General features: G+C 44.2%; 2 protein-coding genes and 2 non-coding genes across 5 annotated transcripts; all 4 read right to left on the bottom strand.

Moving 5' to 3' along the window:
• Positions 1-2,544: 2,544 nt before the first annotated feature.
• ETF1 (eukaryotic translation termination factor 1) lies at positions 2,545-28,870 on the bottom strand. Of its 2 annotated transcripts, none has more exons than XM_040978380.1 (11): positions 28,701-28,870; positions 28,431-28,534; positions 13,127-13,302; positions 12,691-12,830; positions 8,406-8,544; positions 7,933-8,123; positions 7,215-7,344; positions 6,688-6,843; positions 6,134-6,198; positions 5,074-5,221; positions 2,545-4,816 (listed from the first exon to the last, which is right to left on the bottom strand). In XM_040978380.1, exons 2-11 carry the CDS (start codon positions 28,514-28,516, stop codon positions 4,734-4,736), a joined length of 1,314 nt encoding a protein of 437 aa, XP_040834314.1. In that variant the 5' UTR covers positions 28,517-28,534; positions 28,701-28,870; the 3' UTR covers positions 2,545-4,733. The 2 variants fall into 2 exon arrangements, with proteins under 2 accessions (XP_040834314.1, XP_040834403.1); XM_040978469.1 differs by having other exon boundaries at positions 28,300-28,534; positions 28,701-28,840.
• A 6,759-nt stretch (positions 28,871-35,629) lies between these two features.
• HSPA9 (heat shock protein family A (Hsp70) member 9) lies at positions 35,630-50,440 on the bottom strand. The gene is made up of 17 exons (XM_040978285.1): positions 50,260-50,440; positions 49,223-49,281; positions 48,933-49,020; positions 47,846-48,027; positions 46,336-46,460; positions 45,436-45,509; positions 44,976-45,082; positions 43,789-43,951; positions 43,065-43,157; positions 42,066-42,275; positions 40,791-41,018; positions 39,167-39,271; positions 38,263-38,380; positions 37,325-37,419; positions 36,928-37,020; positions 36,619-36,759; positions 35,630-36,363 (listed from the first exon to the last, which is right to left on the bottom strand). The coding sequence occupies exons 1-17, from the start codon at positions 50,338-50,340 to the stop codon at positions 36,286-36,288; spliced, it is 2,040 nt and encodes a 679-aa protein (XP_040834219.1). The 5' UTR covers positions 50,341-50,440; the 3' UTR covers positions 35,630-36,285.
• LOC121154399 lies at positions 39,552-39,618 on the bottom strand. Its single transcript, XR_005883507.1, has one exon. It is a non-coding gene; the product is annotated as a small nucleolar RNA SNORD63 (small nucleolar RNA).
• LOC121154392 lies at positions 41,724-41,799 on the bottom strand. The gene has a single exon (XR_005883506.1). It is a non-coding gene; the product is annotated as a small nucleolar RNA SNORD63 (small nucleolar RNA).
• Positions 50,441-52,859: the final 2,419 nt, after the last annotated feature.

Here is a 52,859-nt window from a genome sequence, read left to right as displayed (position 1 = left end):
ACCAACTTAAAGACATATTTTAAAGGCAGAGGCAGATAACACTTTGTGTCCATTCTTCACTGAAGATACTGGGTGAATGATAGGGGTTCTCTCCAGAGAACCCAGGGGCCCTCCTTTTGTCCATCTTCATCCATGGCTGTGCTGGGCTGAGCAGTCCAAGTAGATGGGGCAAGGACATTTTGGATGCCTTCTAGGTGCAGTCCAAACTGCTGGTGGTCTCTGAGAGCACAGCAGGAGTGCTGGGTGTGGTAAATTGTATCTTCTTAGCTGTCCTAGGATTGTTTTTGAGAGGGAATGAGTCCCAAATTTTGCCACTCAGTAGCTTGAGAACTTAGGCAGAAGTCAAAAAGTATCAAGATCACTATCACAGTATTGTGGCAGTGTTGGTTGTATTGCTTGCAGCTCTACTTCTGATCCAGCTCCCGGCTAATGCACCTGGGACAATAAAGAACGGTGACCCATGTTGTCTGATACCCATATGGGAAAATCAGGACAGAGTTCCTGCTCTTGTTGGCATGGCCTAGACCAGGCTGTTTTCACTTGTGGAAGTGAGCCGGTGGATGGAAGTTCTCTCTGCGTTTCAAATAAGTAAAAAATGTAGTATTTAAAAAATAGCATTACATAACTTATTCATAAATGTGACTGTAGGTATTTTCCAGGTTGGTAACTCAAAGCTGAAACTGTAGTGTGCTGTGCTGGAGTGACTCTTCTGGGCTCTCCATTCATTCTCACTTCTTTTGGTAGATTACCCACTCCATTTTTTCCAAAATTTAAGAGTAAAGTAAGTTGCTTCACACACCTGTTCATTTTAGAAATCAGCTCCGCCTTACAAAGTATTTTTAACTCTAGCACCACCTTGTGGTCACCAGCACAAACACCCTGGCCATCTCCAGAGGGTGGTAGTGGAAAGGTTGGCAACCAGAGTTCCTCCCAATCCCCCCACAGTAGCCAAGCAGCGGAACTATGTAGTAGGTATCTAAAATGCCATTTGGTTCCTGTTACCCCAATCCTCATGAAGTAAGCCAGAGGGAGGAAGACTGGTAAGAACAAGAGTCCCAGACGGTTGGCATTTCTCATCCCAGGTCTACTCCACAGGTTGACTTTCCTCTCCTGATGTAAAACCCTTTGATTCAGGGTCATCCTTACACTGACAGGGAAAGTGAAGGATAGGAAGGGACTTACCTGATGCCACAGCACAGCTAGTGACAGCAAGAAACAAGACTCCTTGTCCTGGGCTCTTAGCTAAGCCTGCCATGCCTCTCAGACTCCTGGCATGGTCTCTACCTGAAGCAGAGATCATGGGGTCATGACTGATATTTGTTTTAGAAAAACTCAAAGGAGGCACTTCATTTGTGCATGTGTCTCTACTTTTGTTGTTAGAAGCTGTTGCATTCAAACTGTTACAAAAAGGGCAACCTTGTCCCACCTCACTGGTATTATCTTGATGTTCACACCCTCTGCCTTGTCAGTTCCTGTGTCCCCTAAAGTGCAGCCCCATTAAGGTGGGACTTGGCAGGAGTCCCAGCTGCCACACAAATTGGCAACAAAGAAGCTGGCACTCAGCTCATAATCTGCCTTGGCACTCAGCCCTGAATCCACTGTGCCTGTCTGAGAACACCACAGCATGAGAACTAGAGCCAGAGAACAGAAGATGGCCAGCACGGCAGGCCCAGACAGGCAAACACTGGAGCTCACACACCTGGCACCACTGTGCCCCTTTCCAGCAACTGACTTCATGAACAGCACTAGGGATGCAGAAGGAACAATGCCAGCTCCATCTGGCCAGGCACGCTTCTCCTTTCTAGAGAACTGGATTTCAGCAGGGCTGTCATCTAGATTATGGGAGATGAGGGTGCAAGCAACTATGTTCAGAGAGCCAAGTGACAGAAACTGCCAGCAGTCTCTACTGGAAACATCTTGGGTCTAGAGAACGCAAGCCATGTACCACCTTGTCTCTTTAGGCTTCACCAACTGCCAAGAGGCTCTAAATTCACCACATTTAACCTGGACCAATGCAACTTCTGCTCTCAGATGGGGCAAGTACTCGGCTACCCAGTACGAGGTATGCACTGTAAGTCAGGACAGGAAGCAAAGAGCCTGCTGGACCATTCTATTACAGGGCTCAAGGACAAGCAGATGCAGTAATAGCATCAATTTTGTAACTAGGTCTGGGATGAAATTTTGCTTTCACCATTAAATCGATCACCTATAAAAACAGGACACACCATTTCCCTTTAGGGGATGCTGAGTTATGTAACAACACACTTAAACACCTTAAAAGTTGGGGCAGGAAGGGTAGCAATGTATATAGTGTATGGAAAGGAGGGAAGGGGGACTACAAGTTAGCTGAGGTCCCATCTCTCCAGTGACTTTTGGCATCATTTGCATATGTCCATCCACGGGCTAATGTTTGGAAAACAACTCAGATCTAAGGCTGGGAAGTTACTGTTGGTGATCTGACATATGCCTCAGAGAACTCACACACTGTCTCCACAGTTAAGATCTTTCTGGGAACAGTCCTAAAAAATCTCAAGCACACAGGAGTATTCTTAAATATGGTTTAATACTCTTCTCCATTTCTGTACATCACAACACCAAGATTTTGCTGCTTAGGATCTCTCTGCAGAGGCTATAGAGAATGCAAAGGCTACGGTTTTCACCCCCTTATTTCTGTGTTTGTAAGTGTAAGTGTAATACATATCAGTATATATTGATACACACATCAATATATAATGCAATATATATCACTGAAGAGAACACATTGATTAAAGAAATACAAAATTTGGCATCATTTCCAAACTTAAATAGTAAAAATAAAAACTACAAAAGGAGCTGCATACCCTAAATGTATCATGTGAAACAACAAGCATATTTAAAAATGTAAATTTACATCCAATTTCTCTGGTCTTGTCATATCACATTAGACCCATTTACAATGGCAAAACCCTAAAGGTACTGTTGTGAACAGAGCACATTAGCTCGCTCTTGGGTGTTCTGCAAATAAACAGCAGAGCCCAAAGCAAAAGCCGGTGAAGCCTCCCATGCTGGTGAACACCAAAGAGTCGACTCTTCTTGCTGGGGGTTGAAACAACAGGTTACGCATCAACATGTCATTTGGACCTCTGAATACAGTGAGAACCACAAGCTTTACATTTAAGACATACTCCCTTCATTCAAGTGAAACAGGATTATTGGAACGGTAGGCAGGTCTGTAACCTGGGAACAAAGAGATGGTTCAGACCAATAAAGCTACAAGTGACTGAATCAAGTCAGTGAAGAACAGCAGTCAGGCACTATAGTGTTAAGAGTACCCAATTTGAAAAACCAAATGCACCCCATGACCCTAATCAGTGTGGGAGTAATACCAACTGACTTCTAAAACCTTTGGTCCTTTGGTACACTTTTATTCCCCATTGCTATTTCTGGGCACATCCCGTATGTTCTGTTTGCTGTGACCACCTCGAGCATGCCATGACCTTGCTTGGTAGCTGGGGTTAAGTCCTACTGACAGTCCAGCTGTGAAACATAAGCTTCAGGGTTTCAGGTCAATTTCTGGATCTAACATAGTTAAGTCCATGGCCAGAAGCTGTGTCCCATCCCTTCCCGCCCCTCCCGACCCACCCCACTCTCATAATTTCTCCTGTGAGGTGCTTGTAAAGTCCCACATTTGAAACAGCTGCTCCAACCCCACCAGGAGGTCAGGGGCTTATAATTACATGCACAGTCATACATGTCTGTCGTTCCTGTGAAAAAATCTTGCAGATCATTTAAAATCAAAACATTCACATAATCTCATGCCATCCAACACAAGGAGAACACAACCACCTCCCTTTTACCGAGGATAGACCCAAGCAAAATAAACTTTAAATTTCTTTGCTTCCACTGAAACTGCATTTATTTCTCCCAATCCCAGCAACAGCACAGAAGCCCCATCATATCCACCTCCGACTGGTTTCTAGTAGGCTAGGATTAGGGGACCTTTGTTAAAGCAACTGATACAAGAGGCTCCGAAATGCTGTGCCCAAACAAGTCTGCCAAATACATGGAAGTAAAGAGTGCACTGGTCCAAGTGCTTTAGTCAGTTTGACCTGGCAATGCAATTTGCATCCTTGATACGGGTCTGGAAGGGAAAGGAAGAGTGTCAGGGAGTGAGATTGACATTGCCTCCTATTAGCTCACCCTTTCAACATTAAACAGAGACCAAGAGAGAAATGGTTCCAACATTTCACCACATGTATTTCTTCTGATGCAGTCTAAGCTGAGAATGCCATGTAAATGGGTCACTGCGAAATGCAGCAGTTTAATTTTTCTCCAATCAAAATAAGAAACAAACCAGTATGATCTCACTTCTATTAACTTTTGAAGGTTTACAGCAGTTAAAGTATTTTTGCTTCTATGTATGAAGGTTAAAAAAATCATTTTTTTTTTTCATAAAATACAAGAGCAACCAATTTCACCATCGAGTAAAAGTAAAAACTGGAATTCTTTTAAATAGTCCAAGTGGCATTTAGGAACTTAGTTGTAGGCTGCTGCGCTGACACCATGACAAACCAAAGTGTAGGGTTGGGCCTGGTTTTGTTTCGGTTTTCTTTTCAATATCCAAATGCTCATGGATTCAGTTCTGGAAATGTTCCAATTGTAAGGCAGGGATCTGTTTGGATTCCACCACGGGTATGCTCCTTGGGTTGGATGCTGGAGGGTGAGGCACGTTTTGCCGGACCCATGTCGACTACCTAGTAGTCATCAAGGTCAAAGAATTCATCGTCTCCTCCTTGGTATTCCATTCCCTGGAAATCTACTCGGTACCGTAGGATACCTAGAAAATAAAATCAAACAGAAAATTACCTATGTTTAAGGGGTTATCTCCATAAGGGAATCCCAACTGTCTTGAGCAATTACAGAAAGCAAAAATGGAATAAAAATTGGCACGAATCAAGGATTGCATAACCACCTGCTGCCCCTAGAACCTGCCTCAGGAGCCAATGAACACAGCTAACCTGAAACACTGTATTTCAGTATTGTCAGCAAAGGCCTGTCTTGAAATCCTGGTTTTTAAGTTTATTTATTACTCACCCCCAATTCCACCAAATCCTTTCACAAATTGAGATCCTTCTTGTGACTTATCTGTGACAATTTCCAACGTAGCTCCAAATTTCTTATAGTTGTTAGCAAACCATTCCAACAGTGGCATGCTCTCAATCAGCTCATGTTCCTGTCCTGTCTGTAGGGAATGACCAGGAGATATAAAAACCAAGGGATTAGGACACAGCAAGGCTTGGCTCCCTCATTTCTTCTGTTTACCATCACTTGGCACTCTTCAATCATTGTGTGTGTGTGCGCGCGCGTGTGTGCATGCACGCACGAAAGTGCAAGAATCCTGCTTTCTGTTGATATAATCCAAAGAGAGAAATTATGGGCCTATTCTAAATAGGGCTTGAGACTCAGTCATGAAATGTGAACACACAGTGGTTTATGACTCTTGCTGACTCTCCACTCGGGCTGCTGCACTGCATCTATGTGGCAGCCACTCAGCAGAAGACATGTGCCAGAACTGCTTCTGGGAGCGGCTCTTAAAGAACAAAGTCCAGTGGTCAGTGTCTTGGCATAGCAGGCTGAGCTTCTGCATGTGGTGTCAATTCCAATCTCACTGCTCTGTTTCTCATCCAGCTCCCTGCTAATAGTGGTCTACGAATAGAAGGTGGCCCAATGACTCCTGCGATGATCTTAGCTTCAGACCAGCCCAGCTCCAGCTGTTGCTGCCATTTATGCAGTGACCCAGATAATGGAAGATTTCTCTAGCTCTGCCTTTCAAATAAATTTGTACACACATACATAGAGAACACAGAACAGGTTTCAGAGCAGAAGAGGTGTCGAAGGTAGAATTTTGCTTTTGTATTATTTCAACGACAGGGATGCTTAAGTTAAAGAAGGAAAAAGTTGCACTAAGCAAGACTTATTCTCTTTGTCCTCACAATTAGTTAAATGTTCTGTAGATAGGAGCTGATTGATTCAGCTATTGATTCAAATAGCCATTGATTCAATTAGTACATGTTTGATTTCATGAAGCTGACACTGTAACTGCCAGATTTATGCTTTCTTGTATGTATACTAAGCCAGAAAAACAATCACATACCTCTTTGTCTGTGAAATGTGATTTATCCTTTTCTTGTTCTGGGGTTAGATAAAGAATTTTCTCCTCTGTAGTATTGGGAGGAAAACAATAAATTAAACTGGCTGTCATAGACTAACAAGTGTATACCCTACAAAGTGAGACTGATTGGATAAGGAAGGGGATCCAAGATTTATTACATCAACTTCCGTTCCATTAGCATGCACTGTCAACCAGGTAAGACAGTAAAGATTGGTCCTCAGGTGAGCAGTCTGGCCTCGTGGTCGCATAAATTCCAATCTTGGTTCTGCTCCCAATTTCAGCTTTGTGCCAATGCACATCCAGATAGAGAGCAGATGATTGCTCTAATACTTGAGACCCTGCCACCAACCCACTTGGGCAAATGGGGAATGAACCAATAGACGGGAGTTCTGTCTCTTTGAATGGTGAAAGAGCAGCAGATCTGACTTCTGACTGCTTATGAATCAGCCATCCCGTCCAATCTAGTCTCCACCTAGGCTTCCTGAATCAAAGTCCAGGTCCTTACCAAACTGAAGCCCATTTTCTAGTTCTCATACCTTCTGTGCCTTGACAATGAAGAACGTATCTCATTATATCCAAATTTTCATAGACTATTAGAATTTCTACAGCTCCCATCTCCAAAGCTTTTAGTGTATCTTCAACTCCAAAACAGTACTTGCCCGTGTCTTGGCTGATTTCATCAAAGTATCGTCCTGTGATTAGCAATACATCAATAAAGCATAAATTAATCTCTAAATCAGCAGGTCCAACCAACCCCAGATCAAAGATATGTATATGGGGGAGACAAATTATGTTGTTGCTGACATGTACTTTGGCCTGAATATGTAACAAATACATAAGATTGTTAAGCAACCCCCATATTTATCAAGAGATGAGTGTATATTTCCCCTTGTGGATACAAATGAATTAGCCACACCTATCAGACTCAATGACTAAAGATTAAAATTAGAGGCACATTAATATTAAACCTCACTAAAAAAACCCTTTTAGTATCTTGTTTCATATAATCATAGACACAAGTGTAACACATGTTACAGAGTAAGTAGTTGTATTTCACTGATACCTATTAATTTCTTCTCTTGAATGAATTTCACGTTGGAGAGGACTTCAGTAGATAACTCAATAGCTTGGTTGAATCCATTTTCACCACCATAGGATATATCAACTAATTTTAAAACTTTTGATTGCAACCTCTGATACAATAAAGAAAAATCATTATTACTTCAGAATGCCTTTATTACCAAGACCCCATTACCTCTTAATGGCATATAAAGATTAGCTTTGTGATACTGAAGTCTAAATGTGGAGGAGTCTTACTGCACTCCAAAATGCTGCCAGTGCAAATTCTTGCAGCCAATCATGACACATTCTTAGACCTATTATAAGATAATTCATCTGATGTAAACCAAAAATAAATACCTTGGGAACAAAAGGGGGAGCTATTGGTCCTAAGAACACTGATAATGTCTTTGGTGACACCAGGTAACATACTGCTATCTCCCCCATAAGAATTCCTTGGGAATATTATGGCTGAGCCTTTGTCATGAACCAGAAGATTCTTCTAGATTAAACAATTACGCCTTAATCAGCTCTGTCATATTGCTGAGTTTTGCTGCTTTTCTTTCCTAATCCACCCCTGTAGCTAACCATTATATAACTCAGAGCTAGGTTTTTGACCCACAGAATGCATCACCATCAATTCCAGCAGTGTGTACTGGTGCTCATATAGAGCTCACTCATTCCACAAGATGTACAAACTGGAATTTCTACTTCTCACTTACCTGATCAAACATATCAGATTGACTTAGTTCAGTTTTAAAGTCAGCTGATCCAGCTAAAACGAGACCAGCCACGTTCACTTTGTCCCCAGAAATAAACAGCTGCACAGCAGTCTCTGCTACTTTCCGAACATAGTTATGTCGTTTTTCCATTCTTAAACGGGCAAAACGCAAGGCTGACTGACCTCCTCTGCCTTGACACAGAAGTGATAAGAGAGAAAAAGACAATTAAGCACACAAGGCTTGCAAATTAAAGCAATGAGATAAAACAAAGCCATTCATGCTGTTATCCAAAGGGGGGAAAAAAAAACACCATTCCTTTTACAAAAGGTTGAACACAAATAGCTACTCATTTTCAGAGAGTTGTCTACTACTAAAACTTAGTACCAGTAAGTGCAGCATGACTCTATATCTGAAGTTACCACCCTCATCCCAATTAGGCAAAAGGGAAACAGGGTCATGTCCTCCTATATTACCGTGTTTCTTTGGGAGATCCACAGTGAATTTGTGCAGTACTTCTCTTGTATTTCCCTGGAGTGTGCCAAAAAGGGCACCACTACCATCTATTACAATGAAGCCAAATTTGCTATCATCTGAAAGTAGTGCTGTAAGAGCCTGAAAAGCAAACACAAGTACCACGTGATAAACTCCAAAAGCTCTGTTACGATCTAAACCTGGAAAGCCCTTTATTCTACTCATCATGGTCTGAGTGCTATGATAACATGATCTAAAAAATTCAGCTATACATATGTATTTTCACAGACCAACTTGAACTGATGTTATAATAGCCTATGGTAACTATGCAGAGCCCTTCAATATACCTGACCTAAGTATGTAAATACAAAAGCAATGTAAATAATAATTAAAAAAAGTGTACTTGAAAGGCTGAGGCTCAGATCTCCTCTCCAATCTGCTGGTTCACTGTCTAAACACTAGTAACAGGCTGACCACTCCAAAGCTGAGAGGTGGGGGAATTTATTTGAGTGTCCCACCTGCTACCTCCCAGTGTGCATATTAGCAAGAAACTAGAATTAGGAAAAGAGCTGGGACTGCTCTGATACAGGATGTGGATGTCACATTATGTCCTAACCAATACACCCAACACTTGCCTTCATACAGATTTTTTTTTTTCTTTTAAAATTTATTTTCATTGGAAAGGCAGATTTTATAGAAGAGAAAGAAGTGTCCTATCCACTGGTTCACTCCACAAAAGGCTGCAATGGCCAGAGTTGAGCTGATCTGAAGCTGGGAGTCGGGAGCTTCCTCCAGGTCTCCCACATTTTACTCATATCAGGTATTGAGAGTAGTTAATAGTGGTTACCAGGTGCTAGAGGGAGAGGAAAATGATGTTATTTATTTGAAGCACAGAGTTACAGACATAGAGAACAAGATCTTTCATTTACTGGTACACTACCAAAATGTCATGATGCCGTCACCAGGATTTACTTAAAATAAATAAATAAAATAAAATAAGTCATTTTTAAAAAACTTACTCTTATTGGAAAGCCAGATTTACAGAAAGAGACAGAAAGATTTTCCATCTGTTAATTCAATCCCCAGATGGCTTCAACAGCCAAGCTGATCTGAAGCCAGGAGCTTTTCTGAGTCTCTCGCGTGGGTGCAGGGTCCCAAGTCTTTGGGCCTTTTCCTGTTGCTTTCCCAGGCCATAAGCAGGGAGGTGGATGGGAGGTAGTGCACACAGGACATGACTGGTGCCCATATGGGATGATGGGACTACAGAGTGGATGGAGGAGTAGCCTATTGAGTCATGGTGCTGGCCCTGCAGGAGTTACTTTCTAAGTAGGGCCTAAAAATTTGTTTTACATGATGAGAAGAAAAAAAAATTTTTTTTTGGGGGGGGGGGAGGGGGAGGGTGGTATGTGTATGGCACAGTGGTTAGCACATTTCTCAGGACATTCATATCAGTTGTTACCGATCCAGCTTCCTGCTAATTCAGACCCTGGGATGCCACAGCTCAAGTATTTGGGGTTCTCCACAAGCAATAATGCAGAAGGAGCTCCAACAGTAAATGCTTCTTAAACTAAAAGTTCAGTTAGTATCAAGTATTACAGCTAATGCTTTCAATTTTATGAGAAAACTGTGCTAGCATATATAGCTCTCTATTTTTGCTGTCCTTGAGAATTCCCCAAAATATTTTAAAAGATTGGGATTTACAAATGTTTCCATGATGGAATCTGAATACTACTGGCTTGGCAGAACTCTAGTTCCACAACAACTAATGGCCAATTCCATTTTTCCTGTCAATTTGTTCTCACCTTGCAAGCGCTGGGATCCCATGTGGGTGCCAGTTTGTGTCCTGGCTGCCTCACTTCCCATCCAGCTCCCTGTTTGTGGCCTGGGAAAGCAGTAAAGGACGGGCCAAATCCTTGGGACCCTGCACCCACATGAGAGACCCAGAAGAACTGTCTGTCTTGTCCTCTCTCTCTAGATCTTACTTTCCAAGGCCCCCCCCCCAAAAAAAAAGGTAATTAAAGGATGTATATGTGTATAGGGCCTGGCATGGTAGCCTAATGGCAAAACTCCTCGCCTTGCATTCACAGGGATCCAGTATGAGCACTGATTTGTACCAGTTGCTCCCCTTCCCTTCCAGCTCCATTATTGTGGCCTGGCAAAGCAGTCGAGGATAGCCTTAAAGCTTTGGGACCCTACACCCATGTAGGAGACCTGGAGAAGCTCCTGACTTTGAGCTCCAGCCGTTGTGGCCACTTCAGGAGTGAACCAGGGAAGGAAAATCTTGATTCTCTGTAAATCTGACTTTCCAAGAAAAATAAGTAAATCTTTAAAAAATATTTTTTTAATGTTGAAGAGCATACTGTATTCACTTGTAGTTATTCCCAGATCAGTTAATGCCATAATATACAAAGCTAGTAAGATAAGACAGTACCTTGGAGGAAGAGTTGAGTCTTAGGTGAATTAATAAGGCTAACTTAGTTTAGCTGGAAAACAACATAGGTTAAGATAACGCTCAAACCAACAAGACTTAACACTTGTTTTCCTAAAAAGCAATATAGGTAGTAGAACAAAGTGGTAAAGAGCCTCTTCTGTGAAATCCCTGTGGTAGTTAAAGAAAAAGAAAAACAGCCTGGGGCCTGGAGCCTGGCGCAGTGGCGCAGTGGTTAAGGTCCTCGCCTTGCACGACCAGGATCCCTTATGGGCGCCGGTTCTAATCCCGGCAGCTCCGCTTCTCATCCAGCTCCCTGCCTGTGGCCCGGGAAAGCAGTCGAGGATGGCCCAAAGCTTTGGGACCCTGCACCCGTGTGGGAGACCCGGAAGAGGCTCCTGGCTTCGGATCGGCATAGCATCGGGCCGTTGTGCTCACTTGGGGAGTGAATCATCGGACAGAAGATCTTCCTCTCTGTCTCTCCTCTCTGTATATCTGCCTTTCCAATAAAAATAAAATCATAAAAAAAAAAAAAAAAAGCCTGGATCATCTATGCAGTTGACCAAGATCCAACTGGAATTGGACTTCCTGTCAAGTTAGCAAAAATCACCCATTGTAAACTGTGTCGACAAATGTCAGTTTTAATTTTACTGTAGATGTTTTTCCGTTGGTTGATGAAAAGCAAGAGACTGAAGTAGCAGCCAGCTGTGAATCCTGATTGTTCTACTGTTGACTGATTTAGGTCACTCTAATGAGGTTCCCTTTGCACCACTAAAGTTCATCTCATCTTGTGGCAGCTTCTGTCACTCAAAAGTTTCATGGGGTGAGAGGGAGGGGAGGAAAAAAAAAAAAACCTACCACAAAAGGAGCCTATAATTCCATAACTAAAAAATTTACCAACTGTGAGCCATAAATCAAACTATAAAGTACACTGGCACACAGGGAAAGATGGAGACCAAGAGCAACCCATTGATACTTTGTCCCTAACCCAGTTCTACAAATTCAACTAATCACTTCCCTCAAACATGTTGTATAACTCTTGTGTCTCTCTCACACACAAACACACACACAGGCAGCTATTCCACTTGCTGAAAATAGCCAGGGGGCTGGTAATGTGGTATCCCGTATGGTTACTGGTTTGAGTCCTGGCTGGTTTACTTTTGATCCAATTCCCTGCTGAAGTGCCTGGGAAAAAGAGCAGAAGTGGCCCTTGCACCCACATGGGAGACCCGGAAGAGCTCTAGGTTCAGGGGTTTGATTTGGTCCAGCTTTGGCAATTGTGGCCAATTAGGGAGTGAACCAGCAGATGAAAGGTTCTTTTTTAGCTCTACCTTTCAAATTAAATAATAATAATAAATAAATCTAAGAAAAAAAAAAAAGTAAATTAGTTTAGAAAAAAAATTAAACGATTTCTTAAAAGGCTAAATATAGTTATCATATGATCCAGGAACTGCATGTCCTCAGAAAAGTGAAAACATATAATCATATAAAAACTTGTATTTGAATGTTAACAGCAGTATAATCAGTAGCTTAATAATAGAAGCAATCCAAATGTTAACAGTGAATAAACTACATAAAAGGCAGCATTTCTGAATAATAAAATGCTATTTGGTATCAAGAGTTGCAGTGGTAGGATACCTGCTACCACACGGATGAACCTTGAAAACACAATCACAGAATCACAAGCCGTATGGCACCATTTTGTAAAACGCCTAGCACTAACAAATTAATGAAGAAACAGATTAGCGGTTGCCTAGAGCTGAGAGGCTGGTGGTGACCAAGGGGATGCTAAGTGACTGCCAGTGGATGTGGGTCGCCTTTCTGGAGCGATGAACATATTTTGTGCTCGAATGTCTTACCTCTGTATGGAATTTGTTGTCACACAAATATAATGATGTATTAATTGGTTTGAAAGGTTCAAAGTCTATGTTGACTTTCTTTTCCTTTCCTTCTTCTGTTACAATTGTTCCACAGTAAACAACCAAACCATTTGGAGGTACTGAAAAGAACATAAACAATTTCTCTCATTTTAAATGTTCCCAGTCTATTGTTCCTTGCCCCTTCATTTAAATAAAACATAAATATGCTTAACTTTCGCAGGCATAATCTTTTCCTAGCTTTCAATAATAAAAAGTGCAACAAAACAAAAAGTCTTAAAAAGAAACTAAGGCCAAAGAGACATCAACGACAACTGGCAGAAGGAAACACCAGTGAACAAAGCACCATGGAAGGATCAAAGTGGAAAATACAACCAAGACAAACAGTGCAGAGAAACACAGTCCAGCTTCAAATTACCTTTGTTATAAAGTTTGAGTCTTTGTTGTACAGATGTAATGGCTCCCAGGACTGAAAGGCGGTTTACTCGGGACTTAATGTTAGATGCAGTTCCAAACTCATCTGCTAACATTTTTGCCACTCGGGAAATCTGGTCTTTGGGAGGAATGATCAATGATATCATGCTGGTGCCATTGCTGTGGAAGAAGGAATAACTCATTAGAGGTTCAAACACCCTGTAATTAGAGAGTGTAAGTTAATTTTGTGAAGTGAGTTAGCCTGAGATGCCTCTCAAGGATGACATAAGTCACTGCCAAGGTGACCAGGAAGCTATGGACTTGTGTTACTCAGAGCTAGGAACAGTATTCAGATCACTAAGTGTTTAGTTATTTCAGTAAATAATGAGTGTGACTAATTATGTAAGGAGGATACTTGAAGGGAATTCATGGGAAGCATCCCAACCCACTAGGATGTCAGGACAAGTGGATGTTAGCAGAGAATTTGGCCAGGAGGTGCTTCCACAGCACAGGCTTACAGTTGGGTGGTTCCCGAGTAGGAAATGCCATACTACCATAAGGCAACATTTTCCAGAGGGGGAAAAAAAAAATTCCCTGGGGCCAGCACTGTTATACAGCATGTTAAAGACACCTCTTGCAGCACCAGCATCCCATATATCTCCCTGCTCTTATACCTGACAAACAACTCCTGGCTTTGGGTTGGTCTAGCTAATGGCTGTTGTGACCACTGGGAGAGTGAACCAGTGGATGGAAGATTCTCTCTCAGTGACACTGCCCTTCAAATCATCCATCCATCCATGACTAGGGCCTGGTGCAGTAGTCCAGTGGCTGAAGTCCTCGTCTTGCATGCACCAGGTACACATATGAGCACTGGTTCATGTTCCAGCTGCTCCGTTTACCTTCCAGTTCCCTGCTTGTGGCTCAGGGAGCCTTGGAACGTTGCACCTGTGTGGAAGACCTGGAGGAAGCTCCTGGCTCTGGATCAGTTCAGCTCCAGCTGCTGCAACCAGTTGGAATGAACCAGTGGATGGAAAATCTTTCTGTCTCTGCTTTTCTCTGTAAAATTGACTTTCCAATAAAAATAAATCCAGATTCATGGCAAAAACATGTAAATATTTAGTGTCTAATTACACTTCAATAGTGGGAAAAAGAAATTAGGAATTTACAGTTATGAAATTTCTATCTCATTCTGTGAACACCAAGCGCCTGACAGAAGGGAAGAGATGCCTGTGTATAGTTATCCGTCTGACTGAAGTTAACACACAGATAATGTTTTTTCAAAATTATTTGAAAGGCTTACTTACAGAGTGGGAGAGGCAGAGCAAAGTCTTTCATCTGCTGGTTCATTTGTCAAATGATCACAATGGCCAGGAGCCAGGAGCTTCTTCCAGGTCTCCCGTGTGGGTAGCAGGGACCCAAGAACTTGAGCCAACACCCACTGCTTCCCCAGGCACATTAGCAAGGACCTGGATTTGAAGTGGAGCAGCTGGGAAATGAACTGGTGCCCATATGTGATGCCAGCCTGCTGCACAAGAGCACCAGTCCTGATTAATTTGTTTTAAAAAAATTTTATTTATTTTTATTGGAAAGGCAGATTACAGAGAACAGAGAAAAGATCTTCCATCCACAGAAGTGAAGCAGCCAGGACATGAACCAACCAGCACCCAAATGGAATACTGGTGCATGCAAGGCAAGGACTTTAGCCACTAGGCTAACTGTGCTGGGCACACATCTCTATTAAAAAAAAAAAATTATTTACTGTGAAAAACAGAGTTAGAAGGATACATACAGAGAGAGATGATCTTCTATTTGTTGGTTCACTTCCCAAATGACTTTGGGAGTGGCCAAAGAGTGGCTAGAGAGTGGCCTGGCAGAATCCAGAAATCTGGAATTCCATCCAGGTTTTCTTTTTTTTTTTCTTTCTTTTAAAGATTTCTTTATTTTTTGCCAAGTCAGATATACAGGGAAGAGGAGAGACAGAGAGGAAGATCTTCTATCCAATGATTCACTCCCTAATGAACGCAATGGCTAGTGCCGTGCTGATCCAAAGCCAGGAGTCAGGAACTTCCTCCTGGTCTCCCATGCGGGTGCAGGGTCCCAAAGTTTTGGGCCGTCCTTGACTGCTTTCCTAGGCCACAAGTAGGGAGCTAGATGGGAAGTGGAGCTGCCGGGATTAGAACCGGCACCCATATGGTATCCTGGCGCGTTCTAAGTGAGGACTTTAGCTGCTAGGCTACTGTGCCAGGCCCACATCCAGGTTTTCTACCTCAGTGGTGGAGGCTCAAGCTTTAGGCCATCTTCTGCTATTTTCTCAGGTGCATTAAGCAAGTATCGGGATGGGAAGTTGAACAGCCAGGACTTGACAGAGCACTCTAACCTCTTCATCACAAATAAGTTAAGCCCCAGATCTAACCTAATTCACATCTAGGTTCATGACCATGGAACCAACTTAAATAAATAGTGAAGGCAAAAGTTCATCAGCTCTGATGTGATCTGGTATCAATTTACACCGGTGTTCTACTTGACTGTTAAGGAATACTACTTCCGGAGATCTTTATATAACATCTCTGTAGAAAAGTGTAACAACTTTTGAAAGTTAGAATTATTAGTGCTCTGGGAAAGCAGGTGGGGTGTAAGTAAAGAAAATTGGGAAGATTGTCAGAAATGCCTCTTTTTTTCCCCCTTAATTTAGTAGCTCAGTATGTCAATTCTAATAGAATTTCACACATCCCAGAATTCTTTGAAAGCTGGCAAGAAACCAGGAAATTAGGTCCAATCAAATGAACCAAGTGCCAAGTAACTCCTAAGACTGGAAGCAGCACTGTGAGATCAGTAAGACATAAGAACTCCTATACAGCTTAAAACACAACAAAGCCTACAAGTGTTTGAAATCTTAAGAGTGTATGAAATGAGGTCCTATGGCAACTTTTAAAAAGTTCATGAGAAATTGGAATTGAAAAGATAGAAACACAGTGGTTAAATCACTGCTTGGGACACTGGATTCTTTATCTTGGTGCCTGATTTGGGTTCTAGCTTCCTGCTCTTGTGCATCCTGAAAGGCAATTGATGATGGCTCTACTGCCCACACAGGAGACAAACATTTGAATTCTGTGTTCCAGGCATTTAAGAGTTAACCAGGAGATGGAAAGTATGTCTCCTTCTACCTTAAAAAAAAAAAATCATTTTCTAAAAAAGATGCCAACATTCCAGATCAGAGTGCCTGGGTTTGACAGGTCTGACTGGCTTTCACACTGGCTCGTTGTTAACAGACCACAGGAAGTAATGTTTAGGGTCCTTGCCACTCATATTCTAGCCTAGATCACCTCAGCAACTGTGGACATTTGGGTTGTAAAACCAGCAATTTGCTCTCCATTTCTCTGCCCCGCAGTAAATTAGAGAAAATTAAAGAAAAAAGATTAAATGGTCAGTTCTTTTTGGTATAAATTTTCTTTCTCAATATTTATTTGAAAGCCAGAATTACACAGAGACAGACAGGAAGATATTCTATCTGCTGGTAGATTCCATGAATGGTTCCAAATGGCCAGAGCTGTGCTGGTCCAAAGCCTGGAGTCAGCAGCCAGGAGCTTCTTCCCAGTCTCTCACCTGTACTTGGACCACCTCCCAATGCTTTCCTAGGCTCATTAGCAGGGGACTTGCTCAGAAGAGCAGCCAGGACTCCAGCCAGCCTCTAAATGGGATGTTGGTACTTCAGGTGGCAGCTTTACCCATCATGCCACACAGCCAGCCATAGTGCAAAACTTTGGTATCATGCATATTGATGGGTGTTTTTGCAGTTTGTGGAAAATTCATGTTAAGAAACTGGGAACAAGCATTGTGGAGCAGCAGGTTGGGCTACCAAGTGTGATACCACTATATCTTATAGGAACTGGTTTGAGAATCTGCTGCTTCACTTCTGATCCAACTCCCTGGTCATGGCCTGGGAAAGCAACAAAACATGACCCAAGCCCTTGGGGTCTGGCCATGTATGTGGGACAAAATCCTGTCTTTGGTCTGGCTCAGTCCCAGGTACCGGGGTCATTTCAGAAATGAACCAGAGAACAACCAATGGAACTCTGTGATTTTTAAAAATTAGATTTATGAGATTTACAGAGAGGAGAGAGACACACAGAAAAAGGATGATTCATTCCCCAAATGGCTGGAGCCGAGCTGCTCTGAGCCAGGAGACAATATCTTCGTCTAGGTCTGCCACATGGGTGCAGGTGCCCAAGAGAACCTGGGCCATCCTCCACTGCTTTCTTAGGCCAGCATCCATATGACATGTGATACTTACAAGCGGAGGATTGACTTGCTGAACCACCACGTCAGTCCCTACTCTGCCTTTCAAACAAACAACCCCCCCCAACCCCCAAATGTTTTTTGGGAAAATTACACGAGTTTCTATTTTTTTTTTGTACTGCAATTCATCTTTATTTTTCCACATGCTGATAAAAAATATTGTTTCATTTTAACATAGCAAACATATTTCAAAATACATTCTCCATGGTTCCTTCTCTTCATTTATTTCCATTAGAAGAGAGCTCACTGACTCCAGGAAACTTACTTAGTGGTAAACTTTGCAGAGTTTCTAAGTAGAATTTCCTTTACAAGCAAACTGGATATTCAACTCTTTCATTATGAATAGTCTCAGATTGCCAAGTTACTTCTTTAATACCAGAACTGTTTTGTTGGTGTGTCTGCCTAAAATCGAGAAGGCTGGTTTGTAGCCTTTGTGACATTTTCCCCAATTAACCCCAAGTTCTGATCAGAGAAGCAGTACACAGGAGAGTAGGGTGCGCTCTGCTGCCACCCCTTGGATAGGGAGGCAAGGACTCTTGGCAGACTCAAGAATCAGGAAATTTACAACCATGCTGCTTCTGTTGTCACTACAAACATTTGCTACACTTCCAAAATCAAAAGCCTGAAAAACCTTCTGTGTGATTCCTTTGGGATAGACCAGTAACATGTGGCAGGAAAATTCAACTTCAAACATGATCCTAATTCTAGGTGCCACCTACCTGTCTTCTATGTAGGGATTAATTCATAAGATGGCAAATGGGGCTGCTGGGATCAGAATCTGCACCATATGAGATCCTGGAGCAGGCAAGGGAAGGACTTTAACTACCAGGCTCTACTGTGCCAGGCACAGGGTTCAGCTTTTTTCTTTTTTTAAATAAAGCTTAAATATTTTTCCTTATTTACAGAGTAGTTTCCTACTTAACTAGCACAGAGGTGTCAGTAAAGAATAAAGTGAGGGGCCCAGTGTGGTAGCCTAGTGGCTCAAGTCCTCGCCTTGCATGTGCTGGTATCCCATATGGGCACTGGTTCTAATCCTGGTGGCCCCCAGTTTCCACCCAGCTCCCTGCCTGTGGTTTGAGGAAGCAGTTGAGGACAGCCCAAGGGAATGGGGCCCTGCACCTGGGTGGGAGATCTGGAATAGCTTCTGACTCCTGGCTTCAGATTGGCGCAGCTCGGTCCTTGCAGTCACTTGGGGAATGAATCATCGGATGGAAGATCTTCCTCTCTGTCTCCCCTCCTCTCTCTATATCTGACTTTGCAATAAAAATAAATCAATCTTTAAAAAAAAATCTAAAAAAGAATGAAGTGAGAAGGATATGGGATGGAGTAGGGAGCAGTATTATAGTGCAGTGGGTTAAGCAGCTGCCTTTGATTCCAGTGTCCCATATGGGCACCATTTCAAATCCCTTCTAATAAGCTCAGGGAAGTGTTGGAAGAAGGCCCAATTCCTTGGGCTCTGCACCTATATGGCAGAGATGGACAGAGTTCCAGACTCCTGGTTTTGGCTTGGCCCAGTCTCAACTGCCTAGGCTGTGGTGAAGGCTTAAAGCTGAAGATAGACACCAAATCCTAAAAGATCAGAAAGTTTAAGGCTATGGAGTATGTTGGCGCAAATTAAGAGTGGTCCAAAATATGAAGGCAATCCTTAAAGCAAGCTAATCATGTGGAGGGTCAAGCCATGACTTTAAGGTAAGGTAAGCCTTTATTTACTTTCCACTGCAGATAGGTTGAGAAGATAAACATTTATTACACAATCTCACTGTACAGCACAGTTCCTGTAACATTCCAGAGGGGGCAAAGCAGAGCACACACACCTAGGAGCATGGAGTTGTCGTAAGGCTTCATTTTGAAACCCAGTTCACAAGTGTAGATTGTGAAATAACTGTTCTGTCAGGTTCTATCAAGCTGCTAATGAAACACTAATTCAAAATTAGTCTTAAGATTCTCCTTTGAATTGTGTTAAAAATTACTTATCATGAGTCTCCCTTTTCTTTTTCCTTTAAAGAAAACTAAATTCACTTCTTTTTTTTTTTTAAAGATTTATTTTTTTATTGGAAAGGCAGATATACAGAGAGGAGAGACAGAGAGGAAGATCTTCCGTCCAATGATTCACTCCCCAAGTGAGCACAACGGCCGATGCTATGCCGGTCCGAAGCCAGGAGCCTCCTCCGGGTCTCCCACGCGGGTGCAGGGTCCCAAAGGTTTGGGCCGTTCTCAACTGCTTTCCTGGGCCACGGGCAGGGAGCTGGAAGGGAAGCGGGGCTGACGGGACAGAACCAGCGCCCATATGGGATCCCGGGCGTGCAAGGCAAGGACCTTAACCATTGCGCCACCGCGCCAGGCCCTCTAATAGATAAATCTTAATGAGCAAATCTTACATATATAAAGCAGTGAGGTTTATTCAAATTTTCTTTCATGAAGTATATAAACCTAAAATATTGTATTTTCATTCTTTTAACAGGTAGATATATAGACTTTAATAACTTCTTTAATTATTTGAGTGGCTTAGACACACAGTACTCCAATCTAATGGTTCACGCCCCAAATGCCTGAATGCAGCTGGGAATTTAATCCAGGTTTCCCATGTGGTGGCAAAGACTTGACTATCTGAGCCATTGTGCTGCCTGCCAGGATCTGTGTTAACAGAAAGATGGACTCAGGGAATGAAACGGAAAAGAACCCAAGTGCTCCCATACAGCACGGGGCCAAACATCTGCCTTAAAACAATCATTTTGATGTGATTTCAATATGGGAACAAAAGAGAAGCAGAGGCTTTGAAATCAGGCAGATTCAGGCTTAATATCCTATCCTATTATCTAATGACCATGTGACCTAAGGCAAATTACCTGAATGGGTCACATTTTCTATAATATTTCTGTATTAATAAGATGACATCTCTAAGATGTCAAGTTGTAGCTTAAACACTAAATACTATCTAGACTGAACTCTACATCCAGTTCTTCCGTTAAGGGGCCCAGCACAATCACTGAATGCTCACCTTGTAAGCACTAGGATCCCATATCAAACATGGGTTTGTGTCTTGGCTGCTCAACTTCCCTGCTTGTGACCTGGGAAAGCAGTCAAGGACAGCCCAAAGCCTTGGCCCTGCACCCATGTGGGAGACCCAGAAGTTGTTCCTGGCTCCTGGCTTTGGATTGGCGCAGCTCTGACTGTTGCGGTCACTTGGGGAGTGAACCATCAGATGTTAGATCTCCCTCTGTCTCTCCTTCTCTCTGTATATCTGACTTTGCAATAAAAATAAATAAACCTTAAAAAAAAGACATTGTTGGGGTTGGTGTTGTGGTGCTATAAGTTAAGCCACCAGCATCCCAACTGTTCAACTCCTAATGCACCCGGGAAAGCAGATGACCCAAGAGTTTGGGGCTCTATACCTTGTAGGAGATCCACATGCGAGATCCTGGCTTCAGCCTGGCCAAATCCCAACAAATTTGACCATTTAGATAGTGAACCAGCAAATGGAAGATTTCTAACTCCCCCTCTCAAGTAACTAAACAAATCTTAAAAACAAAAACAAAACCCAAAAAACAATGTCTGCTCTCTGCTATATACACACCAGACACTTATTCTCAACCACCGAATAAAATACCAATTAAAAATCTGCCTACAGGGCCCGGCGCGGTGGCGCAAGAGGTTAAGGTCCTCGCCTTGCACGCCCGGGATCCCATATGGGCGCCGGTTCTAATCCCGGCAGCCCCGCTTCCCTTCCAGCTCCCTGCCTGTGGCCCGGGGAAAGCAGTTGAGGACGGCCCTAAGCTTTGGGACCCTGCACCCGCGTGGGAGACCTGGAAGAGGCTCCTGGCTCCTGGCTTCAGATGGGCACAGCACAGGCAGTTGGGGTCACTTGGGGAGTGAATCATTGGACGGAAGATCTTCCTCTCTGTCTCTCCTCTCTGTATATCTGACTTCCTAATGAAAATAAAATAAATCTTAAAACAAAACAAAAAACCAGGTGAGGAAAGTTGCCTGAAAACTGGCTTATGCAATTACCTTTAGGGTCAGATGCTATTATGAGATAGGAAAACTACCAAGAACCTACATAGTGACTTTAAAACAGCCTCTACAATAGGGTTCAGAATAACTTAGATGTCAGCAGACCCTACATAAAAATTTGTATTATGGCATTTAATCTTCAAAAACACAGAAACCAGGCAGTCATCTAAAACAAAACACACTTCTGGTGGAAAATTATTTTTGTTATAAATACAGGCTTAGACTTTATCTTTAAAAAGTAAATAAAATAATTTTACAAAACTGGCCTTGTGGAATATTCCACTAAGGAGGAGCAAAAGGTGGAAAATTTCTTTCATGTTTCCCTAACAGTGCAGAGAACAGCAAGCATGGTAGTGTGTGTGTCGAACATATTATCAATGTTTTACGTGGAACTCTATAAATGGTAAAGTCTTTACTTCCTTGGCAACAACTGAAGTACTTTTCTGTAAGGCAAAAGTCAGAGCCTTCTTATTAATCTAATACACAAACAGCCTTCTGGCCAGGCACTTGGCAACATGTTATTTTCCTTACCACTGATACTGGTAAGAATAAATACATGCAGCACCTAAATTCTTCCCAGGGTTGACCAGGGTTGACCCGTAAATAACGTTGGGTTTCCTTCTGTCTCTGCCCCTGGGCTTAGTATATCTGCTCCTCCCTAGTAACTTAAAAATCTCCCTAGACAAGAGTCCCCTTTCAGAAAGGAATTAGATATTCCTATTTAGTAAAATAAACTATTTCTTAAGAGCAAGTTAGTGTGGCACAATAGTTGGGATCAACAGTTAGGTTCACAATGGCAATAGTTTTCTTTGCATAGCTGTGATTATTCTTAGAAAACGAATTTCAGTAATTGATAAAAACATCTCAGGTCTGAACCTCTCACCTGTGTCTCTGTTGAGGATCTACTTTGTTCAACAAATCACAGTAGAAAATAGCACTAGCAAAAAAAAAAAAAAAAATCCAAACCAAACCAAAACAAAATAACACACACCAAACCTATTTTCACTTAAAAAAAAAAAATCAGAGACAGAGGAATTAATGCTTCAGGATAAGTTGCATTTTCATTTTTTATAAATCAGAATTTATTTAGGCTAAAAAAGTTCTTAGGGTTGCCTTAAATTTTGCCATGCCAACTTTACCAACAAGATACACACATGTAAAATGCTCTGCATTGTTCAATAACCTGACAGCTTACCAAAAACCAACACAAACCTTTGGTATCTAATTTTAGGCTAGCTGTCTTTTAATCAAGAATGAGTTTTAATCAGTTTCAAAGTTGCACATCACTGGCAGTTCTCCTCTACGTGGTTGTATCAACCAAACAGAACTAATGCTCAAAGTAACACTTTTTTAACACTGACCAGACCTTGCCTAGGAAATTTGCCACACTTTGCCTGAATAGTTTAATCATTTCTTTTCCTTGTGCAGGATCAAAGCTTCACTAACAATCACAATCCTCTGAATCAAACTTGTTCAATGTGTGCTAATGCTATCCTATACTTAGCAGTATGAAGCTAGAAACGGTTTATATTACTGCTCCAGCATTACACCGCAGATAAGGTCCTCATCGTTTTACAGACTTCTTCCAAAATGTCCAGTAGCTAACTCACAGAAACCAGTTAACAGTAAAAATGCATTTATCTGCTTAATTTTTCATACACCTAGATGGGTTTTGGGAGAAAATACCTGATGTGCTTTGACTAGAATCACTCTTCTAAAGGTGATCTTTTTGAAAAGGTCAAGCCCTGTCGAGAATAAAGACAGTTCGTAATGTGTCCAGTGCGGTAAGATACAGCTGTTATCAGAGGGAGTCTCATCATGCTGAGGCGAGTACCCTAGCGAGAAGCCTCATAATTTCTAGCCTATTGGAAAAGAGCGCTGAATCTCTCATTTCTCTCCCCTTTGCTAACACAGCAGACTGCTGGTAAAGAATTAAAAGACACCTACAGAATGTATCCTAGGAGAAGATTCTATTCTGAGATCCCTGAAAAATAGGGCTGGACTCAAGAAGAAAATTCTGTTGTGTAAGTTTCCAGCTGGACAGATCCAGTAGTAGGAAGGCAAATTCCTCCTTTCCACTGTGTATATTCTCAACCTCACATTCAAAGAAAAAGGGCACTTTGTGAAAAGGATTCAATTGCTAAGTATGTGAGGAAGTCGGGGTAAATCTGTAACCTACATTGTCACCTACCTGATGTGGCATTCTAATTAGGTACTCCTGCTTACCTAGGAGTGTGTCCAGAGTAAGCCTTCCTTTGCTGGGAGGGGAAATCTATCTGCTGTTACAGTGAGAAGTCTGTCAAGAGTTGAAATTCAAAGAGAGTAATTGTTCATTAGGTCCACTGTGCACAGAACAGCAAGCCAGAATACAAGGGCTATTAGTACTGGTTCCTAGTTGAGGCAGGCAGCCCATGACACTTGGAGCTGAGGAACAGCACCACATCCTATCACATATACTATTCTCTTCTTTCCTCTGTGCTTTTTCCTTCCTTTAATCATCATTCAGACTTTTTCTTGGCACCCTGACTCCTTTAATAATAAAATTCTCCAGTAGACTGCTTCTAAAGGATTACTGAAAACACAAAAATGGAAGACCCAGCATTTATAGAGCATTCTATGGTGCTAGTCATTTTTAACTCAGTATCTTGACTGTAACCACCCAAACTAAGATCATGGTCCACAGTCTCACACACAGGGAAATCAAAGCTTAGGAAAAAATAATATGCTATATATTCAAATAGGTAGTGCCACAGATCACAAAGACCTCCACAATTGTCAGTTCTAGGCTCATCTCCTCTCATAAAACTTAAAATAATCGAATTCTTGACTTTTCTCTCAGTTGGTCTTTCATCTAACTACAGTGATTAAATGGAGGAAGCAAAAAGAGAAGACATGAGGGGAAAAAAAAAGTCTTCTGTCAAGAGTTCAAACCTTGGGCCTGGCATGGTAGGCCACTGGCTAAAGTCCTCGCCCTGCATGCACCAGGATCCCATATGGGCATCAGCCTAGGAAAGCGACGGAGGATGGCCCAAAGCCTTGGAACCCTGCACCTGCATGGGAGACCCAGAAGCAGCTCCTGGCTGCTGGCTTTGGACTGGCGCAGCTCCAGACATTGTAGCTACTAGGGGAATGCAACAGTTGGAAGATCTTTCTCTGTCTCTCCTTATCTTTGTAAATCTGACTTTATAAACAGTCTGAACCTTGCAGGGACTATGTAGGTAGACTACGAGGTATCAGTCCTACAAGGATATCCAGACATAAAGATCAGTACCTGTAGCTTAGTGACAACATTCCCCTTGTCATTAAGGTGAATGTTCTATCAATCAACAAGGTTTGTATGAGGAAGCAAACCTATCTTACATGCTTAAACTATGTAGTTTTTAAAATGTACACAATCTGTGTAAATTATTTCAGATCTTACGAAATTATTTCACAAAATTAGCTTTCAATTTAACATAATGTTAACTACTTGTACAGATTTTTTCAGTTATTTCTGGGGGCAGTAAAGTGTCACATATAATCAGAAAATTTCTATTTTGGCCAAGATATCAACAATTTCTAACTTAAATACATAAGGTTCTCCAGAGAACATAAGTGTAAAGATATTCTAACACCCAGACATCAGTTAATTGAAATTAACAGTTTCTTTATCACATTCACGACTATCCTTGGTCAGGACAGGTGCTGGACCCGAGAACTATAAATCGTTCCAACAGTATTTCTACGGGAGAAAAAACACATGTTCACAAGTTTTATTTTTTTTTCTCTGCTTTAGTTCCAGTTCTGATTTATGAACACATTTGTCTTTCTAGGCCAATTTGGAGAGGATACCAGGAGCACTCGTCAGCAGGGCCAAACTATCCCCCACTTCAATTAGGGCTCAAGCATAGCTGAACAGGAGAGCACACACTAAAATTTAACCAGGCGTAGATGAAAAAAAGTCAGGTACATGTAACTTTTGTTTCAACTCAATGAAGATTAAATATACTGCTGGTTACCAAACAGAACACTGGTAAACTCCCCGTTTTAATAATTAGGTCTATTAAATGTCTTCCACAGTCTTACAGTTCATTACAGCTCTGATTCCATTTTTAGTAACTTAGCTTTGTATTTCTTTTTGAAAACAAACAATATGGCACACTCATTCCATGTTCTGCGCCCTCACTTTTGGGAGATTTAGACACAAACCTCTCAAATGGTGACAATACTTGTTGTGAGACTGACAAAGCACAGCCTAGAACAGAACCTACAACATACTAAGCGCTCAAAAATTGTGTCACCAAGATTCTTCACTCTGCTCAGACGTATTTTATTAGTGAGACCATTTTGTAGGTGACCCTGTTTTAAACACTACATTCTGTTTTGGTAATCTTTATTTCAAAATTCTTTACTCTAACATATCTTCAAAACTAGTGTTAAAAACAAACCTTGATTCTCATGCCAATTATTCCACACCGCTTGGGGAGCAAGAGTCAGAGTGTGCTTTTACATCACTAAAACAATTCTTACGACCCACCACCAAGTTTCAGAAACCTTGTGCTAATAACCATGATTAAACACAACCTCAGTCTGTTCTGCAAACTCACATGGTGTGCCTTAACACTCTCTCTCTTCAAAGTCCAATACAAGTCTCCTGAAAATATTTTTGTATTAAAGAAACATTTCACTGTACGCTAACTTTAACACAATCCAGCAATGAAAGTATCATTTCCCAAAAGAAATTCATGCATAATAGGAAACTTCCAAGACACAGAGAATAAGCTTCTGACCTCCTGATCAACATTCAGAGATTGCCAACATTTTAGACTTTCATGCAGGATCAAGATGCAACCAAATTCTGGCTAGAAGCAGAACAGAACATGAGTTATCTGTTCAGAGGAGTATCTCAGTAATTTTAGACAGTTAAAGTCTATCTAAGATGTTCAAATACTATCATTTGGAAGACAAAGTGTTCCTGAAGTACTCATTTTTAGGCGTGCTTTAAACTTCTTGGAACTTTGCTAACAATAACAACAACAACAACAACAAAAAAAAACTGTACAAAAGTTAAAGAGGGGTTTAAAATTTTCAAGTCCCTAAGTAATATGGCTTGGAGCAAATTTAAGAATGAGCTTCCTTCACCAAGCATTAGAAAGGAATGCTGTTACTTATTAAGCAGTTATTGTTAATGTTTCTTCACTCAAACAACAAACAAATAAGTCATAAATTCATGTTTTAAGCTGTTTCAGAGAAACAATGTGTGCAAATACTAAACTATGAATGTGTCGCCAAATCAAAGTCACAAGAAGAAACTCACAGGTGACATCCAAATCAACTCAACAATCCCGAAAAGCCAATTGAGAATTCAAATAACCCAGCAGATTTTAGTAAAACCAAAGAACCTGGTAATGTATTATAATGGGTCATGACCTATATTATCCTTTCTGTACCTAATTCTCACATTTTGGGACCAAACGTTCATGCTACAGTGTATCTGTTAAGATCTTTAACTTGCTGTGAATATTCTATAAAATCCAAAGAAAAAGCTAAGCAAGGAACAAAAGTGAGTCTTTATCTTAAATTCATAATTTCTCCAGCAAACCAAAGGGGTGAGCCAAAGTCCAAATCACAGAATAAGACCAAACTTCCAAAAGCCTAACCTGGAAAAGAACTGCTGCTCATTTATTATTAGGAACAAGACACCACAGAGAAACCAGCCAGTCAAACCTGGCTCTGCAGTAGAAATAAGCACATGCATTTTCAGAAATGAACAGTGAAGAGCTTAGAGAGGTAGTCATGCCAACATTGCAAACCTACTCCTCAGCGATACCTGGGTTGAAAACCAGAATGTCAAACTCCTGGCCTGAAATCAACTTTCCACATGGCCTGGGGGCAAACCACAGAGTTATTCTAATGCTCAGAAATATCAACACAAAATGTTCCAAATGCTTTTAGGGGAGGGGTGGGGGGGGGCGGGACGGGATGGGGAGTCACTTCCTGAAAGCAAAAAAGTTTCTAAGACTCAGAAAAGAACAAACTAAAGTGATCAATTGAGGAAACAAGAAGACCATTGGCACACCTTTCTCAAATGACAAACGTTTAAAAAAAAAAAAAAAAAGCACACATCTCTCACTGTAATCCACCCTACTCTTTTCCACAACGGACACATCTACAGTTTGTTATCAAGACTCACCAGCCAAGACCTGCAACCCACTTAAGTCGCCTCTGAATCTCAACAAGCACCTCTTGAGTGACATCCTCGAGTTCCAGAGAAAGGCCACGAGGCACTACTGTTATGTCCTGGATATACATATACAGATTTATCAGCAAAAAAGGAAAATCTATCTTACCCAACGCTTCATCCCACACACGCTGGCAGTTTTTAACTTATAGGCCGGTCCTGGAAAGACCTAAAACCAGGAAGCTCCAAGAGGGTAATGACAAGACTTGCGGAAGTCCTCTTAGGAGATATGTGGAAGACCCGGACACATCAGAGAGATCAGAATGATGTGTCCGGTCACCTCTCCTCCCTGTCTCATCCAAACTTCACCCATTCCAGCCTCGGGACACCAGGAGGGGGTGGCCATTTTAACGAGTCCTGGCTGAAGATCACGAAGGGAGAGAAAGGGAGGAAATCAGGGCAGGGCGTTCGGTAAGGCAGGCCGAGCTCTTTCAAAACTCCACCGAGCACCCAACTCCAGGGCGGCGGCACCTGGAACCTCGAGGGCGAGGAGTCGGACGAAAGGGCTTGAGAAGGACACCAAAGTAGAAGCAGAGGAGTCAGGGGGTCCAAGCTCCCGGAAAGCGCGGGGCCCGGACCCCTACGAGAGGCAAAGACCCCTTTCCAGGCCAACCGCGCCCACCCGCGGCCCCCGAGTCAGGGGCTGCTACCCGGAGGTCCAGAAGGCGGGAGTTGGCCAGTGCCTGGTCCTCCTCATCCGGCCATGCGGCGCGGGGGCGGCCATCCCGAGGGGTCCGGGAACCGAGAGGGCACGGGGGAGGGGGGCGGACGCGGCGCTCACCCGCGGGCCGCCTCCAAGCTCTTAATGAGCTTCTTGATCTTCCAGATTTCCACGTTCCTGTCGGCAGCACTGGGGTCGTCCGCCATCTTCTCGCCTCCTCCTCCCTAGAGCGGCCCGGCGGGGCCCGGAGACACCAAGACCACAGAGTTAGCGCCGCCGCTGGGGCAGAGCGGCCCCCTTCCTCGCCACCCCCGAGCGGCCCTCCTCTCCGACCCATCCCGCGCGGCCCGCCGGCCGGCTCGGCTCGGCTCGTCCCTCCCTCCGACTTACCTAAGGGCCCAGTCCTGGGCGGCAGCGGCTGCTCCTCCCCGGCGGCGGCGGCTCCGCGGCGGCGGCTCTGACGTAGGACACCGGCTCGCTCTCTCCAGGCAGCTGCATGTGTTGCAATCCGCTCACATGGGGCCTGTGACATCACTTCCTCCACCAGGGGCGGAGTGGAAGGCGGCGGGCGGAAGGGAGGGGGCCAGTGTGGGATGAAGGGAGGCTCTGCGCGCGCCGCGACTTGCCATTGGCTCCCTGCACCGCGGCCTACAAGGAGCCCGTGGATTGGCCGCCGCCGGAGACCCGCGCGGCCTTGGGAGGCGGGGGCCGAGGTGCTAGGTACCTCCTTTCTTCCGGCCGGCCAACTGCGAGAGGAGGAAGCTGAAGGGGGCGGGTGGCTCTCGCGATGCTTTGCTCAGCGCCCCTCACCTCTGCCCGTGTCGCCCTTCTCGAATGTTGGGGGTGGGTGCGGGGGTTGGGGGGTTGTTCTTAAAGGGCGACACAGCAGGGTCGTCATCTCCTTCCTTGTTGTGTGAACAGAGCGGACTTCGAGAAGCTCTGCGACCTCCACGCTAGGCCTTCGGTTCCGGACGCGCGGGGCAGGCACGGCGCCTGAGGAACCTCCAGAGTAAGCGCCTCAAACCTCGCGGCTTCGCGGATGACGAAGTGCCGTGACCTGCGCACGTCACGGTTGCGCGAACAGATGTGTGATTCCGACTCGAACCTGTCGTGGCTCCTGGGTAGCCCGGGACCCTCCATCCTCAGGGGACGGGCCTGGGGTGTGCCTTGTCAGTGCCGCCATGCGTTCGCTGGGAACTTTGTGGGGTCGCAGACGGCGGGGGGCTGCCGGAGGTAGACGACGGGAAGAATGAGGGTGCGATGGAGGTGGGTAGGGTGTGGAGTGGAGTCGGGAGCCTTACGCTCCCCTTTACCTTAGTTGGGGTTCATGTAAGTATTTGAGTTTTGGCCGTGTGGCCTGTGTTCCTGGGGACCCAGGGTTTCTAAGATTCAAATTATTGGGTCTAGTTGGATTTTTGACTATTTGGGACTTCGTACTTCTGTATAATAAAATACACAGATTCTTAAAATACATAGAGGTGGTCTCTGTGTTGACAGAGAAACCAACTGTGATATGACATACTCTGCCCCACCCCCAAATAGCAGTTTTTCAGAAGGGAGCATCCCACACATTCGAGGAACGACGGGGTGCTGCTGGAGAGTGGCGTGGAGGAGCGGCAGGGGCCGTTGAAGTCCCGATTTTGATTGCTGTTTGGCTGGGGCCGCTTAGACCCCCCGCTAAGGCTATTGGAATATCCAGTGGGAGGATGGTATCCCTTGAGTATGAGCGCTGCACTTCGTTTTTGGGGGTAGAAGTGGGGCGGGTGGTGATTTGTAACTCCAACGTGGGCTTACTAATTTGAGGCTGCTTAATGTGATGTGAGTCATGCAATTGCATTTGTAGGAGGCTCTTGAATATTTTTTTCTTTTGGGCTGCACTTTGGAGGTGAGGTGTTGTTCCCATTTCATAAATGGGAAAATCATGGCAAAGAAAGATGAAAGGGAGTTGATCAGAGCCATACAACTAGCTCATAGTTTCCAGTCTCCATGCTCATTGTCTAGTGTCATGTATTATACAGTAACCCCATTACTTGTGTTCTGTAGGGATGGGACACACTTTACTGGGCAAGTTCTCTCTCCCAGGAAGGAATCTCTTACATTTTGTTTTGTAATTTTCAGTGTGTGTGTGTTGGTTTTATAATATCAGACTACTGTGTGCCACTCTTGTAGTTAGTAGTGAAATCTTTTGAATAGTTGTGAATACTGCTTACTGACCAGGGTATGTCCGACCTTTTTCCCTACTTCATTCCATTGCCTCAGCTCCTGCTTTCTGTCCGGGTGCCTTGGTCTGTTTTTGCTTCTGGTTGTTACACTTTCTGTGTACTGATGGCTTCCCAGACTGGCTCAGAGGCTTGTTCGCTCCTTTGTGGTGCACATGGAAGTCAGCTTGTAGTCCCAGGTAGGATTGCTGTTAGCCTGTGAATTCTTTACGCTTTTTAGAAATGGAGATCAGTACGTTAGAGGCAAAGGCTGTGATGGATGCTTAGTTGGAGATTTTGGAGGAACAGCAGGGATGCTGCAGGCTTTTTACAATTTAGACTTTTTCTACTCAGTGTAGAAGAACTACCTGTGTTAGAATGTGATACAGATTTTTAAAAATTGTATCTGTATACTCCTCCTGGCCTCAGATTCTCTCCCCTCTCATTTAAAGATTTATTTACTTTTATTTGAAAGGCAGATTTTACAGAGAAAACAGATCTTCATTCTGCTGCTTCACTCCCTAAAGATAGCTACAACAGCCAGAGCCGAACTGATCTGAAAATGGGAACCAGGAGCTTCTGATTCTCCCACGTGGGTGCAGGGTCTCAAGGACTTGGAGCCATCCTGCAATGCTTTCCTAGGCCTCAAGCAGATAGCTGGATCAGAAGTGGAGCAGCCGGGACTTGAACTGGTGCCCATATGGGATATCTATTCTGTATGGCAGAGTGCCACTGTGAGATGAGTTGTTTGTTGATGATCTCAGGACTACTTCTATAGAACTAACCTTAGATAATCAAGTTAAATTTTGGGACATAGGTCATATTCATAATGGATGGTGTTTGGGGAAAACAGATGGATTGTTACAAGTTGATTGTTTTAACAGTTTACTTATTTGGAAGGCAGAGTTATGGGGAGAAAGAGGACAGGACAGTCAGAGAAGGTCGACAGTGGCCAGAGCTGGGCCTGTACACAGCCAGGAGCCTCTTCCGGGTCTCATGCATGGATATGTGGGTTCGAGCACTTGGGCCATTGTCTGCTTTCTTAGAAATAGCAGGAAACTGGATCAGAAGTGGGGCAGCTGAGACTCAAACTAGCACCCATGTGGGATGCTAGGTCTACAGTATACTGGTCCATTAGAAGTTTTGATAGTTTTGATGGTGACAACACAAATAGACTGAGAATCGAATCGTTGGCCACAGAATGAAATTGGTTACCAATTGTGAAGGACAGTTCAAGAATGGCCAAAATGGGAAAGGCTAGGAACTATTCAGGGACCTGGAAGGAACTGAGTACTTGGTGCTAATAGGTAAAGAAATGTTGAATTTTGGGGGCATTGTAAGTATAGTTATATTTTGCAGAACTTTGCATTTACAGGTATGTATCTGAGTAAAAGTTATGACTTCTGGAATTTGCATCAAAATAATTGAAGGGAAAGTAAGTTGTTAATTTGAACATTAAGAAGTTAAAATAGGGCCTGGCATGGTAGCCTAATGGTTAAAGTTGCACCTTGCACTCACTGGGATCCCATAGGGCACCAGTTCTAATCCCAGCAGCCCTGCTTCCTTCCCATCCAGCTTCCTGCTTATGGCCTGGAAAAGCAGTTGAGGACGGCCCAAAGCCTTGGGACCCTGAACCTGCATAAGGGCACCCAGAGGAGGCTCCTGACTGGCTTCAGATCAGCTCCAGCTGTTGTGACCAATTGGGTTGTGAATCAGTGGATCAAAGATCGCTGTCTACTATCTGTCTGATTTTGCAATAATAATAAATACTTGAAAAAAGTAAGTTTAAAATAAGAGTAACAGCTTTTTCATAAATATTTATTTATTTACTTATTTTTAAGATCTATTAATTTATTGGAAAGTCAGATATACAGAGAGGAGGAGAGACAGAGAGGAAGATCTTCTGTCCGATGATTCACTCCCAAAGTGAGCGCAACGGCCAGTGCTGTGCCGATCTGAACCCAGGAGCTCTACTGGGTCTCCCACGCCGGTGCAGGGTCCCAAGGCTTTGGGCTGTCCTCGACTGCTTTCCTAGGCCACAGGCAGGGAGCTGGATGGGAAATGGAGCTGCCGGGATTAGAACCGGCGCTCATAATGTGATCCTGGCGCTTTCAAGGGGAGGGCTTTAGCCGCTAGGCCACGCTGCAGGGCCCAAAGATTTATTATTTTTTATTACAAAGTCAGATATACAGAGAGGAGGACAGAGGGGAAGATCTTCCATCCGATGATTCACTCCCCCTCTGATGATTCACTGGCATGGCATAGCAGGCAAAAGCCTGCCAGACTGGTATCCCATTTGTGCACCAGTTCACGTCCCAGGTGTTCTTCCAATCCAGCACCTTGCTCAAGGACTGAGATAATATTGGCTGATACATCTCAATATGGTTCCCAATTAATATGTATGGGAAAGTAGAAGATGGGGCATTACACTATAGGGTAGACCAATGAGCTGCTTTTGGCCACCTCTGGCACTCTAGCCCCAGTATCTCCACTGCTCCTCATCCCGCCCCTCTGGCACTATGTCTCCAGCGTCTCCACTCCTCCTCTCCCTGCCCCTCTGGCCTTAGACCTCCAGCGTCTCCACTCCTCCTCACCCGGCCCCTATAGCACACCACCTCCAGCGTCTCTACTGCTCACCCTGCCCCTCTGGCACTAGACCTCCAGCGTCTCCACTCCTCCTCACCCGGCCACTCTGGCACTATGTGTCCAGCGTCTCCACTCCTCTCCCTGCCCCTCTGGCCTTAGACCTCCAGCGTCTCCACTCCTCCTCACCCGGCCCCTCTGGCACTAGACCTCCACCCTCTCCACTCCTCCTCACCCGGCCACTCTGGCACTAGACCTCCAGCGTCTCCACTCCTCCTCACCCGGCCCCTCTGGCACTAGACCTCCACCCTCTCCACTCCTCCTCACCCGGCCCCTCTGGCACTAGACCTCCACCCTCTCCACTCCTCCTCACCCGGCCACTCTGGCACTAGACCTCCAGCGTCTCCACTCCTCCTCACCCGGCCCCTCTGGCACTAGACCTCCACCCTCTCCACCCCTCCTCACCCGGCCCCTCTGGCACTAGACCTCCACCCTCTCCACTCCTCACCCGGCCCTTCTGGCCCTAGACCTCCAGCGTCTCCACTCCTCCTCACCCGGCCCCTCTGGCCCTAGACCACCAGCGTCTCTACTCCTCCTCACCCTGCCCCTCTGGCCTTAGACTTCAGTGGTCGCCACTCTTTAGCTTTGAGAGTGTGCTTTTAAAATTATTTACTTTTATTTGAGAAGCAGAAAGATCTTTCGTGTGCTGGTTCACACCCCAAGTAACTGTACAGCTGGAACTGTTCTGATTCCAAGCCTGGAACCAGGAACAACTTGGGCCTACCATGTGGGTGCAGTGTCCCAAGGCTTTGGGTCACTCTATTGCTTTCCCAGGGCACAAGCAAGGAGTTGGATGGGATGTGGAGCTGCTGGGACACGAACTGGTGCCTTTATGGGATGTTGATACATGTAAGGTGGGGACTTTACTCACTGGTCTATTGCATTGGGTACCAAGTAAGTCAATCTTAAAAAAAAAATATTTGAGACACTTATATCTGAAGGGCAGATACATCTTCTATCTGCTGATTGACTTCTTAAGTGACAGGTGAGGCCTGGAACCTGGTACACTGATCTCTTTTTTTTAAAAGAATATTTTTTATTGGAAAGCCAGATATAGATGAGACAGAAGATGTTCTGTCCGATGATTCACTCCCAAAGTGACTGCCACAGGCAGAGCTGCGCAGATCTGAAACATGGAGCCCGGAACTCCCCCAGGTCTCTCATGTGGGAGCAGGGTCCCAAGGCTTTGGTTTGTTTCTGACCGCCTTCCCAGGCCACAAGGAACCCCAGCACATTCAAGGTGAGGATTTTAGCCACTAGGCCATGGCACTAGGCCCTTTAGCCAATTCTACATTAGTGGCAGGAACCCAGCTGTTTGACCCCTCAGATTGTGCATTAACTGGAAATGATCAAAAACAGTAGGACCTGGTGCAGTAGCCTGGTGCCTAGTTCTCACTTTGTATGTGCTGGGCTCCCAGAGGCCCCTGGCTCCTGGCTTTGGATCAGGCTAGCTGCGACCATTGTGTCCGCTTGAGGAGTTTATCATTGGATGGAAGGTCTGGTGGGATTCAAACTAAGCACTCCCAGAAAGGGATATGAACATGCTAAGCCGCAACTTGAGTGTTAGTTGTCCCCAGTGATGACAGATTAGATGTTAAGGTTTACGTGCCTGGTATTACATTAGGTATTGGGCTCATGGAGAAAGCGTAGGCGTCTAAGAAAACAGGAAATGAGAGGCTCAAGGGGCTATGTAATGACAGTTCACAGCCTTATATAATGTGCGCCAAGTAGAAACCTGGGGTAAAGGGTGCAAGGTAAGTTGGCAGAGGGAAGCAGGTTCACTCCTGTTTATATGCGCTGGTAAGACAGTAACTGCAAAGACTACTTAATAGTTCTTTTCCATTCCAAAAAAACCTTTATTTTGCTAAGGGAGTGTTTGGTTCTCTTCCCAGTGTCAATTTATCAACTTTTCAACTAGAGTACTCCTGGAGGGCTTGTGGTTAGTCTGCAGGGGGTAAGCAGAAATGCCAACTACCTCCCAAAATATCAGAAAAAACAATCCTGCACCATGAATTATGACCTCATTAATTTTCAGAATTATCATTTATATAAATTAATTTAAAAATTACTTTAGGGCCTGCTGTGGTAGAGTAGTGGCAAATCTTCCCCCTGCACCTGGGTGCTGGTTCATATCCTGGCGGCCAGGCTTCCCTGCTTGTGGCCTGGGAAGTGTCAAGGACAACCCAAAGCCTTGGGAACCTGCACCTGTGTGGGAGACCCAGGAGAAACTCATGGCTCCCTTAAGTTTGATGGTCTAAACCCATCTTCTTTAGATGTCATGTCTGTCACTTTCCATTTTACCGGAGAACAGCAGCCCTGGTTTGCACGTTAGTGCTTCCAGATTTCAAGTCTACAAAAACAAAAAGCTCATAAGCAGTTTTGCCCATGTTGATAGCTAGTATTAGAAAACCCTAAATTTCCTTCATCTTATTCCTGAAGCTTTATCAAAGAATTTCAACTCTCAAAAACAAAGTAATACCATGTTTCATATTTATTAAAAAAAAAAAAAAAATCAGTGGATCTAAAAGATCAATTTTTAGGGATGGAGGTGCTAACACAGACCCATGGTAGGTAGAAAAGTATACCTTAAGCGAAGTTAGGGAGCCTCATCACTACCTTGTTTCAAATGCATACCTAACATAAACAGCAGACTGCCATTGTAGCTTCTTCTGTCTCACCCATTTACAATCATGGCACAGCCACTGGCTTCCTTAGTCAGCCCCAAGTTACTCCATTTACAGAGGCCAGCACAGCAGTACTCATAACTTCAAAGATCTCATCTCCAGAAGGCTTGTTCTAGATCTCTGGCTCTGTTGTGAGAGGTTTCACCCTTTGAACACACAGGACAATATTAAATCTTCATACTGATCAACAAACTGTACTGCTTCTTCTAGTGCATGCAGCTAAGTAACAATGGGCTAGGGACAAAACATTGTGAATGCTGTACTGCTGCAATTATCACCATTAAATGATCATTCGCTAACAGTCACTGAATTTATATATTAAGAAATTATATATAGGATACTGCAAAAACACAGTAAAAAGACTGAAGTTTGCTCATTTCTGCTCAGGAAGCCCCTTTACTCCCAAGCTTCATTGTATGCTGTCCTTTGGGCTTCAAAAATTTATGGTTACTACTGCTTCTCCTCCTTTTGATCTTCCTTTTGATCTCCAGTGCCAGAACTCCCAGAGCCTTCTCGCTCGGACGCCATCTGTTGAGAAAATATTTGAAAACCACTTATACTTAGCATCAGGGATAACAGTTTGCTCTGTGCCAAACTATGAAACTATGAGTTTTTGTGACTCATTTTCTGACACTCCCCAAATCCTGAACTAGTCAAGAAGGCAAGGGGGGATATTTCCAATGTCAATATACATTCTTAGTTCTACACAGTTATATAACCCAAAAGTGACAATAATCAGGAAAAACTATGCCAAGCCGGTTAGGACCCAAGCAGCCCGTGTACCTTTTTGTATGCCATTTCAAAGAGCTTCAGTGATGCCTGCTGAAGGGAAGACGCCGCCTGCCTAATGTTTTCTCCTGTTTCGCTGTCTTTTCGAGCCAGAAGCTCCCTCATTTTGGAAATCTCTTCTTTTAGCTTGTTGCACTTAAGAACAAAAAATAAAAATGATTACTTTTCCAGCTCTCCTTTGACATCAAATGTAGCAGTAATGTTGAGAAACAAAACAGAAAAAAACCAAAATCCCAATCAAGACTTTTTAATTTCACTGACATTGTCAGTGCTTCCTCCATCACATTTTGAGATTGAATTTACCTCATCTGTTGGCAACTGATCTTTGAATTCTTCCATCTTGGTTTCTGTATCATGAATGATTCCCTCAGCCATGTTAACTGCTTCAACCCGTTCCTTAGAAAAATGAAAAAGTTCAATCAACCAAAATCTGCTGAATGAATACATTGAGCCAGACAAGCTACCTGCTGAATGAAGAGTAGAAATACAGTACAAGGTAGAAATAATTACTGTCTGTAGTAATTTGGAATAGTCTGAAGAGTGGCAGCCAGTAACAACATGAGGAGCCATTCTATAAGTTTTATAGGCAAAGCATAAGAGAAACTAAACTGAGGATAGCCCAGCACCATGAGCAGACTTCCTTTTAATGTACAAACATTGTTAAAATTAAAAACTGAGACTAACTATATAAAGTAGTCACCTTCTTTCGACGGTCTTCCTCAGCATACTTCTCTGCATTTTTAACCATATTTTCAATGTCATCTTTGCTTAATCCACCTGAAGACTGGATTACAACTGCAATGAAAAGAAGGCATCTCATCAATTCCCAGGTAAAAGTTCATTTTCAAAACTACCTCAAGAATACTCATAGCTGAACTTGATGCAATATATGAGGAGTAAAACCAGGCAGGTGTTGCGGCAAAGCAGATAAAGCTATCACCTGCAATGCCAACATTTCCTTATGGTCACTGGTTCATGTCCTGGTTATTCTACTTGGTTCCACTCTCTGCTGATGGAAAAGATGTAGTGGATGGCACCAAGTGTTTGGGCCCCTGCCAACCATGTGGGAGTTATAGATGGAGTGTCTGGCTCTGGTTTGGTCCATTCCTGGACAGTGCAGCCAGCTAAGGAGTGAATGAGCAGATAGAATATTGTTTCCCCTTTTATCTTCACTAGCTTTGTCAAATGAACAAGTCTTTAAAGAAAAAAGTAATATAGTATCAAAAAAAATCTAATCTGTTGTCTTTTGAAATGCTATTATAATTATGAAAAGGACTCAAAGGATTGACTCATTATGCATCTCCTCAGTCTGTGTGAAGGCACTGTGCAATGGCGCAGTGGTTAAGGTCCTCGCCTTGCACGCCCGGGATCCCATATGGGCGCCGGTTCTATCCCGGCAGCCCCGCTTCCCTTCCAGCTCCCTGCCTGTGGCCTGGGAAAGCAGTCGAGGACGGCCCAAAGCTTTGGGAACCTGCACCCATGTGGGAGACCCAGAAGAGGCTCCTGGCTTCGGGTTGGCTCAGCTGCGCCGTTGCGGCCGCCTGAGGAATGAATCATTGGACGCAAGATCTTCCTCTCTGGACATCCTCCTTTCCAATAAAAAAAAAAAATAAATCTTAAAAAAAAAAAAAAACTTACTCTGCTGCTCTCGTCCTGTGCCCTTATCTTTGGCAGACACATGCACAATCCCATTGGCATCAATGTCAAATGTAACTTCAATTTGAGGGACTCCTCGAGGTGCTGGGGGAATTCCAATCTAAAATATTAAATACCCAGAATGAGCTCATCACATAAGAGTCCAATATTTTTATATCCAAATCTAAATAGGTTCTCTAGCCAACAGATTCTTGGTTCCTCAGAACATATTATGATAGTATGTTAAGTGAGGGTAGCAGTTTAATTGCATTCTGTAATCTTCAGATTACAGGTCAACTCTAGCAAGTTAACCACAATGGCTGTATTAGACCAGTGAGGGTGAATGATAGCAAACTTCTCTGTTCATGCTACAAAATAAGCAGTGCTCATCAGAAATCAGTTAACAGTAGCACAACTAAGAACTGAAGCTGTAGGTATCTAACTGCAGCATCTGACTGCATACCCTCTCAGAATATGTAGCCTATCTTTGTGTCAGCAGTCTGCATTACTTTCAGGATTAATCAAGCATTACATGTGAGAAAACTGAGGAACAAATGGCTGGCACAACTGCTCAGTAGCTTGTCTTCCACCAGCCAGCAGCAGCATCCTACACGTGCAACTGTCCTTATCCCAACTGCTCCATTTCACTTCCGGCTCCCTGCTTGTGGCCTGAGAAAGCAACAGAGGATGGCCCAAAGCCTTGGCACCCTAGCACCCACGTGGCGGATCCAGAAGAGGCTTCTGGTTCCTGGTTTCAGATGAGCTCAGCTACAACCTTTGTGGCCATTTGGAGAGTGAACCAGGAGAAGCAAGATCTTTCTGTTAACCTGCCTTTCCAGTAAAAAATAAATGATCTTAAAAAATAAATAAACCGAGCAGCACGATTCAGGATTCATTAAGTACTTACCAAAGTGAACTGTCCAAGAAGTTTGTTGTCTGCAGCCATCTCTCTCTCCCCCTGACATACTTTAATCTCCACTTGAGTCTGTCCATCAGCAGCAGTGGAAAACACCTAGGAGAAGGAAAACTTCCTGGGTCGGCACTCTGATTAAACTATTTCCTCATTCAGAAGCAAGTGAAGCAAATTTACATACCAAAGTTGGAAGAATATATGTTCAGAACCAAGGCTTGTATTTACAGGGAATAAAAGTAGGATTACTAAGTACAAACATGTAGCTAATGTTTCAAGTAAGCAAGCATATCCTACAAAGATGTAGGATTAACAGAGAAAAGTTCAAAATAAGGAACTACATATGTTGAACCATGTTCTCAAGTACACAGCTGATCCGTCATGTGCTCAGTCACAGAAGTCATCACACACTTCTTCAGAATGATGTGTTGACAAGTACATCATTGCACAGATACAGCAGTACGGTGCTTAAGAAAAATAGATGTTGGGCCCAGAGGCTAAAGTCCTCGCCTTCATTATGCTGGGATCCCACATGGGCGCTAGTTCTAATCCCGGCAGCCCTGCTTCCCATCCAGCTCCCTGCTTGTGGCCTGGGAAAGCAGTTGAGGATGGCCCAAAGCCTTGGGACCCTACACCCGTGTGGGAGACCCAGAGGAAGTTCCTGGCTCCTGGCTTCGGACTGGCACAGCACCGGCTGTTGCACTCACTTGGGGAGTGAACCATCGGATGGAAGATCTTCCTCTCTGTATATCTGACTTTGTAATGAAAATAAAGCAGTGGCAGAAGGCCCTTAGCTTTGCGCCCTTGCACCTAAGTGAGAGACCAAGAATAAGCTCCTACTTCTAGCTTCAGACTGGACTGTGTGGGCATCTCAGGAGTGAACCAGCAGATAGAAGATCTTTTTCCTTCTCTCTGCAAAGCTCCCTTTCAAATCTAACTAAATCTTAAAAAAAAAAAAAAAGTGAAAGCAGGGTTAATGGGGGCTGGAGCATCACAGTGTATTAAGCAACAGTGGTTTCCCCTTATGGGCACTAACAGGAGTCCTGGCTGCACCTCTTCCCATCTAGGTGCTTTCATGAAACCAATGAAAGATTGCCCAAGTGCCTGGGCTGTGCAGTCACGTGGACACCAGAAAGCAGCTCCTGCCTTTGGACTGGCCCAACTCTGATCCATAGAGCTCTATAGAGTAAACCAGAAAATACATTTGTTTCTGCAACTCCCAACAAATAAATACATCTTATTTGTAAAATAAGATATGCCATGACCCTGTGCCGCCCCCTATGCTTTTCTACTTCTCAGCAAGCCCTCTGAGGTCTCCTGAGCAGCAGAGCCTTCAAGGCTGCCAGATTTGCCCTGAGCCCATGCTGCAGCCAGTGGGACAAGTCCTGGCCCTGGGTTTAGGGCAGGGTCCTGAGTTTTAGCCCAGACTTACATATCTTTATGTTCACTGCACATATTTATATTCATAAGTGTTAATTCTACTCAATATGCCAGCTCACATAGTTGGGGTCACTGCCACCCATGAGGCAATCCTGGATTCTAGGTTTGCTCTAGTCCACCTATTGGGGCTATTTGGCAAGTGAATGTGCCCCATTACAAGATAGGTACGGGTAGCTCTTACCTGGCTCTTTTTGGTTGGAATTGTGGTGTTCCTGTTAATAAGTTTGGTGAAGACACCTCCCAGAGTCTCAATGCCCAGAGACAGAGGCGTGACATCGAGGAGCAGCACATCTGTGACATCACCAGCCAACACACCTCCCTGAATGGCAGCTCCAATAGCCACAGCCTCATCAGGATTGACAGCTTTACTTGGGGCTCGGCCAAAAAGATCTTGCACGGTCTGCTGAACCTGGGCATCAGGAAGAAAGTACTGTCATCCAACATGGCGAGAAGTGCAGGAGAGGGACAGCACACACCTATCTTAAAGAACACAGCAGAATCTCAAGTTACTCTAATTCTGAGGCAAAAATGTTTGACTTATTGATTCACAGCCAAGTTCTTATTAAAGAACCTACAAAACTTATAATTTGAAAAGGTATAGGGGTCCCGGCGCGGTAGGTTAGAGGCTAAAGTCCTCGCCTTGCATGTGCCAGGATACCATATGGGTTCTGGTTCTAATCCTGGCAGCCTTCTTCCCATCCAGCTCCCTGCCTGTGGCCTGGGAAAGCAGCTGAGGATGGCCCAAAGCCTTGGGACCCTGCACCCGCGTGGGAGATCTGGAAGAAGCTCCTGGCTTCAGATCAGCTCAGCTCTGGCCACTGTGGCCACTCTGGGAGTGAACCCGTAGAAGAACTTTCTCTGTCTCTCCTTTCTGTATATTTTATTTGACTTTCTAATTAAATAAACATCAACAAACAAACAAAAAAACATGGCCGCGGGCCTGCTGTTGCTAATGACATGGTTTTCCCTACTGTTTAACATGAGGGTTAAGAAAAGATATATTTAAGTAGTACCTGGAATAATTTAACAAAAATGTGCTAACCCAGAATCTTTGATATGTTTATTTCCCATGCCTAGTTAATTCAAAGGAAAAGTAATGTCTCAACCACAGGCTTGTGCTCAGTCATTAGTTTTCCACACATCTCACGAGTTCAGAATGATGTGTTGATAACTAAAATGCATCACTGCACATACCATTGTTGAGGAGATGCTAAGAGAAACCTCTGTCACTGCTGACATGGTTACATGTCTAACAGATCCTCAGGACTAACAGTGCATGGAGTATTAACACACCTCCAATTAGGAGTCGGCCTCTCCTCATCCTGTACATCAACCAAGCAAGGCAAGGTAGAAACGTCAGTCACTCACGGCCCTGATGAAGTCACCTGTTCCAGCAGGGATAGATTATTTGCTGATCCTCTTTCCTTTTTACATTAAAAATTCCTTGGATCCATACCTTGGGCATCCTAGTCATTCCACCAACAAGAATCACTTCTCCTATGTCACTCTTGCTAACTTCTGCATCTTGCATAGCTTTCTGGCATGGAGCCATAGTCCTCTTGATGAGATCAGCAACAATGCCCTCAAACTGAGCCCGGGTCAATTTCATATTTAAATGTTTGGGTCCAGAAGCATCCATGGTAAGATACGGCAAGTTGATGTCAGTCTGAAAAGGTAATGTTTCATCAGGTCAGTGCGAGACAAAATGGTTATTATTAAAGAACTTGAAAAGACAAACAAAAATGTAAAACCTGATGTATCTGAATTGCCTCTAGACAGCGATGCTGCAAGATGACACAAATACTACAGGAAGTACTTTATACTGTGTCGGAAGGCAGCAGATGAGGCCCAAGTACTTGGTTGCTGCCACTTACGTGGGAGCCCAGGATGAAATTCCTGTCTTGTAGTTGCAACCTGGCCTGGCACCACCCATTTTAGGCATTTGGAAAAGTGAGAATAAATCTTAGTTTCTGCTGCCAGTCTGCCTTTCAAATTAAACAATTTAAGGGGTTTACACTCACTAGCTTTCAGAAAATCTAAATAAAAGTATCTTCTCAAGGTCAACTTCATGTCTCAGAAATTACCTGAGTTACAGTGAACTAGCCTCTACTCAAACCACACTGTGAACTCCACAGGGGTAATACATCCCCTCTGCTAGGATGGCCAACGTTGGAACACAATTCAAATGCCTATCAGTAATGTATATCCTTGAAATTAAACCGATCTGTTCCAACATTTCCTTTCATCAAATTCCCAAAATTACATGGCAGTGCCATATATTTTACCTCAACCACTCCAGGTTTTAGTGAAGGTTTATTAATGCAACCCACTTCATATACTTCTGTCCTGTGGCAGACTAAGATAGTGGCAGCTCTGCTCTTCTGCTGCCATCCCAAAATGAAGAATGTAACACATTTAAAAAAATAATAAAGGCTGGAATTTTCCCACATCGCACCTGCACAGATGAGGAAAGCTCACACTTGGCCTTCTCAGCAGCTTCTCGCACCCTTTGCAGTGCCATGTTGTCTTTGGTCAAATCAACTCCTGTCTATGAAGTAAAATATACTAGAATTAGTTAAGTCATGAGTTCCATTTGCAGCAATATCGCACATTACAGAAGATGATGTTAACTGTTCTTAAATGTGCTGCACATGAGTTAGTCGTAGCACAACAGGTTATGCTGTATCTTGGGACCCCACATCCCACTGCAGAGCACTGACTGGAGTCTATGATCCAGCTTTCAGCAAAAGCATTATTGGTGGCAGCAACGATGGATGGCTCAAGTGCTGTGGCCCTACTTCCTACAAGTGAGACTTGGACTAAAATCCAGATCCTGGCTTCAACCTAACCCAGTCCCAGTTCTTACAGGCATTTAGGATTGAGCCACTAAATGAAGATCTCCGTCTCTTTCTCAAACAAGGAAACTGATGGCTGGAAGCAAACTTGAACTGATGCTTAGTTCTTTCTGGCCTCAGGACTTCAGTTCAAAAAGGGTTCCCCAAAGTTTCAAAATGGCATACTGATTTCAATATATATTTATGTTTCCCATTTGCTCAATAGTTCAGTCCACCCATGAATCCAAAACTCAATTATTTCAGTACTGTAACTAAATGAAAAATTGAAATGGCAAAGAGGAATAATAAATTCTCAATGTCTACATATTAATCATAATACCCAACCTCTCTCTTGAACTCCTTCACAATGTGTCGTAGCAAAGCCTGGTCAAAGTCTTCACCACCTAAGAAGGTGTCCCCATTGGTGGATTTCACTTCAAATACTCCTTTCTGAATCTCCAGGATGGAAATATCAAATGTCCCACCACCTAAATCATATACAGCAATGCTAGGGGGAAAAAAACATTTTAAGGAACAAAACTCATTACAAGAACAGAAATTTCAACAATCAAATGAAGATAAGCTTAGCTGCTTTGCTAAAGTATGACAACTTGTTAGCATGTTGCTTAACAAGTAACATGTAAAATGCATAGAACTGGGGCCCGGTGCGGTGGCGCAAGCGGTTAAGTCCTCGCCTTGCATGCCCGGGATCCCATATGGGCGCCGGTTCTGTCCCGGCAGCCCCGCTTCCCTTCCAGCTCCCTGCCTGTGGCCCAGGAAAGCAGTCGAGGACGGCCCAAAGCTTTGGGACCCTGCACCCGCGTGGGAGACCTGGAAGAGGCTCCTGGCTTCGGATCGGCATAGCATCAACCGTTGCGCTCACTTGGGGAGTGAATCATCTGACGGAAGATCTTCCTCTCTGTCTCTCCTCCTCTCTGTATATCTGCCTTTCCAACAAAAATAAATAAATCTTTAAAAAAGAAAAAAAAAAAGGGATTTATTCATTTGAAAGCCAAGGTTAGAGACATGGAAAGAGATCTTCCTGTCTGCTGGTTCAGTCCTTAATTAGACGCAAAGGCTGGGAAAGGCCAGGAGCTTCTTTTGGGTCTCCCACATGGCAGGAGGGGCCCAAAGATCTTTGCTGTCCTCCTCTGCTTTCCCAGGGAGCTGTATCTGAGGTGGAACAGTCAGAACTTGATACAATAGGCAGCTTTACTTGCTATGTTGCAGTGTTAATCCCTATAACTTTGCTTTTTCTAATGTTTTCTAAAATATTTTTGTTTCACAAACAATAAAAAATCCCTTGCATGTCATTCACGTAAAAAAAAAAAAGAAATGAAGGTAATCACATTTATGGACGAATAACGGTCAGCACCCACACCAAGAAAACGACACCACCCACAGGGAAACAAAGGAACCGTCTTGACTAAAATACAGACTGTTAGTCATAATGATGTGTCCACATAGGGAAAAAAAGCCATGGGTCTAGGATTTGTTTTATATACCCCAAAGGAATTTAACTGCAGACTTACATTTTATCTTCCGATTTGTCTAGACCATAAGCCAGAGCAGCAGCTGTGGGTTCATTAATCACCCGAAGCACATTTAGTCCAGATATCTGGCCAGCATCCTTAGTAGCCTAGAGAAAACCATCGAAAAAAAAAAAATTTTTTTTCTCACCTTTGTGTTCTAGGTACCATTAATTTTTGTGAATGAAAACACTACTGAGGAGACTGGCATTTCTTGTGGGATTCCTTCCGAGTCCCAGCTGCTCCTCACTGTTCCAGCTGGGGACGCAGCAGCAGATCACCAGTCTCCCTGGCCTCCCCACACCCACTTAGGAGACCCAGATGGAATTTTGAATCCCTGGCTTTGGCCTGGCCCGGGCCTGGCCGTGGCAGTCATTTGGGGGAGTGAGCCAGAATACAGAGGATCCTTCGGTGACTGCCTTTCAAATGAACAGACCTGAACAAAAGAACCAACTGGTCTCACCTGTCTCTGCGAGTCATTGAAATAAGCGGGGACTGTGATTACAGCATTCTTTGCCGCGTGTCCCAAGTAATTTTCTAGGAGAGCCAAGAACAAGTTTCAATCAACAAGTTACCACTGTAGCTCAATAACCTGTAGGATCATCTTTTAGAGCTACATTTAACACTTAGTTTTTGGCAAGCAATCAAACACGAAAAACAAACAACAACAAAACCACCAAGGTGGGGGTGGGAGGTGGCTATTCTTTGGTCTGCAAACACCAGGATCCCATATAGGCCCTGGTTCTTGTCCTGGCAGCTCCCCTTCTCATCCAACTCCCTGCTTGTAGCCTGCAAAAGCAGAAGATGGCTCAAAACCTTGGGACCCTGCACCCCCTGGCACACCTGGAGGAAGCTCCTGGCTTCAGATCAGTTCAGCTCCAGGTGTGGTAACCATCTGGGGAGTGAACCAGTGGATGGAAGATCCTTTCTTTGCCTCTCCTCTCTCCTGGCTTTCAAAAAAAAAACCAAAAGCAAGCCAAACCAAAGCCCCACTAACCGCCCCAGCAGCCAGCTGCCATTAGCAAAATCTGAACGTAAATTCAATGGGCAAATTATGAAGAACAATTTCAGAAACCATTATATACAGCACCTTTAAACCTGTTCCAAGAATGTTACAATATATTAATGTTATACATGGAGAAAACATTAAATATAGATAATGAAAATCAGTTTGCTAAAAATTCTTTAAATTCATTCCACACTGATACAATAAATGAAGTAAAGTTGCGTTTATATCAAGGAATTATTGATATTAATTTTCTGTACAATGCTGCATCATTTTAAAATGGCCAATTTTGCTCTTTCCCCATCAGACTTTGTGATTTCAGAACAAGCTTTCTAGATCCAAGCTCAATCCACTTACCTGCAGTTTCTTTCATCTTCATTAACACAAATGCTCCTATCTGACTCGGAGAATAGAGTTTTCCATGAGCCTCAACCCAGGCATCACCATTGGAGGCACGGACGATTTTAAAAGGGACATTTTTACTAAAAGACATAAAAAGTTGCATGAGGAAATATATATATATTTAAACTTATTCATTTTCACGGGAAAGGCGGACATGCAGAGAGGAAGATTCTCCATCTGATGGCCCACTCTCCAAGTGACCCCAACAGCCGCAGCTGAGCCGATCCAAAGCCAGGAGCTCCTCCGGGTCTCCCATGCGGGTGCAGGGTCCCAAGGCTTATGGGCTGTCCTCAACTGCTTTCCCAGGCCACAAGCAGGGAGCTGGATGGGAAGCAGGTCTGCTGGGAACAGAACTGGCGACCATATGGGATCCTGGTGTGCTCAAGGCAAGGACTTTAACCACTACGCCACCGTGCTGGGCCCACATTAGGAAATATACCAGTGCTATCTTCCAAGTCTGGGGAACATGCTCGAGTCCAGCTCAGCTCAGCCTTTGAGTGCAACACGGGGGGAAGCAGCAGATAATGGTTTGAGTACTTGGGTGACACAGACTCTGACTTGTTCTGAGTATTTGAGGAGTTAACCAGAAAATAAAAATTTCTGCAACTCTACCTTTCAAGTAAAATATTTTTAAAAATCTTTAAGTTGGGCCCGCTGCACGGTGGCGCAAGTGGTTAAAGTCCTCGCCTTGCACGCCCGGGATCCCGGCAGCCCCGCTTCCCTTCCAGCTCCCTGCCTGTGGCCTGGGAAAGCAGTCGAGGACGGCCCAAAGCTTTGGGAACCTGCACCCGCGTGGGAGACCCGGAAGAGGCTCCTGGCTTCGGATCAGCATAGTATCGACCCGTTGCGCTCACTTGGGGAGTGAATCATCAGACGGAAGATCTTCCTCTCTGTCTCTCCTCTCTGTATATCCGCCTTTCCAATAAAAAAATAGTAAAAATAAATCTTTTAAAAAAAAAATCTTTAAGTTATACCAGCTCCGTGGTATGGCATACTGCCTGTAGTGCTGGCATTTCATGTGAGCACTGCTTAAGCACACTTACAGTTCCATTTGTGGAAAAGTAAAACCAGTTTTTTCTAAAAAGGCTGGTGTGGCAAGAGCTGGCATTGTGGCACAGCAAGTTAAACCACTGTTTATAACACTGCAGCCTGTGTCAGAGAGCTGCTCTAAATCCTGCGTCCACTTCCTTGCTAATGGACCCTGTGAAGACAGTGGAAAAAGGCCCAAATCCCTGCGCTCCTGCTACTTATGTGGAATACTTAACCTATACCTTATCTACCTCGTGTTTAGTACCAGTGGAGGACTGCCTCACATATCTTCACAGATCACATCAACACACAGCACAGAGAATCTATGAAGGCAAAGACAAACTGACCAAGAGGAGTTACCGCTTAAGGTATGGATTTTCCTCAGGGACCCTGCACAGCCAGTTTATTCTGTGTGGCATTCACAGCTACTACTTACATGTCCTTCTGCACTTCAGGGTCATCGTAGCGTCGGCCAATGAGACGTTTGGTGGCATAGAAGGTGTTGTTTGGGTTAGTGACAGCCTGTCGTTTGGCTGGCATGCCAACAAGACGCTCACCATCTGCTGTGAAGGCCACAACTGAAGGGGTGGTTCTGGCACCTTCAGCATTCTCCAACACCTAAACCCCACAAATAGGTTTCAGGTCATCAGTGGCATTAGTGCACCAAAGTTATGACACAAAATGGTCCCAAATGATAATATACTGAACCGTTCCAATGGGCATGCTTTAGTGCTATGAGTGCTGATCCAGTAACCACTTACTATTCAAGACAGCAAATACTTACATCATTTTAAAATCTTTAGTCCTTTAGAAGAATGCAAAACAGAAACTATAGATCAGCATTTTTATACTTAGCGTTTACATCTTTAATATGATAAATTCTATTTTCAATTTCTCTTCTGATGGCTACCCATTTCAGACGTACAGGACTAACATGCCAAGAGGCATAAACTGGACTAAGGGAATCACTCACTTAGTGCCCAACTAGTGGGAATAAGTCATCCCTGGACAAATTAGCTTATTTTAGGAGAGTATATGGGTAAAGGGAACAGCAGAGAAAACCAGTATTAGAGGCTAAATTCCAGTGTCCCAGCTAATGTGAATCTTAGTGAGGAACCCAGCGGGAACACAAGCTAAACACCTAGAGCGGGGAGCAGGCAGCCTTTTCCAAGCCAGAAAGCTCCCAAGAATAAGCTTTATTTAGAATATGCAACTCCTCTTCTACCTTGCTGCACCTCCAAGCTAGGTTGATTTGACTTCCACAATTCAACTTCAATGAAATGAAAACAGTGCAACAATTCCAACTTGTTCTTAATGACAAATCAGTAGTCATATCCTCATGCCACATTAAAACCCCAGCCTGGGAAGCCAAGTACATCCAATTACCAGCATCACCAAGGTGCACTTTACAAAGAAAATCTAAGGCATTTGCATAAAGCAGGTTCCCAAAGGGCCCAGACTCCTGGATGCAGGGCAGGGACAGGACAGCCCCCAAGTTATCCGCAGACCCCATTTATGCTCACCTTCGCTTGTTTACCCTCCATGACTGCCACACAGGAGTTTGTAGTGCCCAAATCAATTCCAACAACTGCTCCCTTAATTGCTTCTGATCTGCAAGACATTTAAAACAATGACATGGTTATCATGTCCTTAACAATAATATCTGAAATGTCAGGAATACATGAAAGTATTTGAGCGAACCAGGGAACATTAAATAACATATACAACCAAACACAGATTAGCAATTACAGAAATAAACTGTTCATCACAAAGTGGAGTCCACTGCTCTCTCAAAGTAAATGAAAGTACTTACGCATAATCCCGCCTTGAAACAATTCTGAAGGCCTCATGACTAAAGCCATTCCAGCCATCCTGAAAAAGGGAAAAAAACTGCATCACCCAACTCTGAGGATGAAGTTTGAGACTTTTCACTGTACGCAACAATTACCATCTAATAAAGCACAGGGGCATGAAACGCTGCTTAGTGTTCAAGAGGCAAAACAGGAACCATCTGATAAACAAAAAAAGCTTCCGAATTAAATATAGGGGCTGCCAACCTTAGCGCTATTAATCTTGATTCAGACCGTTCCATGTATTGTTGGATCTGTCCTGAACCACCCCATCCTCTCTCACCCCAAGCCAGGAAGCCGCAACCCGGTCCCCCTGACAGATATCTTCCAGCATTGCCAAATGCCCCCGGGCAGCTCAGATCCTTCCCAATATTTCTGCACCAGCGTTATTCCTCAAGCCAAATACCCATGTATTCCAAGTATGACTTAAGTTTCTAAAGGACTTCCTCCGACTCTATGAAGGAACCAGATAAATAGGATTTCTGATTTGCTCGATCATTACAATGATACAAAAAGCATAGCATCCTTTGAACAGAATAAAGATCTTTGTGACTTCCTAACTTTACACCACTTCCAAGCCGACCTTCAAAGCCCACCCACGAAGATACTATTCCTAAAAACCTAGGAAAACGCCAAAACTCCACAACTCCCTTTCCCCCTATTTTTGAAGCACCAAACAAAGCAGAAAATCTTGAGAAAAACGTTATCAATCACCGCCATCTTTTGATCCCAAGGCCGACCCTGTCCCAACCAGCCACAGGACGGCCCATGAGCACCGCAACCCAGGAACTCGTGGGATCAGAGTCGGTTCCGAGTGACTCAGCAGGGCCCGAGGCACAGAGGCGGCAGATCCAGAGAGCGGTGGAGGGCACTCGATGGGGCCCGTTATTTCCCTTCCCTCCCGATCGCTCCCAGGGCATCCTGACCCCGAAGGGCGCGGGGGCCCGGTGCACGGAAGCCCTAGGCCACCGAGCCTCCGTGTAAGAGGTCCGTCCCTCACCTGCGCCCGGGCGGCCGAGGGACCCCGGGAGGCAGCTGCGCCCACGAGACGAGCGGCCGCAGCTCGGCTGGCACTTATCATGGCGGAGAGTCGCAGGCAAAAAAACGAGGCGGCAGAAAAAGCAGCCGAGCGGCCTTGCAGCTGCGCGACGCGGTGGTGGCGGCGCTTCTGGAAACCTCCAACCACGTGGGGTGGGGAGGGTCGGGGGCTGGTCACGAATTTCCCCAAGGCCCGCGCTCTTCCGCTGGGGCGCCGTCCGCGCCGCCTGATCAGCGGATGGCCGGACTGCGGCTCCCGGAGTCACAGTGTGTCAGTGACCTGATCCGTAGCATCATGTGTGAAAATGCTTGCCTTCTCTTTTTCAGCCGCGGTGGTTCAGACATCCGTGGGAGGAGAAAAGGAGAAGAGAGCGATGAAGGCAGCGCCGCAGACAGCCCCGGTCCTTGCCGGCAGGAAACACTCAAGGTCACAAGAGAGAAATTGCAAACCGATTACAGTCTCCTTGCGTCAGTTGCGCGAGAGGAGGAGCTTGTTGCGCCTGCGCAGCTGATACCCCACTGCGGCCTTAGCGCGCATGTGCGAAGCGAGTGGCGGAAAGCGAGGGTGGAGACTTCCAACCGCGCTCATTGGATGACGCAATGCTCGCGAGTCTGGCCGGAACGGAGCCCGGGGGCGAGCCCGGGCGCGCGCACGGTACGCGCGCGCAGGTGTTCCTCGCTTCCGCTCCTGGGGCTGGGCGCCATCTTGGGCGGGACTTTAAAGCGTAGTCGAGTGGAACAGTGTGGTTGCGCGGTCTTCTCTTTGTTCCAAATTTGAGGAAAACAAAACGCCACGAGATCTTAGACAATTCTGGGGTACGCTTTACTTACACCTTCGGGTTTCCAACCACCTGAGCAGCGTTTCGTTCACTTCAACAGAGAATCACCTTGAGCTAATTGTGGAAACCGTGACGGGGAGAACCAGGCTCGTCCCCAGGCAGTGCTGGGCCTGAGCATCGCTGGCCGCTTTGAAATTTGGTGTTTCGTTGCAAGATGTTAGTCCGCCCTGTGATTAATTCCGATTTTGAGAGAAAAAAAAAGTACTGGAGTGCGTGTCATGGGCCGGGCTTTGTTACAGGGCTCAGGGTACAGTGACAGCCAAACACGAAGCCACTGAAGGCAGTGGGGATTGGACTTTTCTTGGAGATGACGTAATTTGTCCTTGGAAGTCCTCTTAACAAAAGGAGAAAAAGTGTCCTGGCCCCTCCCTCTTTCTGCAGGAAAATCGGTGATCACCGTGTAAGGAATTGGGAAGAAAATGTCTTGAGAACTTGGGAGAAAAGAAGGTAACAGGAGAGTTTACATTCTTAGGGGTTGCCAGTAGGAGTGAGGAAACAAAGGCAGGCACCCATCCATTACAGATTTTGTAGATTTAAAAAGTTTTAAAAGCTTCCCACATCCTTTTCCTTAAATGTTATCTATTAATATACTACCCTCACTGTCTAACACTCTTTGATTCCTCTTTTTTTTAAATTTTATTCTCAGAGGCACTATTTCTTAAAGCCATCAGTTAACAGATGCATTCACCCTGGGTGTAGAGATTTATGTTCTAAAACAATAAGGTACAAAACGATATTGGAATGGCAAATACATAGGAAACATTGAAGCGAAACAAATTGAGATCATCCTGAGGGAGAGAGGATAGGTGGAAATGATTGGAATACTACCGTCCTCACTTCATGCTTATCTCAGTTATGCTTTCTTCAGTCTTTGCTTTGCTTTGTCTTGCTTGGTATACTGAAAAGCCACAAAGTTTTCATCAAAGGAATCCGGGAGTCAAATGGTGTTAGCTGGAGGGTGTCTGAGGAGTTAGCTGGAGGGGGCCTGAGCCCGGAGTCGGCAGGCACGTATTGGATTGATTTCCCAGTGGTTTCCCCAGGCAGCTGGCAGATATTCTCCGTGACCACAAGGGGGATGTGTTAGCGTTGGATAGTCAAGGCACGGGCCTAGGAATGGATGCTTCATAATCCTTGCCAGTGTGAAGGACAGGCTTCTGGATTGCTTTGCAGATGAACAGAGTAGAAGGCTGAAGAAATGAGCCTCAGTCTAAGGAAAAACGGGTTTCAAAGGAGCAAGACTGGACTGTTAGGTCCACAACAAAGTTATGTAATGTGTCACCAGGCAACGTACTGTGCTTCTTTGTTGCCATCTCATTGTTAACACTGGCTGGTAAATAATTTGCATGTGGATAAATGTTTACTGGCTGGTGGCTGACCACTACCCGTGGAGATTATATTTTAAAACGTCCGGCTAAACAAGCAGGATTGTTTTAGCACACTTGACAACAGGTAGGCACTGTTAAGTATTTAACATATAGCCACTATAGAATTGTCTAATTCCAGTATCAGGAGTTGTCATTGCAGTACAAGTCTGGTAGTTGTTGCATGTTTAGCTAAGTGCCATCTACTACCCTAAATGCTTTCTGCACATTGTCGAATGGCGGGCTGACAACGGTGGTCTCTAGCAGATAATGTTGGTATTGATTTTGCAGGTGCAGGAGCTAAAGCTTTGAGTGGTTCAGTATGTTACATGGGGCCACATAGCAGTTGGACGGTAGAGCCA

Source organism: Ochotona curzoniae, unplaced genomic scaffold, assembly GCF_017591425.1.
Source record: "Ochotona curzoniae isolate NIBS_2020 unplaced genomic scaffold, NIBS_Ocur_1.0 contig_1, whole genome shotgun sequence".
NCBI classification, from domain to species: domain Eukaryota; kingdom Metazoa; phylum Chordata; class Mammalia; order Lagomorpha; family Ochotonidae; genus Ochotona; species Ochotona curzoniae.
This window is presented reverse-complemented; position numbering and strand designations above follow the sequence as displayed.

Coding starts and splice junctions, on each gene's coding strand:
- ETF1 (XM_040978380.1), bottom strand. CDS start 28,516: ATGGCGGACGACCCCAGTGCTGCCGACAGGAACGTGGAAATCTGGAAG. Junction 13,303..28,430: donor AGCTTGGAGGCGGCCCGCGG/GTGAGCGCCGCG, acceptor CTTCTTCCACAG/CAATGGCACCAGCATGATAT. Junction 7,345..7,932: donor AATCTGATATGTTTGATCAG/GTAAGTGAGAAG, acceptor TTATTGTATCAG/AGGTTGCAATCAAAAGTTTT.
- HSPA9 (XM_040978285.1), bottom strand. CDS start 50,340: ATGATAAGTGCCAGCCGAGCTGCGGCCGCTCGTCTCGTGGGCGCAGCT. Junction 49,021..49,222: donor GTTTCAAGGCGGGATTATGC/GTAAGTACTTTC, acceptor AATGTCTTGCAG/ATCAGAAGCAATTAAGGGAG. Junction 43,952..44,975: donor GACAAATCGGAAGATAAAAT/GTAAGTCTGCAG, acceptor TTTTCCCCCTAG/CATTGCTGTATATGATTTAG.